Below are 72,089 nucleotides of genomic sequence, written 5' to 3' on the forward strand. Positions count from 1 at the left end.
TTCCTTTAAATAAAACACCTTAAATTCTCTTTCTGAAATAAAATTTGCTATCCCATCTTTAGACTATCCCTCTTACTTCCTATATTATTCATGATGCTTAATTCCCCAAATAGCACATGGCTGAAAACAGAAGCTAACCTCTTGTTAAGCATGAACTAAATCTTTTCCTAGAGCCCACATTCAAGGTACAAATTGGGGTTGGCCAATACAAATATTTTATCTGAAATAAGTTGCAGTATTATGCCTCTTCAATATATTGTTAACACAATATAATTAATATAGTTACTATAATCAATATAGTTAATATAAGTGCAAGACATGGTATGATGCCACTTTGGTGATTTCCTTCATCCATGTAATTTTGAAATTTGACTGTATATATTTTTTTGTATTCTAATGAGCTTAATAATACCTTTCCAGGGATACAAAAATAAAATAAATCTGTAATATTCATGTGTGGTTTGCCCCTGGGGTGGATTATCATAATGGCGGGTGAGATATTTGAGCCTTTTCCCAAGTCATTAACAAACCTCTGGCAAGCAGCCCCTGGTCCTCTCCAGGGGGTGGGAGGAAAGGATCTTTAATCATAATAATCCTGGGGGGAAAAATCTCGGAAATAAGACATCTGCTTCTGTGCCTGTTGTTTTGTAGAATAGCAACGATTGCTTTAGCAGCTTCCATTGACATATGTGTACAATAAGTAAATGAACATAAAATTGAACGAACACATAAAAGAAGGATAAACCCACCCAGCTTAACAAATCCAGTCTCTCACCTGCTGTGCCCTGAAACATGAAAAAAAGAATCCCTGGATCATAAGGATTAATAAAATAACAGTCTCTGTTAACAATACTGACAGGCGGTACAGGATCATTTGTCTGATGTGGGGACTGACAGCTTAGCTGCTTAATTCTTAAGCCTGCCCTCTTTTATCACTTTTCTCCTAATTAGGCAATAAACATCACCTATACATTTGCCTTAGAAAAAATTAAAAGTTTGTAGTCCAGACATTCCATTTTGTTTTCTGTCCAGCTGGAAATGGAATACATGACTGAGTTTTCTCCATCATTCAGACAGTCAGTGTGGAAAACATCAGGGCTGTGAATCTCAGCGCAGTAAGATCAGAAACTTTTATATTGGTCTTTCCAAACCACTAATAATTAACCAGTACTTTGTATAATGCTAAAATCTTAGACTTTATCTGATATTTTACAAGTTCTGAAAACATTAGCAATTTTTCATAATCACATTTCTCATGCCTCAAACCTAGGTATTATTGAAAGTCCTTAATAATTCTTGATGAATAAATGTTTGTGAATTCTCACTGCTGCAGCAAAGTCATACTACTGATAAAAGAAATTTTATTTTAGATTTAGTAGAACAGGACAGAAGTAGGAGATTTTTGTGTGCTAACAATGGTAATAATTAAATGTGTAAAAGAAGGTTCATATATTGTTGTTGGTCATTCTAAAATGTAATTAATACCCTCAGTTTCACAAGCATTTATCACAAAGAAAGCATATCATGTGTTTCCATTCAAAGTGCTACAAGCTCAGGCAATAAATTCAAGAAGACCCAGGTTCAAGTTAATGGTTACCACTTACTGTCTATGTGACCTTGGGCAAGTTATTTAACCAAGCTAGGCCTTTATTTCCTCCTTTATAAGATAATGCTCGCTTCCCTGGTGGTGCAGAGGTTAAAGCGTCTGCCTGCAATGTGGGAGACCTGGGTTCGATCCCTGGGTTGGGAAGATCCCCTGGAGGAGGAAATGGCAACCCACTCCAGTATTCTTGCCTGGAGAATCCCATAGATAGAGGAGCCTGGCAGGCTACAGTCCATGGGGCCGCAAGAGTCGGACACGATTCAGCGACTAAACCACCACCACCACCACAGTTGCTGAGGAGAAGCTTCAGGGTTCTTGAGCCACCAGGAAGATAGTTGCGGTAAAGTGAAGTGAAGTCGCTCAGTCGTGTCCGACTCTTTGCGACTCCATGGACCGTAGCCTACCAGGCTCCTCAGTCCACAGAATTTCCCAAGCAAGAGTACTGGAGTGGGTTGTCATTTCTCCAGGGGATCTTCCCAACCCAGGGATCAAACCCAGGTCTCCTGCATTGCCAGCAGGCGCTTTACCGTCTGAGCCACCAGGGAAGCCTCAGTTGCGGTACAAGGGAGTCTAAAATGATGTTGTACCTGGAGGGCTATTTGCAAGATGAAAGGTTACCAGGGCAGTTCTTACAGTAAAGGGGATGATCCAGCAGAGGGAGAAACTCAGGATCGGGAAACCCTCAGCCTAAACTGGAGTAGGGAGAGGGCTGTGATGAAGACTGCATGTGGAGACACTGCCATCGGCAGGAGCAAGGCCCTTCATCCCAGTGATAACGGGGAAGGAAGGGAGGGTGAGCCCACGGAAAGACATGAGCTCTGTTATGGTGGCCAAGAGGGGAGGGTTTTATATGAGTTGCTTCTGTTCTGTCAGTGTAATGTGAGGCTGGGTGGTCTACCACGGGCAGAGTGTGGAAGGCCAGTGGTTGGCGTGTGCGCCAGGACTTTGAAATGAGAGAAGAAGTAAATAGTAACAGTCATTTTGAGGAATTGGGACACCAACACAGGATTTCAGAGAAGTGACTAAGATGACCAGGCTGATTAGAGGGCCCATTTGAGATTTGTGTTTATGAATTTAGTGTGCGGGAAATTCCCTGGAGGTCCAGTGGTTAGGGCTCCAAGCTTTCACTGTGGAGGATGCAGGTTCAATCCCTGGTCAGAGCACTAAGATCCCACAAACCTAGTAGCACCGCTAAAAAAATTTAAAAATAGAGATCTGTCAGCATGCTTATGTATTTTTTTTCAGCAATATTTACCTATTTTTGGATTTTGTAAGAACTTTCTTTTTAAGATGATATATACCCTATCTCTTTATGATTAAATCCATTGAGGAAAAAATGTTACTTAATGTCAATGTGCATTCTATGATTAAAGAGAATATACACACAGAAAAAAATCTAGCTGTTTCGGTACAGGTGAGGATGTAGGAAATACTAAGTGTCAGATAATCTTTTTCTCAAATATATATGTATGTATTTTTTCAGAGACGCTAAATGACTTAACAAAGAAAGACGAAGTATAAATTGCAAAGCTTTTACTGAAAATGTACTTTTTATAGCATTCATGATTTCACACCTGTGATTAACTAGCAATGATTTCAATACTTACAAACTCTTCTGCCTCTGAATTTGTGATAATGCATGAAACTAAGCTTATAACATTAAGAAAAAACAACAGCTCATCTAATCCATCTTTATATCCTTCATGACAGCAAGATGCACAATTGAGTTCTTTAAAAGGGCTAAAAGTGATTGACATAAATTCTGAGCTTATTTTTAAAGCTGTGTAAATGCAACATTTTTAAGACAACATTTAAAACAAAGGTCACACCTTATGAAAACAAAATTCTTAATTCAGGCTTTCTTCATTCTTAGTCATTTGGCATTCTGCTCCATTTAACATTTTATATTGCCCAACAAAGAGTGATTATCTTTCACTGTTTTTGGAGATGACTGAACAGATGACGGTGTTACGTGCCTACTACACAGGTGGGATCTTGCCTAAGATCAGTTTGCTTAAAGATATTATTTTGCTATATTTTTGTTGAATATTGGGGAGTACTTGTATGATTCAAGATGAAGTCTGTGCTATTTCTTTAAGAACTGAATGCTCTGGATATATATTTGATAATTAAGATTTTAGACAAATATTCACCAGCATTAGGTCTATTAAACTGAAATACACTGTGGGCCTAATATCAAATAATAAATACATGAAGTAAACATTAAGTATCTTAAAAGAAAGACCACATGATCCTTCTTCTGTAAAAAAAACATTATTTGTTTGAAAGTATGACCTTTCCCTCAACTATTACTTCCTGAATATGAAAAAGAGACAAAATGGGTTGAAGTAAAAACTCCAGCGTTACACTCCACAACCCTGAATGTAACTGGTGAGATCTTGGTTTTGACAATGACTTCTCCATGCCACCCTGTAGAGAAAGATGAAACAAATGGTAATAAGGTTGAAACATAGCTTCACTGTATTACCTATATTTCAAGTCCTTTGGGAAAACAACATAGTTTATCAATACATGAAATAAAAGCTACAGACAGATCCAAGTATTGCTATTTATTACCTGGAGATATGTATACCAAGGACTTCACATCTCCCCCAAACCTTCGCTGGGGCACAGAACATCTGAGTACAAATGTTGAGTCCTGTGTAGTTCACAGCACAAATGCAAAGTGCATTCCATATTTACTTAATGACAAAAATAATGTCAAGATATGACAAGGAATTAGTATAAGGTGGAGAATCTTAAAACCTCTAGAAATTCCCAAAAATAAATTGAGGAGTAAAAGAATAAGATTTTGAATCCGTTAAAGTAGATTGTTTCTATGTTATACACCATTTAGCATGAATCCAAAGCTGCAATTTTCAGTTCTCAGTACCATACTTTGCTCTTTGGAAATATTCTCTCACCTCTTTCATAACAATAGGATAAAACAGCTCTCTCCTTTAATACTTAACACATACCATACTCTGTAATGGGAACTAACATAGTGTTGTACATCCATTATATTTCAAACACAAACAAACAAAGCAATAAAGTCCTAGAAAAAGAGGTCAAATTTGTGGTTAGGTAGAGTGAGGGAAGGGGAATTGGATGAAGGCAGTCAAAGGTACTACAAACTTCCAGTTATAAGATAAATAAATACTAGGGATATAATGTGCAGCATGGGGCTTCCCTGGTGGCTCAGCAGTAAAGAATTTGCCTGCAATGCAGGAGATACAAATTCAGTCCCTGGGTTAGGAAGATCTCCTGGAGGAGGGAAGGGCAACCTGCCTCAGTATTCTTGCCTGGAATAATCCCATGGACAGAGGAACCTGGCAGGTAACAGTTTATTGATCACAAAAGTCAGACAGGACTTAGTGACTAAAGAGAAAAAACAAATATAAAGCATGATAAATATAATTAACACTGCTATATTTTATATATGAAAAGTGTTAAAAAGAGAGTAAATCCTAAGAATTTTCACCACACACAAAATTTTTTTTATTTCTTTAATTTTGTATCCATGTGAGATAATGGATGTTCACTAAATTTATTGTGATACTGTTTCCTGATGTAAGTCAAATCATTATGCTATACACCTTGAACTTACATAGTGCTTTATGTCAATTACATCTCAATAAACTGAAAGGGGAAAAAAAAACCACATACCATGCTCTAATGCCTTGTGGATCACTGACAACCCTCTTGGCACATGCTACAGCTTGAGTGATGTCATCTTGCAGCAAAGCTGAAAAAGAGGTGGTGAGAAGTGAAAATAACATTCATAGAAATGTTAAGTTTAGGCTCAGTCAGCTTTATTCTGTTAGGCTGAGGAAAGAACAACTAAAATAATTTTTAAGGGTCTGTTTATCTGTTGATGTTGGGGGAAACTCTTCATTCCATCCCATTTGGCATCTGTTTCTCATTTACCAAAGTCATTGGAAGCTCTGGAATTATTAATTAGCATGATAGAAGGTTTTCTTTTTACTAGGAACTATTGGAAAAAAAAAAAAAAGACAAACAAGCAGAAACTGGTCTAGCAGGTTTTTGCTCAGCAATTCAACGCTGGAAATTGATTCTAAAGAAATAATAAGAGATGTACTGAAAGACATGTATACAAACTGTTTCATAGCAATTAATAGAGGGCATAAATGGAACTAGCCTAAATGTTTAACAGTAAGAGTTAGGTTGATACATTATAGAGCATTTATATTGTGAAAATCTATTCATTTTTAAAAAACAATAAGGATTGGTATTTGTTGACAAAAATAATTTTGTGTAATAAAGACAAAATTGTAAAGCAGTGACTATAGTACAATTTCACTTTTGTTATGTGGGTACAAATGTGTATAATATAGCTTTACATTCATGTCCGGGATTGTTGTGTATTCCAAAAGAACATGTGGATACCAAAATTTCTCTATGGTCATACATGTCTGGGTAGTAAGAATTTTTATTCAATGACAACAGGTTATTCCATAATACAAAATTTTTTAAATAAATTAACTGGATACAAAAGTATATTCTTAGACTCATCTTCACTATTAGGATTTGTAATATTTAAAAATTTAGCAGTATCAATTTTGCTATATTTCTCCAATATTTCAGGCACTAAAGATTCTACATGCTTTGGGAGGTTCAAAAAAAAATGTAGGGGATATATGTGTACCAATGGCTGATTCACACTGAGGTTTGACAAAAAAGAACAAAATTCTGTAAAGCAATTATCCTTCAATTAAAAAATAAATAAATTAAAAAAAATTTTTTTTAAAGATTCCACATGCTTTCTCTATTTTAAAAGGAAATCAATAGAATACTTGTTTCACCTCAATTAAGCAAATTTAGAAATTAACTTGTTAGAATGACAATTTTTATATAGGAGCTGTGTGTTTTGGAGATTCGTTCTAAAGAATTTATAAATGAAATGTCATAATGTTTCTAATTCACCTTAAAATCACTCAGCAAAAAGAAGTTTATATACATTATATATATATATATATATATATATATATATATATATATATATATATACACATAAGTAAATATGCCAAAATGTTAACAACTGTTAAAGTACGTGATAAGCATATTGATGCTTATTATAGTAATGTTTCTAATTGTCCATATATTTAAAATATTTTATCGTAAAAAGTAAAAACAATTTTTTAAAAATACCACGTATATTCCTCCACTTTGATTAACTAGTAATTCTTTTGTTTTCCAATAAAGGAGGGTAGATTTTTAAAAACAGACCACCCAACAAAATTATCGCTAATCCTCCCCAAACAAGGAAAGTAGAAGGAATGGCATTGTTTTCCAAAGTATCAATATGTCCAGTTATGATAAAGTGATAGGTCATTCCAGCAACTCCTGTATGTTAGCAAACAGCAAACTTTTATGATTAGAAACTTAAGAAATTAGGAGGAGGAGAATAGAGTTTCTAGATATTAAAATGGAGTTTTTATAGGTCCCTGATGAACCCTTCAAGATTTTTTTATTTCTATTGAATCTTGACCTATAGGATTGTTCCAATTTTCCCATAAGATGTTTATGGAAAAACCTGAACGAACTTTTTGGATAACTCAATAGGTATAACCAGGTGAGTCCTGTGCCATCACTCCACATTATCTTGTCTTACCGCTGCAGGGTATATGACAGGTATTAACTGCTCCTGGGGTTTTGCCATCATTACACCACCAGTGGCTATTGATTTGAAATATCCCATAATCAGTGCTTCTGTCTCCACTATTGTAGTTTGTAGCTTGTGTGTTATAACTGCTTTCCCATCTGGCCAAACACATCCCTGAAAAAAACATATTTTGAGTAATAAAGAGTGAATCATGTGACTTACAGTTCATAGCATAATCAGTTCTACTTAACTAGTTCTATTTTACTAACGACTTACTTTACAAGTATAAAGATGCATTTTACTTGTAAAGTGTTTTAACACTTTGGTGTTAAAGGTCCCTTCAGAAAATTCTTTTATTAGCAAATGATTTGGTAATACAAATGAAAAAGATAACATATTTTTAAAAATATCTTCCATTGCTATTACACTTTCCTTACTACTAACACCCAGGTAGGATTAAGCCTAGAACAGAAAAATCAACAGAGTTGTTGAGTGGGTTTGGTCATTAGCAGCAGATGCATATGTTAATGGAAAAATGCTTTTTATCAGAAAAAAATAAGGATTTTCTGGGAGAAAGAAAATTTATGATACCGAAGGCGAATTTGGGTATCAAATTATAATGCAGGCAAGAATCATAGAATAGGAAAGGCTGGGTCATCCATCCATCCATCTAGCAATTGGCTAACTCATTCAAAAATATTTATGGAGGAGAAATGTCTGAATTCAGTACGAAAACTACAGTGATGACATTGACAAATATGGACTAAAATACAAAGGAAATTTTCCTTATGGCACATCTTAAATTCTGTGGAAGAAAATGAAAAATAATTAATGAACTAGAGTCAGAATAATAAAATGTCATTTCATGCTGCATTTCAGGGATCCTTATATAGATATTGATTGAGGGGAGATAGTTCTGTCCCTGTTTTAAGAGTTCAATGGAATTTTTAAAAAACCTTGATGTTAAAAGTGCAACATCATGTTAGGGGGATTAAAAATGAGAAAAATACTGCCTTATTCAGAACCCAAGATCCAAATTAGAAATGGCTAGAGTCAAACAACAAGGGCTTGACAGACATGTTCCAGGTGCTAAAATGTATCTTATAGTCAGTCTACATGCGCCAGTTGTCAAATTTAGTAGCACTAGAGGAGTACATGGGAACCTTGCATGCTTAGAATGATGTAGAATTTGACCCACCATGCCTCATTCCTTCACCTGGTACATCTGATTCTAAAAGAACAAGTGGATACTTTTAACCATTGTAAGTGTATAAGCTTTTGAACTGTGGTGTTGGAGAAGACTCTTGAGAGTCCCTTGGAGTGCAAGGAGATCCAACCAGTCCATCCTAAAGGAGATCAGTCCTGGGTGTTCTTTGAAGCTGAAACTCCAATCTTTTGGCCACCTGATGTGAAGAGTTGGCTCATTGGAAAAGACCCTGATGCTGGGAAAGATTGAAGGCAGGAGGAGAAGGGGACGACAGAGGATGAGATGCTTGGATGGCATCACCAACTCAGTGGACATGGGTTTGGGTGGACTCCGGAAGTTGGTGATGGACAGGGAGGCCTGGTGTGCTGTGGTTCATGAGGTCGCAGAGTCGGACACGACTGAGCGACTGAACTGAACTGAACTGAAGTGTGTAAACCCTCCAAGAAAGAAAAAAACATTCACTCAAAGACCCTTTCTTTTGGTTCATCCTCTATTAGTATCTGTTCTACACCTAGCTAACTATTTGAAAGGATGAAAAAGAGTTAACTTACAGTTTGCCAGGCTGATTCCCCTAAAGCCATCCATTCCAAATCTTTTCAGAGTTCTGGCAAGCTCACATCTCTCAAAGACCTTGCCTTGGACAGCGACCGAAAGGAGGAGAAGCCCCAGAATAAGGAGAGCCTTCATGTTGACGGAGAAGCCAGACCTCCAGGCTGACCAGGGGAGCTGGCCCTGCTTTTTAACATCTTTTCACTTCCTTCTTATGCGACTGGTTTGGGAGCTCCACCCTCTGAGACGTGGAAAACAGGAAATGTTGATTGGTTCACTAACTTTAAATTTTTCTTTCTTATGTTTGAAGAGGGACATTCTGACGTCCTAAGAATTAATCTGCAAGAAAATAGTGAAATGACATTACTTAAAGACATTGCTCAGGACTAATTGGGATTAGCACTATTGCCAAAAGCGGAACTTTTTCCTATTTTATTATGAATTTGAGCAAGTATAAAAAAACCCTGAATGAACATTTGACTCAACTGAAAATGAATTCCAATCTTTCATTACATTTTTCTTCATTAAGTTGCTTTATGTGCCTTCTGTATGTTGCCTTCATCTTTTTCCTTTAAGATTATTTTATATACACTTTCCACAAAAGAACATTGCCTGTTGTTCAGATAGGTATATAGTACAACACTATGTTGTTCGGCCAAATTCCATTCCTAACTTCTTGGTTACTCTTGTAAATTCTTAATTTATAAATCAATGTTTCGCTATTAGAAGTAAGCCTCGTGCAAATAACATTCTTAACTCCATGAACTGTGAACTTCCAGATGTTCAAGCTGGTTTTAGAAAAGGCAGAGGAACCAGAGATCAAATTGCCAACATCCACTGGATCATGGAAAAAGCAAGAGAGTTCCAGAGAAACATCTAGTTCTGCTTTATTGACTATGCCAAAGCCTTTGACTGTGTGGATCACAACAAACTGTGGAGAATTCTTCAAGAGATGGGCATACCAGACCACCTAACCTGCCTCTTGAGAAACCTGTGTGCAGGTCAGGAAGCAACAGTTAGAACTGGACAGGGAACAACAGACTGGCTCCAAATAGGAAAAGGAGTACGTCAAGGCTGTATATTGTCACCCTGCTTATTTAACTTATATGCAGAGCACATCATGAGAAACGCTGGGCTGGAGGAAGCACAAGCTGGAATCAAGATTGCCGGGAGAAATATCAATAACCTCAGATATGCAGATAACACCACCCTTATGGCAGAAAGTGAAGAGGAACGAAAAAGCCTCTTGATGTAAGTAAAAGAGGAGAGTGAAAAAGTTGGCTTAAAGTTCAACATTCAGAAAATGAAGATCATGGCATCCAGTCCCATCACTTCATGGCAAATGGATGGGGAAACAGTGGAAACAGTGTCAGAATTTATTTTTGGGGCTCCAAAATCACTGCAGATGGTGACTGCAGCCATGAAATTAAAAGACGCTTACTCCTTGGAAGAAAAGTTATGACCAACCAACATAGCATATTCAAAAGCAGAGACATTACTTTGCCAACAAAAGTCCAGCTAGTCAAGGCTATGGTTTTTCCAGTGGTCATGTATGGATGTGAGAGTTGGACTGTGAAGAAAGCTGAGCACTGAAGAATTGATGCTTTTGAACTGTGGTGTTGGAGAAGACTTTTGAGAGTCCCTTGGACTGCAAGGAGATCCAACCAGTTCACTCTAAAGGAGATCAGCCCTGGGTGTTCTTTGGAAGGAATGATGCTAAAGCTGAAACTCCAGTACTTTGGCCACCTCATGAGAAGAGTTGACTCATTGGAAAAGACTCTGATGCTGGGAGGGATTGGGAGCAGGAGGAGAAGGGGACGACAGAGGATGAGATGGCTGGATGGCATCACTGACTCGATGGACATGAGTTTGAGTGAACTCTGGGAGTTGGTGATGGACAAGGAGCCCTGGAGTGCGATTCATGGTGTCGCGAAGAGTCGGACATGACTGAGCAACTGAATTGAACTGAACTGAATTCCTTTCTGACAAAGCCTTACTTCACGTTTTCATGTTAGAGCATAAAGAGTCATTGTAAAGCAAGGGAATTTTACAGCAAAAAAAACCCAAAAGAAACAGAATATGCCACCCCAAGAATCTTCCCCTTTGACACAAGAAAAATTTTGAGCTGAAGGCAATGCAGAAGAAGAAGATCCAAGAAAAGTTCTCTGTTCTCCCCCTATTTTCCTGAAAGCAGCACATAAATTTGTGCAAGAATTAATCATCAACATCCCTAGACACATATTAGGCCCAAGTCAGGACTAGAGAACTCTGGAAAACAACCTATACTGACTAGCTATTATTTTCCATTAGTTTCTGATGTATTTATTGTACCACTATTTGCTGCCCTTGGAAGCCCAGTACTCTTTGCCTCTGTCTTGTAGTTCCCCTAAAAATATATTGTTCTTTGGTTAAGATGATCTGTAAGTCCAAGTCCTAGACACCTCTTTGAGTTACTCACCACTTTCATTTCTCATAAGTATATATGAGATGTACATGTTAATATACTCATTTCCTTTTCTCTTGTTAAGCTGTCTTTTTGTTACAGAGTCCCAGCCAAAAACCTAAAATAGTGAAAGGAAACAAACATTTCCCCCTGTACAGTTTCTGGTGAGGAGGATGGGACCGTGAAAGGCTAGAACACTCCATTCTCCCTGGCGACTGCAATTGAAATATGCGATAACAGACAGCAGACCAGCAGAAGGTACAGATTCTTACCATGTCAGTCTCCCAGCTCTTTCTCTGTAGTGCACAGACAAGAGAGGAGGATAAAACTTTCTCCTTTTCCCTTCCTTTCCAAATTCACAGTGGCAGAAGAAAAACATTTGTGAAAACAGACCTTGAATTGTGATTCTCGTGAATCTGTTTTTGTTAATCAGCCCCTATGGTTACTGACTCTTAGCCTCGCAGGAAGAGTTACGTTTTCCTTTGTCGTCTGTCATAAGGATGAAAAACCATAAGATGAGAATCTCCATTTGTTTTGTTTTCTCTTCTGAGAACTTGGCTTTGTCACCAGTGAGAATACTCCCTTTGTGGGGTTGGCGGGGTGCAGGTTGTCAGGCTTGCATCAGCAGTTAGCCAGCCAGCCAGCTAGCAGCCGAAGACATGAAGGGACAGGCAATATTCTCTTTGTCCAACCATGCTGGCTGTCAGGGAAATTTGTCTTAATGAAGTGTCTCAGGTCATAAGAGGCCTTTAGGGCCTCTACCTTTGCTGCCTGGTTTGTGAAGGAAAAATTCTCCTCTCAGTATCACCTTTCTGGTAGCATAGGTTAGGAGGTCAGTTATGTAAGGTGTCCCACTTTGCAGGACATAGAGCTTTCTTTGTCACCTGAGACAAGGAAGGTCTTTGTTTCTTAGGCTTTCTCTGGAGTGGCTCTGCATCTTGAGAGGCCTACGTTTCTTAAGGGACAGCTCTTGCGTCCTAATAGTATAAGCTCTAATATTGGTTTTAAGCTCTTGTAAGCCCTAATATTGGTTTTAAGCCATGAAAAAGGCTCACTGGCTCAGACTCACAGTTGGAATAGATCTATTGAAGACTTGAACTTTTACACCTAAAAGGACTTTTAAGATAGCTCTCATCTTAAACAAGTGTCCTACAGGTACCAATGGGAAGATCAAATTGAGAAAAAAAAAAAAAAAAAGGAAAGAAAGAGAGAAAAGATAGAAATAGATACAGAAGGTACAGGGTTTTCCTGATGGCTCAATGGTAAAAAATCTGCCTGCCAATGAGGGGGACCCTGGGTCAGGAAGATCCCTTAGAGAAGGAAATGGCTACTCACTCCAGTATTTATGCCTGGAAAATCCCATGGACACAAGAGGAGCCTCGTGGGTTACAGTCCACAGGATTGCAAAGTCAGACATGACTGAGCGACTGTGTGAAAGAAAAACAAAACACTTCCTTAACTTTCTCAACAAGGTTAGGAGGGGAACATCAGAGGACTGTCAAGAGCTACAGCTGGCACTCAAGCAGGTATAAAACTTACAGAAATATTGATAGCCAGGAAATAGCTTTGACAAAGGTCCAGAAAAGGCACATGAAGGTTTGATTTATTGTCCTTTACTTTGTAAAGCCAACCCCACCAGGTCCAGACATCCCATATTTTGGGCCTGCACTACCAAAAAAATGTCAAAATTGTTGAGTTCTCCTATCCTCCTGTTAAACAAAGGGAAAATGTAATAATAATGATCTTAGGTTTCTGATAAGGGCAAATATACCCTTGAGTTCCATCTCATATAAGACCCACAGTCCCTTCTCTGACCCTTGGAAATATTGATCTTACTGTATCTTTGAAATGTAAGCACCCAAAGAGATCCTTGTTGCTAAAGCAATTCAGTTCAATTCAGTCACTCAGTTGTGTCTGACTCTGTGACCCCATGAACCACAGCACTCCAGGCCTCCCTGTCCATCACCAACTCTCAGAGTCCACCCAAACCCATGTCCATTGAGTTGGTGATGCCATCCAACCATCTCATCCTCTGTCGTCCCCTTCTCCTCCTGCCCCCAATCCCTCCCAGCATCAGGGTCTTTTCAAATGAGTCAGCTCTTCGCATCAGGTGGCCAAAGTATTGGAGTTTCAGCCTCAACATCAGTCTTTCCAATGAACACTCAGGACTGACCTCCTTTAGGATGGACTGCTTGGATCTCCTTGCAGTCCAAGGGACTCTCAAGAGTCTTCTCCAGCACCACAGTTCAAAAGCATCAATTCTTCAGCACTCAGCCTTCTTCACAGTCCAACAATCACATCCATACATGACCACTGAAAAACCATAGCCTTGACTAGACAGATCTTTGTTGGCAAAGTAATGTCTCTGCTTTTGAATATGCTGTCTAGGTTGGTCATAACTTTCTTTCCAAGGAGTAAGCATCTTTTAATTTCATGGCTGCAGTCACCATCTGCAGTGATTTTGGAGCCCAGAAAAATAAAATCAGCCACGGTTTCCACTGTTTCCCTGTCTATTTGCCATGAAGCGATGGGACCAGATGCCATGATCTTCGTTTTCTGAATGTTGAGCTTTAAGAAAACTTTTTCACTCTCCTCTTTCACTTTCATCAAGAGACTCTTTAGTTCTTCACTTTCTGCCATAAGGGTGGTTTCTTCTGCATATCTGATGTTATTGATATTTCTCCTGGCAATCTTGATTCCAGCTTGTGCTTCCTCCAGCCCAGTGTTTCTCATGATGTGCTCTGCATATAAGTTAAATAAGCAGGGTGACAATATACAGCCTTGATGTACTTCTTTTTCCTATTTAGAACCAGTCTGTTGTTCCCTGTCCAGTTCTAACTGTTGCTTCCTGACCTGCATTCAGGTTTCTCAAGAGGCAGGTTAGGTGGTCTGGTATGCCCATCTCTTGAAGAATTCTCCACAGTTTATTGTGATCCACACAGTCAAAGGCTTTGGCATAGTCAATAAAGAACAAATAGATGTTTTTCTGGAACTCTCTTGCTTTTTCCATGATCCAGCAGATGTTGGCAATTTGATCTCTGGTTCCTCTGCCTTTTCTAAAACCAGCTTGAACATCTGGAAGTTGATGGTTCACATATTGCTGAAGCAATTACAGGACCGGAAACAAACAAATATGAGAGATAGTTTTTTAAGAAAACAAACCGTTTGATATTTTCATAAGCTCCCTTGCCCCAAATTTTGTCCATAGCCTCCACAAGATTATTCATTCAAGACAAGTAAAATTCCTAATAGTCTTTTCCACAAATATTGGCAAAAGGCTTTAGCCACCTGAGTGGGTAAATTTAACTTGTTCTATCTGCCAAAAATCCCATTTAGGTCTTCTATAAGCTAGAAAGTTTTTGTACTACTGTACTGGATATGTGGCTAAAATTTTTAAATGAAAGCTATGAGATCACAGTTTGCATCAGTCTCTATCTATATATCCATGTATATCTATGTATGTATGTTATGTATGTGTGATATTTTTATTCCTCTGGATAGTATTTGTAAAAACTTGTGAAAGACCTCTATTTAACTGGCTTAAAGACAATACAAGCACTTATTTAAACTAAGACTAGTCAAATAAGTTTATGTTGTCTCTACTTTATGCTTGAAATTATAAAATTATAAATTCTACTCAAGAACTAAATTTACAATAGAAATTATTTCCTTAATGTATGTCAATATGGTAGAGAAAAAAGTCATCTTTAAATTATTAGATTCTTTACTTCTGTAAGTTTTGCTACTTGCCTAGTTTGTCAACAAGAAAAATAACATAAAATGATGGTTAATTTTTAATATCATTAAATTTTCATGGCGACTCAAGCATAATTGTTAAGTACACATGAATTAAATAGATATAAGTGGTAGAAATGTTCATAAATGAATTTTGCAGGTATCATTAATAAAATGTGTCTGCTTAAAAATAGTTTTCAAAATCATTTTGTAACATTAACTTTAAATGATATTCAGTGATATCTAGTTCATTTCCAAATAAAATAGTGAAATATTAATTGCCAAACACATGTTTAAGTTTATATGCTTTTCACCTCTTATTACAGAGAAACTAAAGGTATTTGGGTTTGTTAATAACATGTTGTTTTTACCACTTAAAAAAAATTGTACTATGAAAAGGCATATGTCTTTAAAAATCACGAAGTGATATATTCCTGGAAATTCCCTGGTAGTCCTATGGATAGGACTTGGCGCTTTCACTGTTGTGGTCTGGGTTCAATTCCTGGTTGGAGAACTAAGATCCTGTGGCGTCCACACAGCACAGCCAATAAATAAAGATATAAAAATTTAAAAGAGCAAATAAGATAAAAGATAAGGGTTCTAGTAAACAGGATTTTAATACAGGAGAAAGGAGAAGGGAAGTTATTGAGATGAAGGGAACAGTAACCCTAAGGACTCCCTGGGGGAAAGCCAAGTTAAAGAAGTCCTGGAAGGCTTCCCTAGGGGTGCAGGGGATAACAATCCTCCTGCCAACAGCGGGCATGCGGGTTCGATCTCCAACTGGGAAGATTCCACATGCCGGAGCAACTCAGCCCGGGCGCCACTACTCCTGAGCCTGCCAGCGGCAACTACCGAAGCCCAGGTACCTAGAGCCTGTACTCTGCAACAGAAGCCAGCACAGTGAGAAGCCCAGGCACCACAATAAAGAGTAGCTCCCCACCCACTGCAACTAGAGGAAGTCCACATGCAGCAGCAAAGACCCAGCACAACAAAAAATAAACGTTCGTTGACTAATTTTTAAAAACCCTACTACAAATGTGTGTAATAGACAAGCTTAAAAAAAAAAATGTCCTGGAATGTTTGAAACTATTGAAAGGAGTTTGACAACTCTGACTGAGATCTAGGGCGATGAATTAATACACGAATAAGTAAATGGAAGACTATGCAAACAAAAAGTAAGGCAATTGTCAATTCCAAGAAAACTAAAACACAAGAAAAGAAGATATACAACCAAATTATACGATCATAGTATACTCATCTGTGAGAGTTTGTACATGCTTGTAAAGGGGAACAAGACATGGGGAGTCCAGAGAGCTAAATCTTCATCTTCCTTGGCGGAAATCAGTAGAAAATACCCATGATTGAAAATAAAAAATGAATAGAATAATCATACTCTTGACATATATGGCCATAATAATAAAATAGAACTAAAGAAGCTAAAAATACCTAAGAAGTTGAAAGACATTGCCTCTAGTGTTGGGAATTGGATAAGAAAGTTTAGGGCTATCTTTCAGCATTTAACTTATAACACCTTATTTGACTTTAAAAAATGTGCGTATGAATTTTATGATTAAAAAAACTTTAAAACGTCTTATGTAAGAAAAAGGACTAAAAGATACACACCAGAATGTTTATACTGACACTCTTCAGAATTTTGTTCAACTTGTATATTTTGGCATTTTCCAAGTTTTGTTCTTTCAGCATATATTACTTTTATAATTAGCAAAATAATAAATAATTACACATACAGAGAGGAGTGTGCAGAATCACTAAAAAAAGAATGATTTTTTTGAAGTCCTCAACATTCCTCTGTGTATATGAACTCACCCATATTGGTAGAAATAGTCTGCCAATTAACTTTAAATTTATCCTTCTTTCATGCAGCTCATCTGTACCCAGATCAGTGGTCTCTTAAGCTTCAATAGAAAGGAGTTAAATATTAATTTTCAATGAACTTCATGAGATGCATTAAAATGGCATATAAGCTATAGAAAAAGAAACATGAGAGAATATGTCAGAACAATCCTGTTTTGTTTAGGATCATTTTTATTGTATCATTAACTTTCTTAAAAGACTGAAAAATACTCTTATAAGAATAGAATTTATATTTCTTGGAATAAGAGATAAGTTGCCAAGCTCCTGGAACACTGTCCCATCCAGGCCTTCATTTGGGAGATTATATTATTGAAGGAGGATAAAGCAGGAAGAAACATTTCCTGAGGCCTGGGTACTTGAGGAGGCAAATTTGGCCAGATCTGAGATGATAGTGGTAACAGGCTTGAGAAGTGGCAGGGCCCTGCATCCCACTCCGTGGGGGTCCCAGAGCAGTGGTAAGAGGTCTCTTGGATGGCATGCAGCTGCTGGGAAAGTGAACATGAATTGCTCTCCCTTGGGAATCAATAAAGCTTTTTTAAAAAATATTTATTTATTTGGTTGTGCTGGGTCTCAGCTGCAGCAATGTGAACTCTTAGTTGCAGCATGTAGGATCTAGTTCATTGACCAGGGATTGAACCCAGGCCCCCTGCATTGGGAGCACAGAGTCTTAGCCACTGGACCACCAGACAAGTCCCTCAACGAAGCTTCAAGAAAGAGCTTCTGCCTTCGAGTGAACCATGTCAGCCTGGGAAATTACCATCATATGAACATCTCAGTGATGGACTGAAACTCTAAGGTCTTCCTCAAGTTTTCTGGGCTTTGTCCTTTCTTGAGATGCTTGTAAGCTCCTGGGCAGGGGATAAGCTAAAGAAGTTTTACAACACCATCTTTTGGGGAAATGGGGCTTAGAGACAAATTTTGTTAGATTTAGAAAAATAAAGCAAAGTGATGGTTCTTGCACCCATTTATAGTATAGCAAATTTAGACCCTCTGCACTATTTGACCTAGACTTACCTTCTCTGAATGTGACTGCAGAGTGGGAAGTGAGATGGTTCTTGAGAGCCCTAGAGATGAAACTACTTTCCTGAAAATGGCTCTTCGATTTAATGATTTTGGTCACCACTGACCCTGGAGGTAAGCCACGGTGTTTTTAATTTTCAGTGACTCAGACCTCTCTGTCTTGATAATCTTGTTTCACTATAATCTATCCCATCACTTTTTTGCTGTTGTTGTTCCTGCAATCTGGTTTTTATTTTCTTGTCATTCAGTCACTCAGTTGTGTCTGACTCTTTGCAACCCCATGGACTGCAGCATGCCAGGCTTCCCTGTCCTTCATTATCTCCTGGAGCTTGCTCAAACTCATGTCCATTGAGTTGATGATGCCATTCAACCATCTCATCCTCTATTGGCCCCTTCTCCTCCTACCCTCAATCTTTCCCAGCATCAGGGTCTTTTTCAATGAATCAGCTTTTCGCATCAGGTGGCCAAAGTATTGGAGCGTCAGCTTCAGCATCAGTCCTTCCAATGAATATTCAGCACTGATTTCCTTGAGGACTGACTGGTTTGATCTCCTTGCAGTCCAAGGGACTCTCAAGAGTCTTCTTCAATACCACTATTCGAAAGCATCAGTTCTTAGGCACTCAGCTTTCTTTATGGTCCAGCTCTCACATCCATACATAACTACTGGAAAAACCACAGCTTTGACTACATAAAACTTTGTTGGCAAAATGATGTCTCTCCCTTTTCTAAATTAAAATCTATTTGTGTCAATATATGAAGGACATGAAAAACTATATGAAAATAGCATAACCTCAGGAAGTATTAATAACTGACACTGGTAAAAAAAAAAAAAAAAAAGACCGTATTAATGAAAAGAGGCATTGGAATGAGTTTTGTCAAAGATTGTAAATAGTCACTTGCTATGAAGCAGTGCCATTCCGTGGTCAGGGCAGCTCCTCTCATTAGCCAGCTGACACTGTCCTTGTGTAGTTTGGCTCAGGGGTGCAGAGGACCTAGTCTCATCTCTGCTGTGGCAGCATGGCTGCTAGGAGAATTTGGAAGAGGCAGGGGAGATGGGAGGGCTGGCATGTGGGGTAAGGGACACAGCTGGACTCTCCCAGGGAGCCCAGATGCTGAAAGCTGAAGATGGAGTAATTTCTAATGGAGCTGTGTAATAGCCCTGTGAAACAGGACCAGCATCCAGCTGCTCCCAGCAAGTCCAGCATCCTAGCCACAGGTCAGAGTGGCTCTCTGTGGGGACATTCCCTGACTCAGGGCAGTGCTTCACCCTAATCCAAAGCTGGCATTTTGTTGGCCAGGTTCTTGGGTCATTGAAAAATGGTAAATGATTTGGGTTTGCCTAATCCAAACCAGTGTGTCTTTTTCGAGGATTAGTGATCACTTTCTGTTCTTTTAGCTCTCAATGTCTCTGTAATTTCAGTTCCCGCTCTTTGCAAAATAGATCGAACAAGCAAGATGCTTTCCTGCATCTCATAACACCACCCAAACTCCAGAAATCATCTAACTTTTGTACTTAATTTACTATGTAGTCTTGGTGTTTTTGTGTTTTGAGTCAGATACTCAGTTCATGGGCTTTCCAGGTGGCTCAGAGATAAAGAATCTGCCTGCCAAGCAGGAGACGTGAGTTTGATCCCTGGGTCAGGAGAATCTCCTGGAGAAGGAAATTGCAACCTACTCCAGTATTCTGGCTTGGGAAATCCCATGGACAGAGATGCCTTGCAGGCTACAGTCCTTAGGGTCGCAAAGGAATCAGACACAACATAGCGACTAAAAAACAACAATCTGTTCATACTGAGAAAAAATACTACTACTTAATATACACAAGAGAAATTATTTCTACTGTGCTGTCAATACTGTGCTATAAAAGTTATTGTGGTCTCGCACAGAGCCACAACTTACTGACCCATGAATTGATCTTTAAGCCTAAAACAGTACCAGCCTAGTCATCTGCCAGGTACTTTACTGCTAATCACAGAGGAGACTCTACCATTCTTCACCCTTGCCATGCATCACTCTTTCATCTTTGTTCCTGCTGTCTCCTCAATGTGCTGTGCAGACAATGGAAGAAATAATAGGTGCTGGTGTCAAAGACAACGCTGGGGGGTGAGCAGAACCAGACCTAAAAGCTTAATCCCCGAAACAGTAAAGTTCAGCAATTAATCCCAAAGACAATGGAAAGTATTCATGAGTATTAAACTGGAAGGTAACTGGATCAAAATCTTAAAACAAAGTAAATTAACACTCTCGATTGCATTCAGGGACTGCTGCTAGAAAACTATACGAGTAATTCAGATGGCAGATGAAGTGGGAAGTGGATAATAGAACTAGGAGAATTCAAGAGATATTTAGGAGGTTTGAATAATCAAGATTGGAGACTATTTTGAGACACAGGGATAAAAGGAAAGGTATATAATGCTAGCTTTTTTTTTTACTCAAATGCTTGCAATGTGTTAGCCACTTAATAGCCACATTATTTATAATTCTTTCAGGGGTCTTAAAGATAGGTATTATGTCCATTTTACAAATGAAAAACTATGTCTCCCAGAGGAGAAAAGTCCTGCCCCAAGACATACAGATAGTGAGTGGGGGAGCTGGGAGTTAGATTCAGGTCAGGTCCATGGTCTTTTCAGTTTACCTCGTTACCTTGAAGTTCAAGTGAAAGGGAAGAAATTCTCTCACAACACACTATAACTTCTTTGTCTACCTCTTGCTGATTTTAGTTCCCAATATAATTATACAAATCCATTTTATGTGTTTTAAGTGTGATTTTCATCTAAGAGGTTAATCTAACTCCAGGCAATGCCATTAAACAATCAGAGACTATTTCAAGATCAGTATTCTTTTTTTGTTAATCAGAGATGTTACTTATTTATTTTTGGCTGCATGGGTCTTAATTGCCACAGGTGGGCTTTCTCTAGCTGTGACGAGTGGGGGCTGCTCTCTAGTGCTTGGGCCTCTCATTCCCGTGGCTTCCCTTGTTGCACAGCACTGCTCTAGGCACTCTGGCTCCAACAGCTGCGGCTCCCAGGCTCTAGAACACGATCTCAGCGGTGTGGCACTGGGGTTATCTGCCTGGTGGCACATGGGATCTTCCTGGACCAGGGATCAAACCCATGTGCCCTGCATTGGCAGGTAGATTTTTAACCACTGGACAACCAGAGAAGCCCCTAAAAATCAATTTTCTTAATATGAGTACAACTGATAATTGTGGAAAGTTTTTTATTTCTTTGTGAATACTTTCTTTGTACTATTATTTCTGTTACATTTAAACTTTCAGATTCAATGAAATTATAACTTTAGAGTTCACTTCCCTTTTTCACATTATGAACAGATATTTCCCTTCCCACATGGGTCAGGTTACAAAAATCCTTCCTCAATTTACACAAAAATTGGGCATTCATCATTGAGAAATTGTAATGAAATAAGTAACTGATTTTTCAAACATGTGATAAAACATAATCTTGTTGACAAAGAGATGGGAATGTTCCTATTTTCGTTTGCTCTTTCTAGAAGAGTATTCTGATTTCATTTCTCTGTTAAGTATGACTTTTGAGTTTAAGGTTTGATCTTTTTAGTTGTGCCAAATCAACTGCATATCATTAAAGTTCTTTCACTGAACTAAAACGCAGTGATTTCAATCTGTAAATTAGCTCTGGTAACATTACAAAATGCTGAGAAGAGAAGAAATAGTTGGAAATATGGGAATAAGGTAATGTACCTGGATCGTATTTTTTTTCCCTTTCTTGACAAACAAATATTTTATTTCTCCTCTTAAGAAGCAAATAAGATAATATGCTCAACTTCATATTAACAACAATTTATCTGTACACACTGAATTGAAGATGCTTCTGTTCTCTCTTTGACATCACTCTAAATGAAGATGCAGCCACAAATTATTTCACCCCAACACCTCACCTCAAGTCAATATCATACCTCTGTAAGGTGGCTGGTTGCTGGCATGTGAGTGGTCTATTTCCAACTCTGTTAAATAGGAAGTGAACTCACAAACACAGCATCATTTTTCACACTGTCTCACATGAGCTGAACCAGAGATTATGAGGGCTAGTATCAGTGCTTTATACATTTATTTTGGAAAATAATTTCCTTGACTGCTGATTCAAAAGGATTTTCAATTAAAGAGTCACTTATTAATAGTAAATGAGAAATACGGTAAGAATATGGAATGATAAACTCTGCATACAGAATCTATGTGTTATCTTAGTAATTTTTATGTAAATCTCAAACTATTCTAAAATTAAAAGTTTCAGTTCAGTTCAGTTTAGTTCAGTCGCTCAGTCATGTCCGACTCTTTGCGACCCCATGAATTGCAGCACGCCAGGCCTCCCTGTCCATCACCAACTCCCGGAGTTCACTCAAACTCACATCCATCAAATCGGTGATGCCATCCAGCCATCTCATCCTCTGTCATCCCCTTCTCCTCCTGTCCCCAATCCCTCCCAGCATCAGAGTCTTTTACAATGAGTCAACTCTTCGCATGAGGTGGCTAAAGTACTGGCATTTCAGCTTCAGCATCATTCCTTCCAAAGAACACCCAGGACTGATCTCCTTTAGAATGGACTGGTTGGATCTCCTTGCAGTCCAAGGGACTCTCAAGAGTCTTCTCCAACACCACAGTTCAAAAGCATCAATTCTTCGGCGCTCAGATTTCTTCACAGTCCAACTCTCACATCCATACATGACCACAGGAAAAACCATAGATTTTTTTTAAAAAAAAAAGTATAAGAGAGAACATAGTATGTTCTGGAAATCTCCTTTGAAGTGGGGAGTGGAAGTGAAGAATTTGGCTAGGTAGGCAAAAGACCTTTTATGCTATTCAAAGGAGATTCAATACATAAATTGTATAGGCTGGATGAGGATTCCTAGATCTGTGGATGGGCTTCAGGGGTGTTGCAAAACCTCCTGAGTTGTATAAGATTATATTGTCTGAATGTGTATAGTATGTTTTTCTCTGAAGAAAGTTAAAAACTTTAATTATTATTCAATTATTCTTAAAGGGAAAAGCACATAAAATTGTTAATAATCACTGCTGAAGGTAATGTTGAAATTGAAATATTTCGAGCAAGAGATATGAAACAATTCTATTTTTGTGTGCAAAAAAGATCCCTTCTTGGTAGTCCAGACTATAGTGATAATGTGTATGTATTTGGAGAAGGAAGGCAGGAGTTAAAGCCAAGATGGTGATAAAGACCATGATCTTCAGACTTTTTTGAATTGTGGTCTACTTTGCAGGGGAAAGGAATGACCCCATAAGATACCCTACCCTACTGTTGCCACTTTCCTGAGAAAAAAATTACTCAGTCTTTGGGATGAAATGTCATTTTTGTAAACCAAAGTTTGATGGGATTATATATACATCAACTTTATCATTGTAGATAAATGCACTGTACAAAAAAGGTCTCAATGACCCATATAACCACAATGGTGTGATCACTCACCCAGAGCCAGACATGCTGGAGTGTGAAGTCAAGTGGGTCTTAGGAAGCATTACTACAAATAAAGCTAGTGGCAGTGATGGAATTCCATCTGAGCTATCTAAAGTCCTAAAAGATGATGCTTAAAAGTTCTGCTCTCAATATGGCAGCAAATTTGGAAAACACAGCAGTGGCCACAGGACTGGAAAAGGTCAGTTTTCATCCCAATTTCAAAGAAGGGCAGTGCTAAAGAATGTTCAAACTACAGTACAACTGTACTCATTTCACATGCTGGCAAGGTAATGCTCAAAATCATTTAAGCTAGGCTTCGACAAGATGTGAGTCGAGCGATTTCAGATGTACAAACTAGATGTAGAAAAAGCAGAGGAACCAGAGATCAAGTTGGTAACATCCGTAGGATCATAGAAAAAGCAAGGAAATTCCAGAACATCTACTTCTGCTTCATTGAGCACGCTAAAGCCTTTGATTGTGTGGATCACAACAAACTGTGGAAAATTCTTAAAGAGATGGGTATACTAGACCACCTTACCTATCTCCTGAGAAACCCGTATACAGGTCGAGAAGCAACAGTCAGAACTGGACATGGAACAATGGACTGGTTCAAAAATGGGAAAGGAGTATGTCAAGGCTGTATATTGTCATCCTGCTTATTTAACTTATATGCGGAGTACATCATGCGAAATGCTGGGCTGGATGCAGCTCAAGCTGGAATCAAGATTGCCAGAAGAAATATTAATAACCTCAGATATGCAGATGACACCACCCTAATGCCAGAAAGCAAAGAGGAACTAAAGAGCCTCTTAATGAAGTTGAAAAAGGAGAGAGAAAAAGTTGCTTAAAAGTCAACATTCAAACAACTAAGATCATAGCATCCAGTCCCATCATTTCATGGCAAATAGATGGGGACGGGGGCGGGGGCGGGGGGCGGAGCATGGAAACACTGACAGATTTTATTTTCTTGGGCTCCAAAATCACTGCAGATGGTGACTGCAGCCATGAAATTAAAAGATGTTTGTTTCTTGGAAGAAAAGTTATGACAAACCTAGGCAGTGTTTTAAAAAGCAGAGACATCACTTTGCCAACAAAGGTCTGTCTAATCAAAGCTAAGGTTTTTCCAGCAGTCATGTATGGAAGTGAGAGTTGGACCATAAAGAAGGCTGAGCAATGAAGAATTGATGCATTTGAACTGTTATGCTGGAGAAGACTCTTCAGAGTCCTTCGGTCTGCAAGGAGATCAAATCAGTCCATCCTAAAGGAAATCAGTCCTGAATAGTCACTGGAAGGACTGATGCTGAAGCTGACGCTCCAATATTTTGGCCATGTAATGCAAAGAACTGACTTATTGAAAAAGACCCTGATGTTGGAAAACACTGAGGGCAGGCGGAGAAGGGAATGACAGAGGATGAGATGGTTGGATGACATGAGTTTGAACAAACTCCGGGAGATAGTGAAGGACAGAGAAGTCTGGCATGCTGCAGTCCAGGGGGTCACAAAGGGTCAGACATGACTGAGAGTCTGAACAACAACATGGGTCACTATGCACCAGCATCCTGGCAACAGAGAAGAAAAACTGTTCCCCCGGAACAGGGATTCCCACATGCTGCAGCAGCAACTATCTCCAGGCTGGTGAAAGGTAAAGCCCACTAACTTCTTCTGGAGAAGGACTGAGGCTTAGCAATAGTAACAGCAGCTTTACGATCAACAGGTCATTTTCTTGAGCTGTCTGGGATGTCCAGTTTCAGGATGAAGTTAGAGTAACTATAGATACCGTGGACTGAGTAAGTATCCTTGGATTCTTTGAACTTCAAAGGAAGAATTGTTTAATAAAGAAGATAGAACACAATTTCCTGTTAATGTGGCCAAGTGGGATCTTAATTAGGAAAACATCTCAGAATGGTGAAGCCCAACACTAAGGCAGGCCACCTTTCAGGATATAGAAGTAGCTATAATTCTATTGAGTTATCTACCTGTAACTCAGGTACTGGATAAATATCCTTTCTTTTCAACCTCACCTTACCATGAAGAGGTTATCTACGGTTGAATTAGCACTATCAGAGCCCACATTTCCTATAAGTGATATAAACTTGGCTCCAAGTGCTTTATACATATTTGCCCAAGTAACCTATCTTAAAAAAAAAAAAAAAAAAGGAGGAAAGATTACAAAGCTGCACTAATCTCTATGATCCTGCCAAGATCATTCTCATGAAGTTATACTTTATAAAGTATGTGCTTATGCTCATAATTTGTACTCTATGAAGCTCAATCTTTTCTTCTATAAAATGAGAGTACTAATGTTCATCCTGTAGCTTTGTTGAAATCACACCATGAAGATTACAGCAAAATTTAAACAACCAAATGACAGCTCCTTTTCTACCCTCTTAGTTCTTTCTCCTCTCTAAACAAGAAAAACAAATTATTATTTTAATATATCACATGCCATAGCATTTACATAGACCACTCTTGACGATCTCAACAAACCACAAACCCAGAGGTAAGAAGATTTTATCATAGTTGATGAATCTTATACTACAATAAGAGTGAGAGAAAACAGAAAATTTGTTACCTTCGTGGCATCTATTTATTAGTTGATTTTAGAAGTGTTTGAGGAAAAATAAATAATAAGAAATACCACCTGGAAAGACCACTATTAAAAACTTAGCACAGTAATCAAGATAGCATAATACTGAAGGGAAAATAAGACACGTAGGTCAATGGAACAGAATAGAAAGCCCAGAAACAGACTCTTACAAATATGCCCAGTTAATTTTTGACTAAAGAGCAAAAGTGACTAAATGGAGGATGGGCAGCCTTTTCAATAAATGGAACTAGAGAAATTGAAATTCATCAGCAAAAAAAAAAAAAAAAAACTTGACCTAAAAACTCACACTTTATGCAAAATTGTACTGAAAACAAAATTTTAATTTAAACTATAAAACTTATAGAAAATAACATAGGAGAAAATCTTTCAGACCTAGAATTAGGTAAAGAATTCTTAGGCTTGACACCAAAAGCATAATTCATAAAAGGAAAAAACAGATAAATTGGCCCTCATCAAAATAAACTTTTGCTCTGCAAAAAGACCCTATACAAGGATAAAAAGACAAATTAGAGACCAGGGGAAGATTCTGAAAATCACTTATCAAAATTCTTTTGTCTAAAACACATAAAGATCCTTCAAATCTCAACATTTAAAAAATAATAATCTAATTAGAAAACTGGGCATGGACAAAAATTCACAGACATTCCTCCAAAAAGGACAGGTATACAGCTGGCAAATAAACAACTGAAAAGACTTTAACATTATCATCCATTAGACGGATGCTAATTAAAACTACAGTATCCTGTCAAAATTAACAATGGACTTATTATACAACCTAGCAATCTACTTTTGGGTATTTATCCTAGAGAAATGTCTTCTTTCCACATAAGAACTTGTATATGAATATTCATAGCAACTTTATTCTTAAATAGCCAATAACTGTAAACTATCCAAATTTCCTTGAGGTTCCTTAAGATGTTGTTTGTATCAATAGTTTGCATCTTTTTCTAAATCACTGAGTAGTATTCCATGGTGTGGACACATCAGTTTGTTTAATCATTCACCCACTCAATGAAATCTTACTAGTTTATGGTTTTTGGCTATTAAGAATAAAGTTGCTATGAATATTCATATACTTCTAAATATCACTTGGGTCAAAGAAGAAATCTCAAGAGAAATGAAAGAATTGTTTAAACTAAATGAAAATAAAAATACAGCTTATGAAAATGTATGAAATACACTGAAAATAGTGCTTACAGAGAAATTTACAGCATTAAATACATATATTAGTAGAGAAGAAGACGTAAAATTAAAAAAAGAAAAACACTAAAAAAAAACCCCTAATATTCTACCTTAGGAAACTCGAAAAAGAAGAACAATTCAAGCCAAACCAAATGCACAAGAAAAGAAATAATACAAATTAGAGCAGCAATGAAATTGAAAATAGGAAAACAATAGAGAAAATCAACAAAACCAAAATCTGGCTCTTTGAAAAGATCAATAAAATTGATAAACTTCTAGTAGGCTAAGAGTACAAGAGAAGACACAAATTACTAAATTCTGATACAGGTCCTGATCAGTCCAAGAAGAACTTTGAAAAATTATGCTAAGTGAAAGAAGCCAGTCACCAAGGACTACCTATGATTCCATGCACATAAAATGCTCATCCCAGGGAAGTACACAGAGACAGAAAGCAGATTGGTGACTGCCAAGTGCTGGGGTTAGGGGTCAGTAGGTGATAGCTGAAGGACACTTCCTTTCTTTTTGAGGTGATGAAAATGTTCTGAAATCAACTTTGGTGACAGGTATATGTATCTGTGAATACATTAAAAACCACTCAAGTGTACACTTTAAATGAGTGAATTGATGGTATGTGAACCATCTCAATAAAGGCATCTAAGAGAAACAACAGAGTGCAAAAAATTGTATACAACAGGCTAAATTTTCTAAGAAAAGAATGAGGGGGGGGTGACAAAATGTTTCAGAACAAAAAGCTTATCTATGCATAATATTTCAGGGAGGACCCAGGAAACAGAATATATCTATTGCCTCCAAGGAAGAGAACTGGTGACGGAAGGACATGCTTGGAGGAAACTTTACATTGTATTATCTTTTTGCATTTTCATGTGCCATATTATTAGGCAGATTTACCATGAAACTAATGAAGCTTAAACTTTGGGCCCCTCACTTGCACAGGCTCTTCATAAGGCCCCAAGAGGGCCCTAAACCATACTTACCTGTTTGTAAAATTGATGCTCATGTTTGTAAAATTTCCAAAAATGAGATGTGTTAACTTCCAACAACTCACCTTGCTATTTCTTTCCACTCCAAATTCCCCTTCTTTTACTTCTCCTTTTGTGATGTGTGAGGAAAGGAGAAGAAAGAATCTGGCTGCAAACATTTTTGGGAGCCCATGCTCTGCAACAAGAGAAGCCACCTTAGTGAGAAGCCTGAGCTCGGCAACTACGGAGTAGCCGGTGCTCGCTACAACCAGAGACAGCCCAAGCGTAGCAAGACCCGGTTCAGCCAATAAACAAATAAATGAAATTTTTAAAAAAGAAATGTTTGACCAGTTTTATTGAGGTATAAATAACATACAAAAACCGCACTTTAAAGTATACAATTTGATATGTTTTTATATATGCATACACCCATGAGGCCATCACCACAGTCAAAAAAGATCATATTCTTCACCTTCAAAAGATTCCTCTCGTTCCTTCATCAGATATGTGCTTTGCAAAGATTTTATTCCAATATTTTCATTATCTTAGCAGCATCTTTTTAAAAGCAAAAGTTTTATAAATTACACTGAAGTTCAATTTATTTATTTGTCCTTTTCTTGAGTATGCTTTTGCTGTTGTATCTAACAAACAAGTCACACGATTTTTGCTTATTTTTCTTGGAGGAGTTCTATTGTTTTAGGTTTTTCATTTAGGTCTACAATCCATCTTGAGTTATTTTCCGTATGTAGTGTGCAGTGTGGATTCAAGTTCATTTTTTTGCATACCGACATCTAGTTGTCCCAGCACCACTTGTTAAAAGGCCCATCCCTTCTCCACTACATTGCCTTTGTGCCTTTAAAGCATTTTTCTATATTTACAGAAACGTTGCAAAGGTAGTACTGACAATTCTGTCACTGAGTTTTCCCAATGTCAGTGTTCTAGTTTTGGCAAATGTAGTTTTCTCTTAGTTTTGTCTACGTGAGATGTAGACATTAGTAGATTACTATTAACTAAGTTCTAGGCTTTATTTGATCCCACTAGTTTTCCCACTAACGTTCTTTTTCTGTTCCAGGATCCAACAGGGAATACCACATTATATTTGTTTTCATGTCTTCTTAGGTTTTTTGGTTTACACATAAATAAAAATGCGCTTAGACCAAAGTTTTCAACAGGAACAAGAAAGAACATTAAATATTACTCTGAAGTGCTAATCGTTGTGGCTATTAAGATTTTAAAGCAAAAGTGACTTCCCTGGTGGTGCAGTGGTTAAGACTCCATGCTCCAATGCAGGAGGCCCAGGTCTGACCCCTAGTCAAGGAACTAGAGCCTGCATGTTGCAGCTAACAGCATGCGTGCCACAATTAAAGATCCTGGATGCAGCAACTAAGACACATCACAGCCAAATAAATTTTAAAAGGAAGTTCAACTGGATTAAAAAAAACGATTTTAAAGCAAAAGAATTTTCTTTCAGAGTTCATAATGAACAGCAGCATTATTAAATAGCAAATATTTCATAGGAATCATCAAAATAGCTGCTGTTTTCATCCAGGAACATTTGGAAAAATACTAAAATGAGAAAAGCTAATTAATATTTATCCAAAACACTTTATTAAAACTTAAAATGGAAAAATATGTATAAAATTAACTGGTAAAGAAACAAATCAGATAGCAAGTAATAGTCCATTACTGGAGATTTTATTTCAGATTTAACAGCCCTGATCAATTGTTGATTGTTGTGTAATATGGTTAATACAGAAAACCTTATGAGTGATTTTTAACTTTCTTATCAACTGAAAACTAGCTATGGCTTTATTCAACAAAGTGGAGCAACTTCTGGATGACTTGAACCTGTTGTTGAATGGTATTTGTAGTCAGCTGTATGATAAGAAAGCTATAATGAAAGATGTGAATAAAGCATTTTTTAAAAACATGAACAAGTACAGAATATGTGCTCTGTCTAGTTTCTTTAAATTCACTGGAGAAAATGTCACATCTTTGATATTAGGATTTGTTGAGTTGGATTCAACATTTTGCAACGATTATTTGTGTTCTTTTCAGGTATAATTCTCCACTTTTACAAAATAATTCTGTTACTAGAATTGCCTACATGATTTTCCAAGAAGATTCTAATTCCATATGCTAACTCACAAATTATCCTAAATAAATATATAAGGAGTATACATGCACGCATGCTCAGTCCCTCAGTTGTGTCCAACTCTGAAACCCCCTGGACTGTAGCCCACCACACTCCTCTGTCCACGGATTTTTCAGTCAAGAATACTGGAGTAGGTTGCCATTTCCTAGTCCAGGGGATCTTCCCAACCCATGTACCTGGAGGCAAATGAACTTCTCCAGTGTGACGGCAATATGTGAGGCTAGCTAGAGTTATGGTGAGAGTTCGTGTCCTTGCCAAGTGCTTGGATTGTTAGAAACAGAGGCTCTTTTTAAGTAGATATACACCAAATTCTGGTAAAAGTTCATTATGCCCTCCAAGTCCCCTATGAGGACACTGGCTTACTATATGAGAACAAAATGAAGGTCCATCATTAGGACTGTGGACCCTTAATGAGGTCACTATTCCAGAACTTAATAAACACACTCACTACTCTCTGACCAGCTCACTGGGAGGTGGCTATCTTGTAAAAATGTGGGCTCCTTGGGAGCTTCAGCTTTATACAAGGCAACACATGGAAGATGGCCTCTCAAATGTGGCTTGGCCATTCCTGAACACAACATGACACTCAGATTGTGAAAGACCCCAGACATCCACTGATTAACAACATTCCCTTCCAGTTACTTTCCCATACAATGTTTTCTCCCATCATCCCCTCCTGAATTCAGTTCAATCATCCTTTTATCCTTACCACTCCATTAATATCATTCCACTCAAAGTCACCATGAGTTCCAGATGTCACAGCCAAAGGTCAACTCAGTCTTCATTTTATCAAAACCGTCAATAGTATGTGACACACCTCACTCCGTTTTGAGAAACTAGGCTTCCAAGACACCCTCCTTTTCTTTCCCTCTCTCCCTCCTTTCCTCTCCTTTCCTTCCCTCTCTATCCCACACTCCCTCCTTGTCTCCCCACACTTCCATCTCTCTTCTTTCTCTCCTCTCTTCCTTTCTTCCTTGGTTCTCTTACCTCACGAGCTGCTGCCTATCTTTTTGGTTGCATCATTCTATCTTCCCTATTTCTAGGTATAAGAGCCCCCTTTTTCAGACTGTTGACCTTTCCTCTTTATCCATCATTGTTCTCCTGGTGATCTCACCTGGTCCCACTGCTTCAAATATTATTAGATACTGATACCTCACACAGTTGTACCTCTAGTCATGAAATTGTCCCAAATTCCAGATATGTACATCCAAATGAGTACCTAGCTCCCCCTTGGTAGCCTAATCGTTGTCTCAAACTCAACATGCCCAATATGAAACTTTTTATTTCTGCTCCCACCAAAAAATTAAAAAAAAAAAAATCCCACCCAACCCTCCAGTTTTATCTCAGTAGAAAACAATTCTATTTTTTTATTTCTTAGGTCAAAGACTATAGAGATATCCTTGATTTCTTTCTCTCTCATTCAGCTTTTGTCCATCAACAAATGAAGTCAGCTCTACCTTTAAAATATACTGTCTTACTGCTTCTTCACAACTATTGCCTCAATCAAACCACTTCAATTTCTCACCACACTAATGCAAAATTGCCAGTTGGTCTGCCTGCTCCCACAACTGTTCCCTAACCATTTCTTCTCCAGATAGTGACCAGTGATAAAAGGGGGATTGCGACACTCCTCTACTCATACCCTTCCATGCTTCCTGTCACACTGTGAGTAAAAACTAAAATCTTCACCATTCCCTATAAAGCCCTACCCAGCCATGCCCCCAAACATCTTCCTAAATCCATTTCCAACCATTCTCCTCTTCCCTCATTCTACTAGCCTTTGCTGCTTCACTTATACGTAAAGTTCCTGTACACACACAGCTCTGCAGCTGAATTATCTGTTTTAATTCACCTAGTTGTTCCTTTGCTAGTCCATACTCTTGTTATAATATTTTCATCGGATCCCTTAATATCTGGTGTAGTCATCCCCCCTTTAATTTTCTTCATCGACACAGATTTGGCAACTCTGAACTCCATTCTTTTATCTGAATTTTAGAATTTGTTATTTTGGATACCCTAAGTATCTTAACAGTAATTTGATTTGCAAAGCATTGAGTTTGCAATTTGGTTGATCTTTAACTTTGAACGTGAAGTCTTCCCATCTTTAAATATGGTATATTTGCCCAATTATTAAAACCTGTTTTATCTGCTTTGTTAGAGATTAAAATATTTCCCCATAAAATCTTGAATATTCTTAATTAGTTTGATTCCTTTTCTCTTTTGGCCTCATCCTTCTCCAGCCTTTCCCCACCTTAAGCACCATACATATATACGTGATTCAACATTACTCTCTCAGTGGCCTCTCATGAGTTTTGCATTAGTTCTTCAGGTCTTCCTAGATTTTCTTTTTTATCCTGCGGCATCTCTGGAGCTAGGACGGCAAAGGCAACATGCAGCCTATGCTGGTTTGCCCCCATGGTCCCACTGATTGTCTATGATGGTTTGAGCTGAATTATTTTACTATTGGCAAGTGAATCTCCTAATTAAAACATGTCAGTAAGTGGCACATATAACAAAATGACAAATAGGGTTGTTTATGGGCATTATAGGAGAAAGCAATGGCACCCCACTCCAGTACTCTTGCCTGGAAAATTCCATGGACAGAGAGGCTTGGTGGGCTGCAGTCCATGGGGTCGCTAAGAGTCGGGCACATGACTGAGCGACTTCATTTTCATTTTTTACTTGCATGCATCGGAGAAGGAAATGGCAACCCACTCAGTGTTCTTGCTTGGAGAATCCCAGGGATTGGGGGAGCCTGGTGGGCTGCTGTCTGTGGGGCTGCACAGAGTCGGACACGACTGAAGTGACTTAGCAGCAGCAGCAGCATGGACATTATTTTATATTTGTCATATGCTCTCTATCTCACACCATCCAGTCCTTCTTAATCTTCCAGGCTCCCTCTGAGTCCTCCAGCAGCCCAGGTCATCACATGGCTGCTAAGTCCTACTCCTCTTTCTGTTCCTTCCACCTGCTCTGCACAACAAAGCTCTTCAGCATCCAGAAAGGCTGGATCTTCCCTCTACCATCAGATCGGGATTTCTTCTTTTTGAAAAGTGATCTAACTTTAAAATTTAGAAGCGATCATTTGTTTGTACCAAGAGATTTTTCATCCTAACAGAGATAGTTTCAATCCAAATTAATTTATAATTGGTGCAAAATTTCACAGTATAACCAATGAAAGCAATTCAATAAGTATGGTAGAGAATGGTCCTGGGTTGTAGCATTATCAGGTAAGTAAACAAGTTCTAAGAGACTTCCACAGATGGTTTATTCTTTACAGTATTTTCTCCATTTTTATAACTTCTTCCTTTGTTTTCACTTTGCTTAGCACCTAGGTTTTATAATGTAAAAGTGAAAGTCACTCAGTTGTGTCCAGTTCTTTGAGACCCCATGAACTATATAGTCCATGAACTTTTCCAGGCCAGAATACTTGAGTGGGTAGCCATTTCCTTCTCCAGGAGATCTTCCCAACCCAGGTCTCCCACATTGGAGGTGGATTTTTTACCAGCTGAGGTTTTATAAAAATTCTACAGTTTTTTCTTTCTTTTTTCCTTATGCAACACTGTGACATTGTAATGTGGGCCTGTAGTTCTCTGACGGAGACAGGGTTTTATTCATCATGCTGTTTAAGTGCAGGTCAGTCTTAAGGCTAAGACACACGATATGAAAAAATTATGAAATCTGAGTCTCTTAAGCCTAGACATTAACCCAGCAAACCTCTAAATTCTGATTAGCTTTCTCTTTACCCTCATTTTACTTTCTCTTCCCATCTTCACTGTGTGAAATTTTAAGTTCGTAATAGGGTAAAATTGCTTCTACCTTTGTTTGTAAGATATGTCATTTCAAAATTTAATATCTGAAAAATATCCAGAGGGGAATTTCATCAGATACACTCCACTCATTAGTACAAAGGCTACTGAGGTTCTCTATAGAGTCTATGTAGAATATAAGGATCACTCTTTTGTGTGTCTTGCTTGTTTTATTTTTTCTTATTCTTGTCTCCTAAACTATCTGTAGTTACAAATATCTAAACAGGTATATTTGGTACATGCAGAAGTCTGTCAGCATAATAAGCAAATGTTTTAAGTTAAAGTCTCTGGTAAATTACACTTGTGTTCTTGTACCGTTTAGTATGATTTTAGTAAATCATAAGAAAATTGATGGCTGCACTAATTAACTTTTTTCAGTCATTTTTAAACTTTCAGATTTATAAAATGTAATCATTGTTGCAATTCTTAGTGTTTTATATTTCTAAAATATGGTTGTTTCATGATAATCAAATATAAGTTATATTGGAAATATACTCGTTAAAAAATACTCCCTATTTTTTATATTTTCACTAGCTATACCTAGACAACATAAAGGCAGCTATTATTTTTTAATCAACAGTGGTTGTAAATATTCTATTTTACTTTCTTAGTACTAGACTATAGCACCAAGTGATACACTTACTGTTCTATTTCTGATATTACGATTTCAAGGCAGTTGTAGAAAATGCTTTAGTAGATGTAATAGTCAAAGAAGAGTCGCTAGAATTTGGAAAGTCATTTTGTAGTTTAAGGGGAAAATTAATTTTGTTTTGTTGTTTTAACTTTTGTTTGCTTTTCTCAAAAGTCCCTTCTTAACTAGTGAGCCCAAAATGTCAGGCCTGTAATCCCAGCTAGAGCTTTACCAGGTGTGTGTACTTCCCGGATCACACAGTTCAATGAGCTGTATTATCTGTCTCTGCACAATCTCTTCTGAAGTCAGTTGCTGATGCTGTAATCATAACCCTTGAAATGTATGGGTAAATAAAAGCTCCTTTATCAGAAATGTATGACTACTCACTTTCTCAAGAGACTCTTAATGGCAAAATTGTGGCAAAATGAGAAATTTCTTCCCTCCTATTTATTTGAAAACAACAAATTATAGTCATGATTTCAAGATTTCCTTCCAGGGCCTCATTAAATTGCCTCCCATGTCATAAAAAACCTCTTGTGAAAGATGCTTCCGGAGGAAACTTGTCACATTAAACTGTCAGTCAAGTCCTCTTCTCAAGTTTTGCTACTGTCTTTTGATCCAAGAGGAGCCACGGAGATGAACCATCTCTTCCTTAAGATTATTTAATAAATAATTTTGCATCCATTACTCTTATGCATAATAATCAGCAGCACTCTACACTATACAGTCTTGTATGTAGAGCCTACTTTAGATTGGGATGTGGAATAGACATTTTAGAATACTAAAATCATTTCCATACAAAAAGCCAAATTATTAACCTAGCAGGAGATTTTGTTGTGTTTGGTTTGTTTTCTAAAGACTGAGACACACTAGATAAAGCGTTGTTCATCTCTTCCATGAACCATAAAATTAAAGGAGATAACTGGGTTTTCCACACTTGATTCTTTGTCTCTGCAATAGAATAGGTTTTTAGCATTTGAGCAGCTTAAAGCCATTTGGTTAGTTTTTCCATATACTTTCTTTAAAAATCACTCTTCAAAAGTGCCAAGTTCCTGATTTGAAAACTCTAATCATTTGGTTTTGACCAATTGTGTGGGAAGAAATATAAAATAGTTTTTCTTCTGTTCAGCCATATTTTCTTTGGTCAATGCCATTTCTGTTTTCTTGGTTTATTCTTTCTGGATTTTTCTAAATCATTACCCTTCATACTGAATATTATGGGGGAAATATGAGCTTAATTTTTTTTTTTTTCCAAAACCAGTCTTTTGATAAAGGGCAAAGTTGAAGGCCAAAATAGACAGATAGCTCAATCAACAGATTGATTTGTACCTCCACTAGTTTGTTCCTCCACCAACATAGGCTACATTATATTTTCAGTAAAAACAGAATTTAAGACATTAGTAATAGAAGTGAACAATTCATTAAGTGTTTGATAGGTTCTCATTCTAGTTTATATATTAATCTTTAAAAATATTAACTACTGAGTAGCTCACACAAAATGGAACTTTTTAGAGGGAATTTAAGCTGATTTTTCTGTTCAGAAATTTTATAGTTAGTTTTCAGATCAGATTCATGATTTTCTCTCCTATGTTCTTTGTCTTACTTACACTGTTTTATCTCAGGGTACAACAAAGAACAAAATTAACAGTGCCTTAAATGTGAGAAAATACAGTGGGTCCTCATCATTTAATTCTTACAAGAATATTTTGAACTGAGTGTTTTTACTTTCATTTGCAGATAAGAAGGTTGCAACTTGAATGGCCTATGTAACTTGCTCAAAGTCATAGTGCAGAGCCCTGAGGTTCAAACTCAAACTTCTTTTATTCCAGAACCTAAATTCATAACTAAAATACTAACTCCTAAAAGCTATGTGGACATCCTAGTGGGCATTAGAAAGGTGTCAAAGAATGTTAGAATCAGACGAAATATTAGTGAGCATGTCATTTTAATATGGATAAACAGAAGTTTATAAAGGCAATGACCTTAATGTCATATTTTTGTTTAACGGCAGAAGTCAAATATCTTCCTATTTAAGTGCTCACTGAAAATAATCTCAAAATCATTATTTATAATTTTATTTAAAATCCTTTTTGACAGTATTACTTCTATAACGTAGAAAAATCTTATGGTTGCTATGTATGTATTTTCTTTTTGCTGCTCTAGTCTTGCATGTATGCTAAGTTGCTTCAGTCATGTCTGACTCTTGGTGACCCTATGGACCAGAGGCTCCTCTGTCCAAGGGATATATCTCCTGCATCGGTAGGCAGGTTCTTTACCACTAGTGTACCTTGGGAAGCCTACTGGGTTAATCAACTTAAAAATAAGTCTTTTGTCACAGAAGAAATTTCTAATTCCCAAAAAAGTTGATTTCCAACATGACAATTTGAAACCTCATGGGAAAGACTTGAAAGCCTGGCTTGTGATAATTGATTTGATTCACAAAAATTACTTATCATCTTTTTTTCAATAATTGTTGCTTAAACATTAGGTAAAACAGACAAATTTGCTTAAGTAAATGTTATATCTCAAAATTTTCAGCACTATACTGATTTACAATAATTTTTCTGAGTTTAACCTCTGTTAAAAGGCAGCCATTCATTAAAAATCATTGCTCCCTCCATAACAATAAAGCAAATAATGAGTGTGTGTGTGCACCCACCTGTTTGTGTGTATATGTTTATATACACATATATATTTGAAGATATTCAATAGTTGCAGATGTAAAGAATTCTAAAAGTAAGATATAGAGAGGAATGAGATCTTGAGTAAATAAAGGAAGATTGTTGGCAATTCCCTGGTGACACTTGCTGAATACAAGCATAGAGGAGAAAGATCAGACCTAGCATAGTGAGAGGTAATCTGTTGGAGTAAACAGCATCCAGTAGAGTTTTCCACAGCTGTGTAGGTGACATGAATGACTGGAATCTGGCAGAGCTAGTTTTTTCTTCCTATAAGACTTCACTCACCCAGTAAACATTTACTAAGAGTGTGGCATTATAGAATGCTGGGGGACAGACTGAGGAAGAAGAGGAATCTTCATAAGTCTTGCACTTTAGTTCCAAAGTCCTGCTAGAAGGATGTGCCTATAATAATATCTTATGGATATCAATCTTTAGACATTTGAAAGCTGACATGAATTAAACAAAAGTGGCGAGACTGGGCACATTCAGGGCGGTGAGGAAATGTAGATCAATGGAACAGAAGAGAAAGCCCAGAAATAAACCCATGCATCCAGGGTCAATTAATCTACAAGAAAGGAAGCAAGACTCTACAACAGAGAACAGAGAGTCTCTTCAATAAATGGTGCTAGGACAACTAGACTGTAAAAGAATTAAATTAGAACATTCTCTAATATCACACACAAAAATAAACTAAAAATGGATTCAATAGCTAAATGTAAATGTAAGACCAGACACTATACGACTCCTTAGGAAAACATAGGCAGAACACTCTGACATAAATGGCAGCATAACTTTTTGGATCTGTCTCCCAGAGTAATGGAAATAGAGGAAAAACAAACATATGGGACTTAATTAAACTTAAAAGCTTTTGCATAGCAAAGGAACCCATTAACAAAACAAAAAGACACCCCATAAAATGGAGAAAATATTAGCAAGCAATGTGATCTACAAGAGATTAATCTCTAAACTATACAAACAGCTTATATAGCTCAGTATATTTTTAAAAAGCCAAGCAAAATATGAGGTCCAAATAGACATTTCTCCAAAGAAGCCACACAGATGGCCAAAAGGCACATGGAAACATGTTTAACATTGAGAACTATTAAAGAAATGCAAATTAAAAGTATAATCAGGTATTATATCATCTCAAGTCAGAATGGCCATCATCAAAACATCTACAAACCTATTTATGAAACAGAAATAGTCACAGATGTAGAAAACAAACTTTCAGTCACCAAGCAGTGAAGGGGAGAGAGGGATAAATTGGAAGATGGGGACTGACATGTATACAACACTATATATAAAACAGGTGAGTAATTAGAATTTACTGTATAGCATGGGAGCTCTACTCAGTACTCTGTAATGACCTCGAAGGGAAGATAATCTACAAAAAGAGTGTTTATATGTATATGTATAACTGAATAACTTTGCTATACAGCAGAAACTAATACAATATTGTCAATCAACAATACTCTAATAAAATTAATTTTTAAAAACACACAAATAAGAAATGCTGGAGAGGCTGCTGAGCAAAGGGAGCCCTGCCACACTGTAGGTGGAAATGTAAATTGGTGCTGTCATTATGGAGAATAGCATGCTATGTGCTAAGTTGCTTCAGTCAAGTCTGACTTTTTGAGACCCCATGGACTGTAGTCCCCCAGGTGCCTCTGTCCACAGATTCTACAGGCAAGAATACTGGAGTTGTTGCCCTCCTTCAGGGGACCTTCCTGACTCAGGGACGGAACCCATGCTTCTTATGTCTCCTGCACTGGCTGCTGCTGCTGCTAAGTCGTGTCAGTCGTGTCCGAATCTGGGCAACCCCATAGATGGCAGTCCACCAGGCTTCTCTGTCCCTGGGATTCTCCAGGCAAGAACACTGGAGTGGGTTGCCATTTCCTTCTCCAATGTATGCAAGTGAAAAGTCAAAGTGAAGTTGCTCAGTCATGTCCGACTCCTAGCGACCCCATGGACTGCAGCCTACCAGGCTCCTCCATCCATGGGATTTTCCAGGCAAGAGTACTGGAGTGGGGTGCCATTGCCTGCATTGCCAGCCCGGTTCTTTACCACTAGCACCACCTGGGAAACCTGGAAAACAATACTGATGTTCCTTAAAAAACTAAAAGTAGCATTACAGTGTGAAGCTACAATCGCAGCCTGGGTGCATATCCAGAGAAAACCATAATTTGAAATGCACCCTCAGTGTTAACTACAGCACTGTCTACAAAAGCTAACATATGAAAGCAATCTAAATGTCCACTGACAGATTAATGGATTAAAAAGATGTGATATATTTGTACAATGGATTGTTGTGTGTGTGTGTGAAGTCACTCAGTCGTGTCTGACTCTTTGCGACTCCATGGACTGTAGCTTACCAGGCTCCTCTGTCCATGGGATTTTCCAGGCAATGGTACTGGAGTGGATTGCCATTTCCTTCTCCAGGGGATATTCCCAACCCAGGGATCGAACCCAGGTCTCCTGCATTGTAGACAGATGCTTTACCCCCTGAGCCACCGGCTGACATAATGCAATTTACAGCAACATGGAAGCACCTAGAGATTACCACACTGAGTGAAATAAGTCAAAGAATAACAAATATTGCATAATATTGCTTATAAGTGGAATTAAAAATAAACCATGGTACAAATAAATGAACTTATATACAAAACAGAAACAGACCCATAGACAAAAATACAAACAAACAAACAAACTTACAGTTACCAAAGCAGAAAGGAGGGGAAGATAAATTAGGAGTTTGGGATTAACATAGGCAATGGCACCCCACTCCAGTACTCTTGCCTGGAAAATCCCATGGATGGAGGAGCCTGATAGGCTGCAATCCATGGGGTCGCTAAGAGTCGGACATGACTGAGCGACTTCACTTTCACTTTTCACTTTCATCCACTGGAGAAGGAAATGGCAACCCACTCCAGTATTCTTGCCTAGAGAATCCCAGGGACAGGGGAGCCTGGTGGGCTGCCATCTATGGGGTTGCACAGAGCTGGACACGACTGACGCGATTTAGTAGCAGCATGTATAAAATAGATAGCCAGGAAGGACCTACTGCACAGCACAGGGAACTATATTAAATATCTTGTAATAACTTATAACGGAAAAGAACCTGAAATTCTTTTTCAGAGTCACATATATAAATATTTACATGCATATATATGACAATTCAATCATTTTGCTGTATACCTGAAACTAACAAAACACAGTAAATCAACTGTATTTCAATTAAAAAGGAACACAATATTCACAGAAGAATTAAAAAGTTCTAGCGAACTGAAGAAAAAAAAAAAAGGAAGTTAAATTGCAACCCACTGCTGACATGGCTCATCTCCTGAATCAATCGATACATAATCAGTTTCTTATCCTAACTGCCAGAGAGAATGCTCTCTTGCTGGGATGGGGGACAGATATTTCTTTGTCTGTTTGTTTGTTTGTTTTTTAATGTATAATACCTGACATACAACCACAAATTTCAAAACACGTAAAGAAACAGAAAAATGTCAACCAAAATTAAGAGCAAAAATAAAAAAATAGAAGCAGACACATAGCATCGCAGATTAGAACTTCTGAAAAGGAATTTTAAATGTCATTATACATATGTTAAAGAAATATAGGCAATAAAGACAATAACTGAAAAAACAATCATTTAACAAAGAAATGGAGACACAGAAGAGAAAATAAATTGAATACTGTACAACTGAAAAATAAGGTGTTTGGAATTAAAAATTTTTGAACAGATTTAACAGAAGATGGGCAGCAGACTGAAGCATCAGTGAATTTGAATTAGGTCAAGATAACTTATAAAGACAAAAGCACAGAGATAAAAAGAATGGGAAATAAAGAACATAGCATCAAATAACTTCTTCCACCAACATATAAGTTGTAATATCAGTAGAACCCATACTTTTCCTTTCAAAACTGATGCATACAATAATATGTCAGGGGAGAATAGTCTTTAACAGTCTTTTTCTTCTCTCTCGTCCTCAAGGAGAGGGATGTGACATCATTTTTTTTTTTCTCTCAAATATAAATTTCTTGAGTATATTCATTAAACTAACATTTAGGAAATTTCTACTGTGGCATCGGTTCTGGAGATATATAAGTCAGTAACTACTATATGGTAGAATGGTGGAGTATGTAGATAAAGCAGCGAGCAAAATAAAGATACTCTCCACGTGCATGCACTTTACTTTTAAGCAAAATGAGACAGAAAATGAAACTGTGTGTATGTGTGTGTGATCATAAGGGTTTAAAAACAGTCAAGTAGTAAAAGGAGATATCATATGCACAGGGGATGGAGGAGTGTGTAATATTTGAGATAGTTCATCTGGATATGCCTCCCTGGTGACTTCACATGTGAATAGACACTTCAAAAAAGTTAGCTGACATTCAGGCCATGAAGATACGTTGGAAGTGTTTTCAACAGAAGGGATGATGAGTGTCAAGACAGTGAACCAGAGGCATTTACGCTGTGTTGGAAGGACAGAGTGTACAGCCTGGTTAGTGGAGAGATCAGGGTGCAGCACAGTAGGAAAAAAAAGGAAAAAAAGGTTAGCTGGAGATAGATCATCAAAGGAAGCTGAACCAGATAAGACCTTGACCTGTACTCTAAAGGATGTGTGTGGGGTAATCTATCTGGCATATTTGAAAACAAAACTTTCTCCTCTTTTGTAGAAAGACAAAATGAAACAGGTAGAAATAAGAACAAAGAGTAATAGTCCGGTTAAAACATGTTCATGGCTGGGCTAGGATGGTGATAATGGAAGTGGAGAGATGCAATCAGAATTTAAATATAATTTTTAGATAGTATTAAAAGCATTTAAGTATGGATTCAATGTGAGATAAGAGCAAAAAAAGGAATACATGAGTTACCCAATGGCTGTTTAAAATGTTAGTGGGTACAAAATTTTCATCTTGTTTGTGAATTGCCAATAGTTTCATAGAAATGCTTTTGAAAGGAAAATTTTGAGTCAGTGTAAACAGAAAAAAAAAACGGTTGACATAATTACTGATGTTGATCATGTGTCAAGTTGAAGAAAATACTGGGATATACACCATGTATTTGTAATCCTTCAATTCAGTTCAGTCGCTCAGTCATGTATGACTCTTTGCGACCCCATGAACTGCAGCACGCTAGGCCTCCCTGTCCATTTCAACTCCCAAAGTCCACCCAAACCCATGTCCATCGTGTCGGTGATGCCATCCAACCGTCTCATGCTCTGTCGTCCCTTTCTCCTCCTTCCCTCAATCCCTCCCAGCATCAGGGTCTCTTCAAATGAGTCACCTCTTCACATCAGGTGGCCAAAGTATTGGACTTTCAGCTTCAACATCAGTTCTTCCAGTGAACACCCAGGACTGATCTCCTTTAGGATGGACTGCTTGGATCTCCTTGCAGTCCAAAGGACTCTCAAGAGTCTTTGCCAACACCACAGTTCAAAAGCATCAGTACTTCAGTGCTCAGCTTTCTTTATAGTCCAACTCTCACATCCATACATGACCACTGGAAAAACCATAGCCTTGACTAGACGGACCTTTGTTGGCAAAGTAATGTCTCTGCTTTTGAATATACTGTCTAGGTTGGTCATAACTTTCCTTCCAAGGAGTAAGCATCTTTTAATTTCATGGCTGCAGTCACCATCTGCAGTGATTTTGGAGCCCAGAAAAATAAAGTCAGCCACTGTTTCCCCTGTTTCCCCATCTATTTGCCGTGAAGTGATGGGACCGGATGCCATTTTAGTTTTCTGAATGTTGAGCTTTAAGCCAACATGTTCACTCTCCTCTTTCACTTTCATCAAGAGGCTCTTTAGTTCTTCTTCACTTTCTGCCATAAAGGTGGTGTCATCTGCATATCTGAGGTTATTGATATTTCTCCCAGAAGTCTTGATTCCAGCTTGTGCTTCCTCCAGCCCAGCATTTCTCTTGATGTACTCTGCATATAAGTTAAATAAGCAGGGTGACAACGTACAGCCTTGACGCACTTCTTTTCCTATTTGGAACCAGTCTGTTGTTCCATGTCCAGTTCTAACTATTGCTTCCTGACCTGCATACACGTTTCTCAAGAAGCAGGTCAGGTGGTCTGGTATTCCCATCTCTTTCAGAATTCTCTTGAAGAATTTTCCACAGTTTCTTGTGATCCACACAGTCAAAGGCTTTGGCATAGTCAATAAAGCAGAACTAGATGTTTTTCTGGAACTCTCTTGCTTTTTCCATGATCCAGTGGATGTTGGAAATTTGATCTCTGATTCCTCTGCCTTCCCTAAATCCAGCTTGAACAGCTGGAAGTTCATGGTTCACGTATTGCTGAAGCCTGGCTTGGAGAATTTTGAGCATTACTTTACTAGTGTGTGAGATGAGTGCAATTGTGTGGTTTTTTGAGCATTCTTTGGCATTGCCTTTATTTGGGATTGGAAAGAAAACTGTCTTTTTCCAGTTCTGTGGCCACTGCTGAGTTTTCCAAATTTGTTGGCATATTGAGTGCAGCACTTTCACAGCATCAATTTCCAGGATTTGAAATAGCTCCACTGGAATGCCATCACCTCTACTAGGTTTGTTTGTAGTGATGCTTCCTAAGGCCCACTTGAATTCACATTCCAGGATATCTGGCTCTAGGTGAGTGATCACACCATCATGATTATCTGGGTCTTAAAGATCTTTTTTGTACAGTTCTTCTGTATATTCTTGCCACCTCTTCTTAATGTCTTCTGCTTCTGTTAAGTCCGTACCATCTGCCCTTTATTGAGCCCATCTTTGCATGAAAAGTTCCCTTGGTATCTCTAATTTTCTTGAAGATTCTCTAGGGCATCAGTGACCCTACTTTGCTTTCATTTATCTACAAAACTGTCAAATATTTAGTTTATTTCTTCCACATATTCTTCATTGGTTTATTGAGATAAAATCTACATAAACTGAAATATGCAGACTTTAACTTGGTGATTTTTCTCAAATACACACACACACACATACACACACACACACATGCAACCGCACTAAAAGATACAAGAACATTTTTAAGAAAGATATTGTTTCTTCTATCTCTGGCTAGTCTTAACTTCCCCTTTGTATTTACTATTTAGATTTTTACTATTCTAGATTAACTTGGCCTGGATTCAGTTGATTGGTCTGATTTTTTTCACTCTACGTTTTGAGGTTTATCAATTTTGTTTTGAGGATCAGTTAGCTTAAGTTTTTAAATTAATGTTAAGTAGTGTTCTCTCTCAAAAAAAAAAAGAAAAAAAAAAAAAAAAAACCCAGTATGTTTACCTGTTCTCTTGTGGATTGGTATTTGAGTTGTTCCAGTTTGGGGATATTTAAAATAAAACTGCAATATATATTTCTGTACAAATAAGATTCTTCATTTTAATTTATGATGTTTTCTTAGCAGGATATAAAAATTAGGTCTCATAAAAAATAAATTCATAATTGTACTGTGCTCAGCTGTGTCCAACTCCTTGTGAGCCTTTGGAGTGTAGCCAACCAGGATCCTCTTGTCCATGAGATTCTCTAGACAAGAATACTGGAGTAAGTTGCTGTTTCCTCCTCTAGGGGATCTTTCTGACCCAGGAATCAAACTCACTTCTCCGGTATCCCCTCCACTGAAGGATGATTCTTTACCTGGTGAGCCATCAGGGAACCCCAGATAAAGCCAGAATCTTTAAAAGGAGACCCCTCTTTCTACACTAAAATAAAAATTATCTTAAAAAGGAGAAACATGGAAGAAAAAAATAACTCTCAGGTGGCTTCCTAGAAACAATCTTTTTTAAAGAAATGAAAAAATCGTCTCTGAGTGTTTGCAGCCATATTTAGCTCTTGCACAGGTTTCACGTTACAACTGATGCCATTGGGGCGTTCTGAATATATTCAAACTGGTTTTTAATTTTAAAGTTTTGGATTGCTTGTTTATTCAGGCACACAACTGAAGCAACACCAAATCTTTTCTGGAAATGGATTAATGTTTAAAATCACCCCCCACAGTTTACCATACATGCTAAAGAAAATATCGCCCACCTTCTACTACACACACATACACAAAGAACATACTCGGGGAAAAAAGGTACCATGAGTGAGAGTTGATAGAAGCAATAAACTGAAGAATTAGACTCACAAAGTTTGAAGATACTGTAATTATCAGATAGAGATCATGAAAATTTTGTTTATTGTTGTTGAGGAAATAAAAGAAGGAACTGAATAAATGACTGAAAAAACAAAAGACAGAAAAAATGACCAGACAAATTGAAAATATAATATCTAAAAGAGAAAATAGAACAGGTAAAAGAGAAAAACTATAATTGTTAAAAGGTAAATCTCAGTACATAGACTAGCAAGAAAAAAGACATACTTACAAAGTAAAATTTGTAAGCTGGAAATTCGTTTTTCTAAGGCTACCTAGAATGCAGCAGAGAAGGATAAAGAAAAGGAAAATGTGAAAGAAATGTTAAGAGACCTGGATAATACCATGACACTTTCTAATATACAGTTTCAGAGGGATAGAATAGAGAGCACATAAAAAGGAAATAGATGTATATCATCTCTCAAAATTACAGGCTGGCTTGCTTTCCCTTACTCACAATTTTTGAAATTGAGACATCATTCACATCACTTAAAATTTACCCTTTATGAGTATCTAACTCAGTGGTCTTTATTTATAAAGTTGAACAGTTAGCACCATCTAGTTCCAGCACATTTTCATCGTCTCCCAACAAATGGGGCTTTCTTGGGTGACTCAGTAGCAAATAACATGTCTGCCAATGTAAGAGTCATGGTTGGGAAGATCCCCTAGAGAAGGAAATGGAAACCCACACCAGTATTTTTACCTGGGAAATCCCATATACAGAGGACCCTGAGGGCTACATACAGTCCATGGGATCATGAAAGAGTCGACACAACTTAGGGACTAAAAAAGAGATACTATTCCCATCGAGAGTCACTCTTCATTCCATTTTCTGTCTATGTGGAATTATCTATTTTGCACATCTCAAATATATGAAATCTTCACATATGTGATCTTTTATTTCCTGTTTCTTTCACTTAGCTCAGGTCACGAGCTCCTTATTGCAAAAATCATGCTTAAATTGAAGAAAGTACAAGAAACCACTAGGTCACTCATGTATGACCTAATCTAATCATTTATGATTATACAGTGAAGGTGATGAATAGATTCAAGGGATTATATCTGGTAGACAGAGTGCCTGAAGAACTATGGACGGAGGTTCATAACACTGTACAGGAGGTGGTGAGCAAAACCATCCCAAAGAAAAAGAATTACAAGAAGGTAAAGTGGTTGTCTGAGGAGCCTTTACAAATGGCTGAGAAAAGAAGAGAAGTGAAAGGCAAAGGAGAAAGGGAAAAAATATATCCAACTGAATACAGTTCCAGAGAAAAGCAAGGAGAAATAAAAAGCCCTTCTTAAATGAACAATGCAAAGAAGTAGAAGAAAACAAAAATAACAGAATGGGAAAGACTAGAGATCTTTTCAAGAAAACTGGAGCTATCAAGGGAACATTTCATGCAAGGACGGGCACAGTAAAGAACAGGAACAATAAGGACCTAAGAGAAGCAGAAGAGAATATTAAGAGGTTGCAAGAAAGCTGAGCCCCAGAGAACTTATGCTTTTGAACTATGTTGCTGGAGAAGACTCTTGAGAGTCCCTTGGACTGCAAGGAGATCCAACCAGTTCTTCCTAAAGGAAATCAGTCCTGAACATTCATTGAAAAGACTGATGCTGAAGCTGAAACTCCCATACTTTGGCCACCTGATGGGAAGAACTGACTCATTGGAGAAGACTCTGATGCTGGGAAAGATTGAGGACAAGGGGACGATAGAAGATGAGATGGCTGGGAGGACAAGGGGACGATAGAAGATGAGATGGCTGGGAGGACAAGGGGACGATAGAAGATGAGATGGCTGGATGGTATCACCGACTCAATGGACCTGAGTTTGAGTAAGCTCTGGGACTTGGTGATGGACAGGGAGGCCTGGTGTTCTGCAGTCTATGGGTTCGCAAAGAGTCAGACACAACTGAGCAACTGAACTGAAGAATACATAGAAGAAGTATACAAAAAGGTCTTAATGACCCAGATAACCACAATGGTGTGATCACTCACCTAGAGTCAGAAATTTTGGAGTGTGAATTCAAGTGGGCCCCAGGAGGCATTACGATGAACACAGAGGAGGTGATGGAATTTCAGCCGAACTATTTAAATTCTAAAGGATGATTCTGTTAAAGTGCTATACTCCATATGTCAGCAAATTTGGAAAACTCATCAGTGGCCACAAGACTAGACAAGGTCAGTTTTCATCCCAATTTCAAAGAAGGGTAGTGCCAAACAATGTTCAAACTACTCTACAATTGCACTCATTTCACCTGCTAACAAGGTTATGCTCAAAATCCTTCAAGCTAGGCGTCAGCAGTATGTGAACCTAGAAGTTTCAGATGTACAAACTGGGTTTATAACAGGCAGAGGAAGCAGAGATCAAATTGCCAACTTTCACTAATCTTAGAAAAAGCAAGAGAATTCCAGAAAAACATCTACTTCTGTTTCACCAACTATGCTAAATCTTTTGACTGTGTGGATCACAAAAAACTGTGGAAAACTCTTACAGAGATGTGAATACCAGACCATCTTACCTGTCCCTTGAGAAACCTGTATATAGGTCAAGCAGCAACAGTTAGAACTGTACACGGAACAACAGACTGGGTTGTTGCCACCCTGGTTATTTAACTTCTATGCAGAGTACATCATGTAAAATGCTGGGCTGGGTGAATCACAAGCTGGAATCAAGACTGCTGGAAGAAATATGAACAACATCAGATATGCAGATAATACCACTCTAATGGCAGGAGGTGAAGATAAACTAGAGAACCTTTTCTTGAGGGTGAAAGAGGTGAGTGATAAAACTTGCTTAAAAGTCAACATTCAAAAAACTAAGATCATGGCTTCCAGTCCTATCAATTCATGGCAAATAGAAGAGGGAAAAGTGGAAACAGTGACAGATTTTATTTTCTTGGGCTTGAAAACCACTGCAGATGGTGACTGTGGCCATGAAATTAAGACAATTGATCCTTTGAAGGAAAACTACGACAAATCTAGACAGCATATTAAAAAGCAGAGATATCACATGGCCGACATTGTTTGCATAGTCAGAAAAATGGTTTTTCAAGTAGTGATGTTCAGATGTGAGAGTCAGACCATAAAGAAGGCTGAGCAAGGAAGAACTGATGCTTTTGGATAGTGGTGCCAGAGAAGACTCCCGAGAGTCCCTTGGACAGCAAGCAAGGCTTCCCTGGTGGTTCAGTAGGTAAAGAATCCACCTGCAATGTGGGAGATCTCAGTTCGATCCCAGGGTTGGGAAGATCCCTTGGAGAAGGGAATGGCTACCCACTCCAGTATTCTGTGACCAGAGAATCCCATGGACTATAAAGTCAGATACAACTGAATGACTTTCACTTTTACTTCGGACAGCAAGGAGATCAAACCAGTTAATCCTAAAGGAAATCACCCTTGAATACATACTCACTAGAAGGACTGATGCTGAAGCTGAAGCTCCAATACCTTGGCCACCTGATGCCAAGCGTTGACTCATTGGAAAAAACCCTGATTCTCCAAAAGACGGAAGGAAAAAATAGGGGACAGCAGAGAATGAGAGGGTTAGATAGTATCACCAACTCAATGGACATGAGTTTGAGCAAACTCTGAAAGATAGTGAAAGACAGGGAAGCCTGGCATTCTGCAGTTTGTTAGGTAGGACATAGCGACTGAACAACAACAACAACAATTTGTAAAATTCATCCACACTGTAGCAAGTATCACTTCATTCCCTTTAGTGGCTGAATACTTTCCCATTGTATGGATATACCACTGTTTACGTCTCCATTAATCAGTGAGGTTCATCATTTGGGTCATTTCCACTTTTTGGTTACTGTCAATAGGGCTATTGTTTTGTTTGGTCTGATGGACATTCTACTCCAAAGCTTTAACTAACACTCTCTCAATACTAGTTTTTAACAACTATGCCTGGCCCTAAACCTTAAACGTATGTTATGATACTGGGAGCCACGCCCTAGGCAGTATGTGTTTAGATGTAATGAAATACATACATTCCATTATGTATGTATTTGTGGAATAATGTATGTAATAGTGGAAGAAATGTATGTAAAAGTGGAAGAAAGTATTTAAAAGTGGAAGAATACGTACTTCCACTTTTATAAATTCATGGGGTCACAAAGAGTCGGACACGACTGAGTGACTGAACTGAACTGAACTAAAGGGGCATCTCTGTGTTGGCATTTAGGCTGGATGTAAATATACTTAAAATATCCCATGCTTTCACTAACCTCATGGTCTTTCAAAGCAAAAAATTTAAAAACCTAAATAATTTTAACTCCTACTGAAATGTGTCCTGAAATAGATTTCTTACTGCTCTCTAAGGAAATCACAATACATTATCAATATTTTATTGTTTTTATTTTCTTCCTTGGAAGTCTGTGAAGAAGTCTGTACAAAAAATCAAACAGTTTTTTAAATCTTTATCAAACAAAACTATTTTAATGAATCTTTATTCTTTGTTAGAGATACTCTATCTGCTCTATGCAGCATCTGATTGAGAGAGATTTTTAATTATGCTAAGACTCATTGGAAAAGACTCTGATGCTGGGAGGGATTGGAGGCAGGAGGAGAAGGGGACGGCAGAGGATGATGAGATGGCTGGATGGCACCACTGACTTGATGGACGTGAGTCTGAGTGAACTCCGGGAGTTGGTGATGGACAGGGAGGCCTGGCATGCTGCGATTCATGGGGTCGCAAAGAGATGGACACGACTGAGCGACTGAACTGAACTGAAGGTACAACTGAGAGTCCCTTGGATTGCAAGGAGAACCAACCAGTCCATCCTAAAGGAGATCAGCCCTGGGTGTTCATTGGAAGGACTGATGCTAAAGCTGAAACTCCAATACTTTGGCCACCTCATGCGAAGAACTGACTCTGATACTGGGAGGGATTGGAGGCAGGAGGAGAAGGGGACAACAGTGGATAAGATGGCTGGATGGCATCACCGACTGGATGGACAAGAGTTTGGGTGAACTCTGGGAGATGGTGATGGACAGGGAGGCCTGGCGTGCTGCAATTCACGGGGTTGCAAAGAGTCAGACACGACTGAGCGACTGAACTGAACTGAACTGAAGGTACAACTGAACCTAACATGAAGCATGAAAGACATGCTTCGCTTTCAACTGCAGTCTTATTTCTGTCCTAGCTCACAAACTTTCAAGCCTAAGTCAGAATATGCTGTCTTTTCTCCTTCACTTAACATCTGATGTGTACAACTGAAGCATGAACAGCTGGTACTGATCACAACAGGCCAAGCACTCAAAAACTTACATCAGTGGAGCAATGCCGGGGGTCAGACGTCCTTGGCAAAACTCACTAAACATTTTTGTAAAATTACTTACAGATTCATCAAGTTACCAGTAATATTTCTACATGGATGAGATCCAAAACACATTTATGTGCCTGTTGATGTGCTTTTCAAACTCAAGCAAAAAGTAAATAGTTGCCCAATCAGCATTACTGAAAATATGGGACCTGAGAGAAAGGTGCATAAGAGGCAAATTAAGTGAGAGGGGGAAAATAAAAAGGTATTCCCAGAGAGAGCTATTCTAGATGTTACTAGGATAACTTTTAAAAAGAAAATGACCTTGAAGGTTGGAAGTTCATTTGAGAGGGGGTAAAAGAAACAGTCAGGTCTGTGATCCAGAATAAAAAGGAAATGGAAGTGCTTTTATTTTGCCCCTAGAGCAATGGAAATTTATTGTGTGTATTTGGATATAGATTTTATTTTATTTTTTACTACCCTGGTGGGTGAGCTGAGCAAAAAAAAAAAACAAAAAAAAAATCCATTTTATGACATTATGGACCTTTTAGACAGAGATTTAGGCCACTGGCAAGAAACATTAGTTTATTTGGGCAAAAGGTTAGTCCAAAGATAAGGCATCTTTCTCACTGGGCTGGCTTACCAAAGGGACTCTTCTTTTCCATACACCTTGAAACAAAGGGAAGGGTAAAAATTCTTAGGAAAATAAAATCTATGTTAGTTCTGTGAGACAGTGTGTTGTCACTGAGTACACAAATCTTGTTGGCTTACTTATAAAATAAGCAAATCAGATAGGGAAAGCTGTGAAATTAAAGCTTAAACTTAGGATGCGTTCTGTTTGTATTTCTTCAACAGGCTTCTGGGAAAGTAAACTCGTCTTTGATTTTCTCTTTGCTCCTCTCTTTGCTTGCTTTTCCTGTTGTTGTTCAGTTGCTTGGTTGTCTCTGTCTCTTTGAGATCCCGTGGACTGCAGCACGCCTGGCTGGCTTTGCCCTCAAATTATGGCAATTGTTTACTGTTTGAACGCATTTCTCTTTGAGAGACAGGATTATGTCTTTTTTAAAAATTATTCCCAGTGTCTGGCATATAGTAGCTGCTCAATAAATATACAGACTAAATCATTCATTTGCAGCAATCGAGATTATGAAAAGGCTGTCCTACAAACCATACTAGTTGAGATTAAGATCATTATTCCTTATTTAGAATCTTTTCTCTGAGAGCATGTAAATCCCTTGGGTTTGGGAGAAAAGAAAAAAAAAAAAAAACTGGAAGAGTTCAGTGGATTGGCTTTCCTTGAAAGACAGCCAACACTTTTTTCTCCTGATCCATAATTAGAATAAAGTAAGGACAGCCATTTAGATGTTCTTTCAGCAGTTCCTAAATTAACCCAGACTCACAAGAGAAGGGGGAGGAAGAGACTGGGAGGGAAAAGAAGGAGAAGATAGAAGCAAAAAGAAAGGGAAGCAGAGGAGGACAGAGGAGGATTGGCTAAGAAATCTACTGCTGTGTTTGTCTGAAGACATTAGCACTTTTTATTTAATTGTACTTTTGGTCCCAAAATTTATTTTTACCACATGTGCCTTGTTTTAAACTAACTCCCAGAACTGTGCCACAAAATATTCCTGCTTCAACATCACACCTGGGTCCAGTTCAAGAACCTAACTACTTCTAGTCCACATGCTAAAGCCTTGCTCTCATATGCCAGGAAAAATAGCCAGTGCCATTTAACATCTGGACCCAATGTACTCTCTTTACTAATTTATATTTGTGTAATATTTTATTTACCAAAAGATAAAATCAGTAAAAGTAGATAGTGAAAATCATTTAGAAATTTTAATGAAAATCTGAATATAGTAAACGCAGATTTATAATTTATACTTTCATGATTTTAATGTTATATATGCCTAAAATGGAAAATATCTTTTAAATGCAACTAACTGCCCATCAGCAGTCAGGCATGAACCTGGGATGTATCCATTCTGTAGTACATATTCTGTATTTCAAATACATATTGAAGAGGTTCTAGCTTATCATTAATCCTGGTTCTTACTGAATTTGCATCATCAAAATGCAACACTTAAAAGCAATTTTTCAGTCTCTTGGATGATATAATTTTGGTTGTATCTTCTTTGCTCTATACTTAAGACCATTTTCAGTTTTACATCTATAAACACAATTTAGAATGATCAATGAGTTTTTAAATTTCCTCATGACTTTCTCCCCCAATCACCTTTTCTTACACATCTGTCTTCAGCATTTGCTGATTACAAACTGTATCAGGTAAGTTTGGTGCAGAGATATCATAACAGGTGAAAGAAGGGTGTCACACATCTTTTAAATAAAATGGAATGGTCTTGTTTTTCTCACAAATATAGATGGTAATGTGCTTTCTGTGTTAACAGTTAACTATGAGGAAACCAAATATCTTTTTCATCCTTAAAATTTTATTTTGGATCATTATTGATTTTTGAATTTGAGAAAATTTATCCAGGACATCATAATCTGAATGTCTGAAATTTTTGCTTATGAAATGAATTTCACTGTCAGATTATAGAATGTTCCTAATCTGTCTGCATTAGGATTCTGAATCATCTCGCAGTTGTGAAATATCTTCCTCTTACAGTTTTCTTCAATTTGCCATTATGGACAGAGTATGAGAAATTATGAGTCCAAAGTTACGTTCCACAAAAGAGTGGAGTACAAAGATGATGTCTCCAGTCCCCTTTTATATCTTCTCAAAAAGAGAACCTGAAGCATGAAACAGTAGTGATAGTTTATTTTAATAATTTACTATCCTTCTAGGTTCCTTAATTACTCTTGTGTTTGTTTATAATTTTTTTAAAGTATATCTGGGAATAATTGATAAGTAAGTTGACTCATTGGAAAAGACTCTGATGCTGGGAGAGACTGGGGGCAGGAGAAGAAGGGGACGACTGAGGACGAGATGGCTGGATGGCATCACGGACTCGACGGACGTGAGTCTGAGTGAACTCCGGGAGTTGGTGATGGACAGGGAGGCCTGGCGTGCTGCGATTCATGGGGTCACAAAGAGTCGGACACGACTGAGCGACTGAACTGAACTGAACTGAATGAGAAAATAATTCCTAGGATGATTAAATAGCAAATGTTTCAAGAAACAGAGAAAGATGAAATCACTAAGAACTCGTATCTCAAATATGTTAAAGGTTCCAATGGATTCAAATGATTATTACAAAACAGAGCTTTATTCTAGTTTCATAAAAATAGGTGTATCTTTCTCTTTATTTTTTGGAATAAAGAGAAAGAAAGAATAAAAGTCAAGAAATATCAATACTTGCAAATAGAGTTATTCCAAAATAATTAATAAACTAAAACTGGGTCATATGAACCTTAATGGTATATTGAGTTAATCAGATATTATAGCAAATACTTTAGAACAACAGAAATCAGCAGTATATATTTGTGAGTATGTTGAAACATACCACCCATTCTTACAATTCTGTACAATATTGGGACTAATACTCTGGCGTTCCATTTCCATTTTATTCACTGCAACATTCCTCATAAATCCAATTCAGCATCAGTTTTACTCTGGATCAGTCCTGAGGACTTTGATCTAGCTCACTGCCCCCACAGGTGGAAGAGTGTGAAAATCTTGATTTGGTAAACAACTTGAGCTTTTGATCTGAAAATAAATAGCTTCCACGGAAATAGGACCAAAATATATTTTATTTCTCTGGCTGTCTCTCTCGTTTTCACTCAGAAACTCCAACTGCATACAGATGACCTCTCTCCACATTTTATCTAGGAGCACCTAGTGGGTATCTCACACGTGCTGAAGAAAATGTCAAGTCTCTTTCAGGCATAGTGCTTCTTGGTACTTCTCTATTAGAAATAGCCATGGTCCTGGCAGGAATTGCTGGTCCAAGTGCACAGTTCTCTCATTGATAAAAGCAGCCCACAATTTCTTTATCAGTAGAGGGTACAAGTCTAGAGGAATGAATGATGTCTATTTATTCTCTTTAATAATTGACTGGAAGGGTCCCGAAGGATTACTGCTTGGGCCCTAATGTGTTACAGAGTTCAGGGAAGCAATGTGTCCAGATTTTTCCTACAACTCTCTCTTGATTTCCTTTTGCCTGAGATAGGATTCCACAACATTTGGCAGGGCTGGCTTTGAGTAGAGGCCACCTGCAAATACTTTTTTTTTCCTGAGGATGACTAAAAACATCTAATTACTGCGTCTTCACTTACTTTTGTTATGTCCTGGTAGGTTTTCTGCAATCTCCTTGAAAATGGATGCCCATTAAATTCCCTTAACTAACTGGTTAGATATGCAAATTTCATTACAACATTCTCTTTCCTTTTGGATAATTCAGACAATGTACAAAGCTAATGCATGTGGTGCGCTCATCCAAACATTTGCCAAAAAGGGCCCACATTTTATAAAGGCAGTGGTGCAAAAGAAAAGGCAATGTCTTAAACTGCAGTCCCTCTGTAGTTAAATCTAAAGGAAACATATGATTTTTTTGTCAATAAATGTTATATATTCTTATGTCAGAATTTGGAGGAAAACAAAACAGGAACGAAAATATGGCCTGTGTCATACTATGCTCATGATTATTAACCCGAGCTGAAGACAGATATAGAGAAAAGAGATGGAATGGTATTTTAAATTTGAAATTCATTTGTCTTAACTGTTTATGCTGTGACAATATTTTGGTTGATTCCTTTTAAGTTGAATAAAAATAATTATGTTAAATATTCAATTTTACAAAATTGGCATCACATTGTAAATTTAGCTTTATATTCTCCTTTTTCACTTAAATTTATATTTGAGCATTTTCTATGTCATCAAACATTACTTGAAAATACATTTTAATGGCTTCATAATAGATTATTTTAAAGAAAAAATACCACATATTTAACTAATCTCCTATTGTTAGACACTTAAATTGCATCCAATTTTTCATTATTATTAAAAAAAATTATAAACAGTATTATATGTAAGTTTTTGACTGAGTATCTCTGATTGTTGGTTTCTCTGGGATGGATTTCTTGGAATAGACTTACTACTCAAAGTTTATGGTATTTCTAAGGCTTCTGAAGATACGACCAGCTTGCCCTCCCAAAAGGGGTTTATGTATTTACAGTTGGTTAAGTGCCTTTCAAAGCATTGATTCTAAGGCCAAAAAACTTTTTAAACTCTCTTCTGCCCCATTTCAGAGCTGAAGTGTCAAATCAGATGGTTCATTTATTTATCTGACTTACTTTCCCAGAAGCATGCAAAAATGTGTTTGTTCCGACAAATTCTAGTCTTTTAACATTTCCCATAGGTTATTAAGATAACATGACCTAATAAGAAAATTCATTTAAAGGTGACAAATTTTGCCTCTGGTTGGGTGACCCAACTTACTTAGAAATATTTTCTTTCATTTTTGAGTGCCTATTTTGAGCAAACTTGCCAAGGTCCACACAATTTTGGAAGGGAAGGATTATTGATCCTGTTGTTTGTATGGACGTTGAAGATGACACTGAGAAAGCTTTGTCCCATATGACATATATAATACATGGCAGAGTCATGATTCAAAACTCAGGTCTAATCCTATAGGCTGGTAGAAAACATTTGCAAATGATACAACCAACAAGGGCTTAGCTTCCAAAATAAACAGATTGCTTCTACAATTCAGTAACAAATAAACAACCAATCCAATTGAAAAGTGGGCAGAAGACCTTAATAGACATTTTTCCAGAGAAGACAAACATATGGCTAACAGACACATGAAAAGATGCTCATCAGCGCTAATTATTACAGAGATGCAAATCAAAACTAAAACAAGGTATCACCTCATACTAGTCAGAATGACCATCATACAAAAGTCCACAAACAATAAATGCTGGAGAGCATGTGAAAAAAAGGGAACTCGCTTACATTGTTGGTGGAAATATACATTTGTGCAGTCACTATGGAAAACAGTATAGAAGTTCCACAAAAAACTAAAAATAGAGTTACCGTATGATCCAGCAATCCCACTCCTGGGCATAAACCCAGACACAACTATAATTCAAGAAGATGCCTGCACCTCTGTGTTCACAGCATCTTTATTCACAACAGCAAAGACATGGAGACAGCCTGAACATCCACGGATAGCTCTGTTTACAGGAGCCAAAACATGGAAACAACCTAAAGGTCCATTGATAGATACATGGATAAAGATGTGGTGTGTATACAACGGAAGACTACTCAGCCATAAAAAAGAATGCAATAATGCCATCTGCAGCAACATGGATGGACCTAGATTATAAGTGAAGTCAGAAAGAGAAAGACAAATATCATATACTCTCACTTATACGTGGAATCTAAAATATGACACAAATTCACATATCTAATAACCAAAATCAACTTAGATACAGAGTACAGACTTGTGGTTGTCAACGGAGAGGAGAGGTAGGGGAGGGAAGGACTGGGAATTTGGGTTAACAGATGAAAAGTATATATAAATAAATGGATAAACAATACGGTCCTATAGGATAGCACAGGGAACTATTCTCAGTATCTGAGATAAATCAAATGGGAAAGAATATTAAGATGAACATATATATATATGCATATATATATATATCTGAGTCAGTTTGCTATATAACAGAAATTAAACACAACATTTTAAATAAACTGCACTTCCTTAACTTTCTCGACAAGGTTAGGAGGGGAACATCAGAGGACTGTCAAGAGCTACAGCTGGGGCCGGCCCTAGGCTGCGTGTACTTCCCCGGTCCAAGCCGCTCAGGTTCGGCGCTCAGGCAGCCCTCAGAGGCACAGATTCGGCTGGGACTGCGCTCCGTGCCCTTCCCAGGTCCGAGTAGCTCAGGAGTTTGGCGAGCGCGATCGCCGCGGTTTGTCACCTTTTCTGCCGCTGCTGCTCAGCTTTCTGGGTGGACCGCTGGCGGCCCCCGTGAGGCAGATTGTGACTGTCCAGCACCCCCAGAAGTCTTAGCAAAGAAGCCTGCTTGCAGTTAGGTAGATAAAGTCTCTCCGGGTCTGCAATTGCCCCTTTCCAGTCCTTACGGCTCTGGCTGCCTGTCCCCGTGGGGGATGGTCTGCAGCCGGCTTTTCCGTTCCGTCCTTCATTCTGTGCTCGGTCCTGGCGGTGTCTTATGTTTGAGCTTTTCGTGCGGTAGCTATCCCACAGGCTGGTTTGCTAGCCCAAGTTAGATTGTTCTGGTTGCGCGTGGGGCGTTCCTGCCCGATTCTTACAAAGCACTGCAGCCCGTGCCTCCCGCGCGTCCCTGCCCTGCCCCCACTTCCCAATGGCGGATGCAGGCGTCTGTGCTGCTTTTCCGCTGGGGGAGTTACTGTTGGGCTTGTAATCTCTTGGTTTTAATTATTTCTTTATTTTTCCTTCCTGTTATGTTGCCCTCTGTGTTTCCAAGACTCGCCACAGACTCGGCAGGGAGAGTGTTTCCTGGTGTTTGGAAACCTCTCTTCTTAAAATTCCCTTCCCGGGACGGAGCTCCCTCCCCACCTCCTTTGTCTCCTTTTTCGTCTTTTATATTTTTTCTTACCTGTTTTTGAAGACAATGGTCTGCTTTTCTGGTTGCCTGATGTCCTCTGCCAGCCTACAGAAGTTGTTTTGTGGAGTTTGCTCAGCGTTGAAATGTTCTCTTGAGGAATTTGTGAGGGAGAAAGTGGTCTTCCCGTCCTATTCCTCCGCCATCTTTATACCACTTCACACCAGTCAGAATGGCTGCGATCCAAAAATCTGCAAGCAATAAATGCTGGAGAGGGTGTGGAGAAAAGGGAACCCTCCTACACTGTTGGTGGGAATGCAAACTAGTACAGCCACTATGGAGAACAGTGTGGAGATTCCTTAAAAAATTGCAAATAGAACTACCTTATGACCCAGCAATCCCACTGCTGGGCATACACACCGAGGAAACCAGAATTGAAAGAGACACATGTACCCCAGTGTTCATCGCAGCACTGTTTATAATAGCCAGGACATGGAAACAACCTAGATGTCCATCAGCAGATGAATGGATAAGAAAGCAGTGGTACATATACACAATGCAGTATTACTCAGCCATTAAAAAAAATTCATTTGAATCAGTTCTGATGAGATGGATGAAACTGGAGCCGATTATACAGAGTGAAGTAAGCCAGAAAGAAAAACACCAATACAGTATACTAACACATATATAATATGGAATTTAGAAAGATGGCAATGACGACCCTGTATGCAAGACAGGAAAAAAGACACAGCTGTGTATAACGGACTTTTGGACTCAGAGGGAGAGGGAGAGGGTGGGATGATTTTGGAGAATGGCATTCTACCATGTATACTATCATGTAAAAATTGAATCGCCAGTCTATGTCTGACGCAGGATACAGCATGCTTGGGGTTGGTGCATGGGGATGACCCACTGAGATGTTATGGGGAGGGAGGTGGGAGGGGGGTTCATGTTTGGGAACACATGTAAGAATTAAAGATTTTAAAATTTAAAAAAAATTAAAAATAAAAAAAAAATAAAACGTTTTTGAGACACAGTCTGAAGAAGCAACTTTTTGTTTCAAAAGTGGTTGAGAATGAACAGGCCTCCACTTCCTTACACTACCTGTAAGGTTTCCCTGGTGGCTCAGACAGTAAAGCATCTGCCTGCAATGCAGAAGACCCAGGTTCAATTCCTAGGTTGGGAAGATCCCCTGGAGAAGGAAATGGCAATCCACTCCAGCACTCTCGCCTGGAAAATCCCATGGACAGAGGAGCCCGATAGGCTACAGTCCTTGGGGTCACAAAGAGTCAGACACGACTGAGCAACTTCACTTTCACTTTCCTTACACTCCTAGTCAGCAGTATATACTGAGCTTACCCATAGCCCACTCAGGTTCTGGTCCCGTTCTGTTCTGGTTCTATGGGCCATTATATGTAGTTGTGAGCAGCTAAAGTAAATAATAAAAAGATTAACAAGGTGTTTTATGACAGTGAAAAGTATACTTCTTTTTCTAATATTTACTTTATCTCCACCTTTTATACCTGGGTAAAATTAATAATCTCTAACTAGAAACTCCCTCCAAAAAGCATTAATTAAACTCTGTCTTATAGAGAATACAGTAAATGATGCTTCTTTGAAAAGTCATCTTCTCCAAACAACAGATGCGAAGCTTAGCTTCAAAAGTATGATCGGTGGGACTTTTTGGTTACCATCTGCATGTGTGTATGAACAGTGGGGGCTTCCCTTGTGGCTCAGATGGTAAAGAAACTGCCTGCAATGTGGCAGACTCAGGGTCAGTTCTTGGGTTGGGAAGATCCCCTGGAGAAGGAAATGGCAATTCACTCCAGTACTCTTGCCTAGAGAATTCCATGGACAGAGGGGCCTGGCAGGCTACAGTCCATGGGGTGGCAAAGAGTCAGATAAGACTGAGCGACTACATTTGATCCTTGGTTCTATGAACAGTGGGACTCCATTGTTCAGCTCGTAGAAGCTGCCATTGAAAGTAGGCCTTGTGAAGTGGGAGGAAAGAGCACTGCAATGAGAGGTAGATTCAAGCCTTAGATCTTCCACCAGGACAAGCTGAGCTTTGAGTCAAGGCCCCTAATGCGACTCAATATGCTCTCCTTTAAGAATTACCTATGTTAAGAATTCTTCATGAAATTCTTGAGATGAAATAATGCAATGCGTGAGAGAGAGAACACGCTATACTACACATGTGGAGGAGTAATGAATACTATCCTGGTTCTGCGCCAAAGAACCCAGATGAACCCACCTGTTCCAGAGGGTGTGAATTCTGGATTGGTTTCTCAGTCTCCCCAAACTTGAGTTTCTGATTCCAGAAAACAGAAATAAGAATTATTTTCTTATTACACAAAGAATTACTCAAAGGGCTGTTGTGAGGTTGGAGATAACATACGCCAAGCATCTGGTCTAGTTGTTGACACACAAAAGGGGCTGAACAAATGATAAGTGGGATAAAAACAAGTTGATAATAAGGGTTAGAGATAGTTCATGACAAGTATCTAGTCTAGGTCTGGTCATGCAGCAGGTGCATACTAAACACTAAGTGGGATTATAACGACAGTGATAATAGTCACAATAAAACGGTTGCTACTGATGGTGATGAAGACAATGACAATGACAAGGATTATGATGATGAAAGAAAAGAAATGCTATACAAGATAACTGGAAAATTTTATCTGGAAGCAACATGGTGTAGTCAAAAAGTGAAATGAATTTTGAGTTTGGAAACTGATTTGACCTCTTAGTCATATTTTGAACTTGTAAAAGTTATTAACTTCTCTGAGCCTAGATTTTCTCATCTGTATGAAGTCTGGTATTTCTTAGAAAGGAGATGTAATTAAAGCATGTAATCCAACTGCTGCCATCTAATATATTCTGGATACACATTAGCCCCTTTCCCTCCTTCTGCCATCGACATACATATAGAGACCAGCTTTTTTTTTTTTTTTTCATTTTCTTTCAAGTTTTGGACACTGGTATACTCTCCACACTAAAGAGTTTGTTTTTTTTCCCATTCTTTTATAATACAAGTCTATATCTCATAAATGAGAACAAAACTTTATACAATAAAAGACTCCCGCTTTTTCTGCCCCTTCAAAAAAAGGAAAGTGGGTATCTCAATATCTAACACTATCAGACACAAACTGAGATGATCATATATTAATATTATCATACATAAATTAAGATGATCTATATAAAGGTAAATATGCCTACTGTAATAAGTAAACTTCCACATTACACTAATTTATCATAAAACATGTTGATTCTTCAAAGGCATAAAGTCTAACTGTAATAGGTTGCCATGGAGGACTCTGTTTCTTACAGGTTAAAACTATCTTCAACAAGAGGCTTGCAAGGGCATGTCAGGCACTGGTATCCAGCCGGCAAACGAGGGGAGAGAGAAGATCATGTGGGGGAGGATTTGCACAGGCCAAGCCTGGAAGGACGCAATTCACTCATATTCCACTGTCGAGTGCCAGTCACATGGCACCAGTTATATGCAGAGAGAGTAGTGAGAGCAAGACTATCTAGCTGAGAAGTCACTTTCCAGCAACAAACTTTATGGAAGAGGAGTCTTATGGTGGAGAGTTTGTCATATTTGCCAGTTAGCTTTTCTTGCCCTCAACTATCCATATCCTTCCTGCCAAACACTGTACACACTCTCCATTTGCCCAAGGCAGGCAACCCAATATCCACTTCATACTCTCCATTCAACTCAAAGCCCCGGATCTCCAGAAGATTCACAGTCCTCTTATTCATGTCCATTCCTGGCTTCTCGGGTCCAGTGGCCTAAGGCCTGAAAGAACAATCTATCTGCAGTTTTCTACAGATTAACCGCTAAATAAGAGTGAAGCAGCTGCCCACACGGATACTCACCATGGAAACCAGTTTCAAATGGAAGATGTCAGCACAGCAACTGTGGAGACCTCCTACTTTGAGGGCAAGAAAGTTTCTTAAATAGCCCAAGATTCATGGATATACCCCCTCTTTCCTTGTTCTCCATGATCCGAGGCTCAGAACTATCTGAGGTTCTTCCTTGTCCATATTTAAAAAGGAAATTGGGACAAATGGACAACTTGGAGACTGAATAACTTCTGTGGACTACTTCTTATGCAAATGTGGTGTATCATGAATTGTTTTCAAGCTTGACAAATTAAAGGGGATTTTTAAAAGGTTAGTCACATCGTCTCTTGGCAAGATCATTTCTTCCACATATTATTAGAACACTGATCCATTTCCTTATAGATTATTTCAAATTCCAGTAACATTTGACAAAGTTGAACTTCACCTGAGACATGAGCTCATGAAAAAGAGTGACAATAAAGAAATCCCTCACCATTTTGTGTTCTGGGAAACAGCTTACTACCAAGGATCACTCTTCCCCATATGCCGTAGATAAGGGTGGTCCTTGCTAAAGAAAGCAAGTATATTCCTAAACCCACTGTGAACCAGTATGACACATTAAAGCATTTTATATTTAAGTGCATTTTATTTATTTATGAAAGATTATGTAACCAAAATGGTTTTATTTAAAGGAAATGTTCTAATCTTACCCATAAATGATAAAATTCACACAAGCATAAAATACACAAATAAGTAGCCTTTCAAAATTATTTCTATTGATAAAAATACATGAAATCAACAACAAAAAGATTCATAAGGCAAATGAGAGCTGAAAAAAATAATACAATGGATTTTCTGGTAAAAAACAAAAACCTAAAGTCAATAAGGAGATGAAGAATGGCTTCATAAACTTTGACCATAGCCCTAAACTGAAGAAGATGTTTATGTATAAACCATTCAGAAAGATTTCATTTGGTCGTCTTCATCATAGCTCATGAAGCCCTGCTTCAGAAAGGCAATAGTGCACACTATTTGAAACATGTAAAATTAATGATTATGAGGCCTGTGATTTCTGCAGTTCCAAGTTAGCATCATTATTCCAGTTTTTAATACTCACATTCTTTATAACGAGCTTTGCATTTTCTTTGGGTGGATATATTGCAATTCCACATAGCTTAATGGGGAAATTGTGTTAGGATAATACAGGAATAAAAGGTGCCCCTTAATTTCCTTTTTTTTTTTTTTTTTGTTAAGACTCCAGAGTCCCTTGGACTGCAAGGAGATCCAACCAGTCCATTCTAAAGGAGATCAGCCCTGAGTGTCCTTTGGAAAGAATTATGCTAAAGCTGAAACTCCAGTACTTTGGCCACCTCATGTGAAGAGTTGACTCATTGGACAAGACTCTGATGCTGGGAGGGATTGGGGGCAGGAGGAGAAGGGGACGACAGAGGATGAGATGGCTGGATAGCACCACTGACTGGATGGACGTGAGTCTGAGTGAACTCCGGGAGTTGGCGATGGACAGGGAGGCCTGGTGCGCTGCGATTCATGGGGTCGCAAAGAGTCGGACACGACTGAGCGACTGAACTGAACTGAACTGAAGGGAAAAATAAAGTATTGTATAATGTGAAAGTGAAAGTCGCTCAATTGTGTCCGACTCTTTGTGACCTCATCGACTGTATAGTCCATGAAATTCTCCAGGCCAGAATACTGGAGTGGGTAGCCTTTCCCTTCTCCAGGGGATCTTCCCTGCCCAGGGATCGAACCCAGGTCTCCTGCACAGCAGGCAGATTCTTCACCAGCTGAGCCACAAGGGAAACCCAAGAATACTGGAGTGGGTAGCCTATCCCTTCTCCAGGGGATCTTCCCGGCCCAGGAATTGAACTAGACTCTCCTGCATTGCAGGAGGATTCTTTACCAACTGAGCTATTGTATAATAGTCAAATAAAACTTCACCAAAAAGTATAGTGCAGTTTTTATGTTGCTATTGGTGTGTGCATGCTAAGTCACTTCAGCCGTGTCCGACTCTCTGCAATCCCATGGACTCTAGCCCACCAGGGTCCTCTGTCCATGGGATTATCCAGGCAAGAATACTGGAGTGGGTTGCCATGGACAGGCCAAAATCAACCATATAGATAGAGTTCTCTCTGTCACTCAAAAATGCTGGAATTTTAGGGAGCACACTACAAAGTTTCCTTTATTCTCCCAAGGTTTTTTGCCTTAATTACCATATCAGTTATCAGATATGTGGGAGCTCAGGGATGACAGATGAACTTACTTTAAGGATGGACACTATATACGGTCTTTCCAGGTAGTGCTAGTGCTAAAGAATCCGCCTGCCAATGTAGGATTTACAAGAGACTCAGGTTCAAACCCTGGGTTGGGAAGATCCCTGGAGTAAGGAATGGCAACCCACTCCAGTTATTTTTGCCTGGAAAATTCCATGGAAAGAGGAACCTGGCAGGCTACAGTCCATGGGGCTACAAAGAGTCAGACACAACTGAGTGAATAAGCACACACATACAGACACTATATATACACATACACAATATAATCTCAAACACTCTTGTTCCACAAACCAACAAAATATTAAAAATATTTGCACATTTCATGTTTCTAACCTTATTAGCCAGTTCTAGACTGTCTTTTAACCTTGAAATTGACACAAACATCCATTAATGGGCCATGTGCTCCTGCTATGTGCTTCTGAAAATATAATCATTATATTTTCAGTATTTGGCAGCTACAAAAAAAAATTGTGCCTCTGCTCACACTTATCATAACCCAGAAGTAAGGAAATAAAAACATCCTTTAGGCAATGAAACAGTAAAATCAAAAAAGTTCCATTCAGATTGCATGAAAATGCACAGCCACTTTCATGCAGCAGCCTATTCAGTGCACAAGAGCACAGGCAGCAGTACCAGGCAGCCTAAGTGTGACTTCAGGCCCCACCTCTTCTCTCTATATGCACTGACCAACTTATTTAATCAGTCTGTGCCTCTGTTCTTACCTGTAAACTGGAGATGAAAATGGTGGTGGCTTAGTCACTAAGTCATGCCCAACTCTTGCTGTGCCCTCCAGGCTCCTCTGTCCATGGGATTCTCCAGGCAGGAATACTGGAGTGGGTTGTCATTTCCTTCTCCAGAGGATCTTCCCGACCCAGGAATCAAACCCGATTTCCTGCATCGCAGGCAGATGATTTACCAACTAAGCTATGAAGGAAGCCTGGAGATGAACATAATGGTACCTATATCTAGTATATCTAGCCTATCCCTTCTCCCTGGGTTGGGAAGATCTGCTGGAGAAGGGATAGGCTACCCACCCCAATGTTCTTGAGCTTCCCTTGTGGCTCAGCTGGTAAAGAATCCACCTTTAATGTGGGAGACCTGGGTTCGACCCCTGGCTTGGGAATATCCCCTGGAGAAGGGAAAGGCTACCCAACCCATTCCAGTATTCTGGCCTAGGGAATTATTCCATGGACTGTATAGTTCATGGGGTCGCAAAGAGTCAGACACGACTAAGTGACTTTCACTCACATATCATGGCATTTTTTGAGGCCACAATGGTTAATACATTCAAAGTGCTTCAGGAGTGCCTGGCACAAAGGAAGTGCATTTTAAAATGTCTAAGATTTTAAAATTAAAAAAATAAAAAACTAATAAAAAAAATAAAAAAAAAATAAAAGTAGCTTAAACCAGTGGAAAAAAAAAATAAAATAAAATAAAATGTCTTTTCTCCTCAATGTGTTGTTATTATCATCATCACTATCACCATCACCATCATCATTCCTGGCCAGAAAGACTAGCTTATAACTAGAGTAGATGAAGCAATATAATTAAAGATACAGATGAAAGTAGTTGATTACAGTAAGTCCCCAGGAGAAGGATGTATTCTAACAATAAGAAAAAAAATCTAGAAAAACTACAAAGAAGGCTGGAGGATGACAAGTACACTAATTTATAGCCACTCCACGAGGTATTTAGAAACAAACCTGTAGACATTCCCCTGTGACCCAACATCCCAAAATCCATTGAATATTTTTCACATCTTGGGACTCCTTTCAGAATGGACAACCAAGAAAAACAGGTTGATCCATTTATTATTATTCCTAGTTTATTTTTATAAATGGAAACATATTTGATCTTAAAAAACAAAAAAAAATACAAATTTTATTTTCTTATGAAACAGTGCAGGGTTTAAAGAAACAAAATTCTTACAGTTGTATAAAGCGTCTGCCTGCAATGCAGGAGACTCAGGTTCGATTCCTGGGTCAGGAAGATCCCCTGGAGAAGGAAATGGCAATCCACTCCAGCACTCTTGCCTGGAAAATCCCATGGACGGAGGAGCCTGATAGGCTACAGTCCATGGGGTCGCAAGGAGTCGGACACGACTGAGCGACTTCACTTCACTTCTTTTAAAGACAGAGTCATTGTTGTCCCACTTAGTACTGCTACCAGACCTTTGTTATTGGTTTTAATAATCCCAGTCTGGTTTGGCTTATTCCAGGTGTTAAGGCAGAGGTGCTAAATATATTATCAATACCTTCTTATTACATTAGAAAAACTTAGCATAGAAAGAAGGGTGGATGGAGATGCTGGGCAGATTTGAAGTGGAAATCTGCTCTTCTGTTTCTGATAGACTTTGAACAAGGTATTTAACATCTTTCATCATTTGTTTTCTTGACTATAAATTGGGAGAATGATATAATTTATAAAATTAAAAGAGAATAAATAAAATACTGTAAGTAAAATCATTGGCACATTGCCAAATCTCAATCAATATTAGCTCCAATCTACCGCCCCTGCTGGCTTTTCTGAAAATCAACCACCACCAAAGATACTTGTACATTTCCCTAGTAGGACCAGGTTAATTACATTTCTCTTCATTCTCCTGATTCTATGCCTTTTTAGCTATCACTTTTAATTATGAATAAACCCTTAAACAAAAATGCAATTCAAATCAAGGAAATCAAACCAATATTTATGGAGCAATTCCCTCATGTTAAGTATGGTGTTTAATTATCTAGTCAATTTTATGAGATTTGTATTATTATCCCAAAGAACTGATAAGATCAAGGCTTAAAGTAATTCATCGGACATAGTTAATAAGTCTTAGAATAGAGTTTTACACTCCTAGCCAACTTCAAAGTTGTCTAGGCTTTTCTAGCTTTCTCCAGGAGTTCTGAACCCTTAAAAGTAAAGGGCATTTTTTCTATTTAACTTAAATTGAGTGATGTCTTGCTTGCAATGAGATAGATGTTCATCTAACTTTCTGGAATACAGTAGTAAACCAAAGAGAGAGGCCTTGCTGAAATGGGGCTTACAAACATTGGGAGGAAAGGGAGATCAGACAGTTTATAACATCTATTTTCTATTATATAAAGTATACAAAGACTCTCCATGGAGGTGCCTTTCTAGCAGAGATGCAAATAACATAAGGAGCAGACATGACAATATCCAGTAGAGGAGCCTTCCATGCAGAGCATGAGCTAAAGGTTGAGTGGTGCAAGTCGGGCCGTCATGTTTGTGGAACTGAGATGAGGCCAGTGGAGTGAAGCAGATGGTCAAAAGTGGTGAGTGGTAGGTCATGAAGTAAGCAAGAGTGCTGCCTGACATTTTTATTAGACTATACAGGTCATGTGAAGGACTTCTGCTTTATTTCAATAAGATGAGAAATATCCCAGTAATGGAGAATTGATGAGAGGAGTTCTATGATAGGAAGAGAACAGACTGTGAAGGGAACAAGAACAAAAACATAGAGACTAGGAAATTGTTGCCATACTAGGAAATGCTATTGGGAGGAATTATTACAATACAAGCAAATCTCCAGGTCAGATTATTTTCTTCCATTTATCTCCAAATCATTATTCTTTCTTCTTTTACCACTTAATTTAACCAAACTTGACACTTCTCATTTCCTGTGATACTTTCAACCTCTACACATCAAAATGCCTTACAAGATACCACGATTTACTATAATGTCTAGAAATTAAGAGAGTGAAGTACGATGTAAAGTTTTCTTTCTGTGCAAGGCCAATTGCTCCAGCCACACTGGTCTCCTTGCTGATTCAGAGGAACATCCACATAAAATCAATATGTCACAGAAGAAACATCACAAATGAGTGGGAGAATGACAGTAAGTAATTCCAGGACAACTGTTTATATGTGTGGGGGAAAATTTTTGATCCCTACTGAACATCATTTACAAAAATTAATACCAAGAATTTGAACAACATAAATGAGTGAAAAATTTCCAACAAATATGGAATCTTATTTTAAAAATATGAGAGTGGGAGGCTAGTGTTAAGATTTCAAGGTAGGAAAACTCTGACTAAATAAGATGCTCAAATATATAAACCATGAATATCAACCCCTCCTATCAACTTTATTCTTTCTGACCTTATATTGCAGGTTGGCAAAAACAGGTTCCTGTCCTGCTGGACCATGACAGATTTATTCGCTGTGCAGAGAAATTATAACAGTGAAATATCTAGTTATAGGGCTTTATGCTCTTTGGCAATACATACAACAGTTTAGACTGTTTTTTGTTAAATGAAAGGAAATTTTTCTCAATGATCCATTAATCATAAATACAGTTTCTATACGTGACATCTAAACACTTTCAATTTATCTATAAAATACATAGACAATAATACATTTTCTTACTGTATAAAAATTAAAGTCTGGTAAGATTGTATAAGTTTAAATGCTTTGGGATGTTTTAAGCATGCTAAAAATAACAACTATTATTAAAACTAAGTCAAATATAGGTTAAAAGTAGAGATCTAAGGCATGCATTATGAAAACTGTTAAATTTTGAAAGTCACTTCTCTTTAGGTTTTCTGGTTAGCTGAGACAAAACTGGGAAGTCCTGATTTATCAAATAAATTGTTTTTTCCCTCTGTTTCATTCTACTAGAGTAGATTTGGCCAGTTACTATTTTGACAGATATGTAATCTCTCTGGATCAAATGTAACCACAGTGATTATTCACATTAAGCCCTCGATTTTGCCAAAAAACGGAAAACATGAGAGATTTCTAAAACGTTAGACACATGGGAGCCTCAATTTTTCTCAATTGAACTTTCTTTTTTTTTTTTTTTTCTAAAGTATTCAAACTGCTTTGGATGGGATATTGTTTTGTGCGTTTGAATGAGATAAATCACTCATATAAGGAGATGATCCCAGAATGTAGTTTGATGAGCAACCACAAAGCACCAGGGAAAATTCACACACACACACACACACACTGTGGCTATTATCTCAATAAACAAGCCAAAACAACAAAGAATTGAGATATTAGGTAGCAAAACACAGTCCACTTTTGTTGATATAACTGATACAGGTTAGACAGAATTGTTATGTGTACTTAGATGACAATGTGGAGATGTGAGACAGCCAGAAAAAGAAGACAAGGTAGGGGCTATTGAACTACTATGGGAAGCAATAAACCTAGGTATAATATTAATAGATCAAGGGCATATGAATTGCAGGTTTCCTCCTAGCTTACACTGCCATCTAGATAGGCCCATGGTAGCTAGCAGCAGAAATATAGTATCACATGACATCAAGTTGTACATCCTATAATCCTTGGTAGTAACTGAAAGAAATCTCTCTCAAGAGCAAGATGTATTAAGGATGATAATTTATGATTCCAAGGACGAAAGCTTGGTATGGTTGGTATCAGGCATTGCTTGATTCCCTTCTCCTTTTTTGCTTTTGTCCAGACAGCAAATGCCCAGGAAAAACACTTAACTGCCCAGAATTCCTTGCAGGTAAGAGGAGGCATGTGATTCATTCTGACCAATGAGATAGAAATGGAAGTCTGTCTGCCTGAAGAATAAACTCCGTATTTTTTTTCATGATAAAAATGAAAACTTGGCTGGCCACCCTTTGCCTTTTGCCTGTTATTCTTCTTTCTCTGTGGAGTCTGGATTCAAGGTTAAGACTGGTGGGGCAGAGGGTTGGAAGGAGGCAAATCCCTCTCTGCCTCCAGATTTTGATTAATGTAAGAGCAAATAAAAACCTCTATTTGATTCAGCCACAAGAGTTGGATTTTGGTTACATGCCACTGAACAAAATCCTATGTGACACAGCAACCAGAGGTTCACTACGAATGAGTGTTTCTCATTATCTTATAGTGTGATATTCTTAGCAATGGAGACAATTTGGAATAATATTAAATTACATGGTTAGAAGAGTAGCTTTCAGTTATCAATCAGTCTTGATTACTTCAAGGAGGAAAGTCTCAGTTTAGTGCTTGTATGCCTTAAACAGCTCTCTGAAACTTGTTTTTCTCCCTTGCAACAAACTGAGATACACTTCAGACTAAGGACCTTTGTTAAGCATAATTATCTAGCTAAAATTTAATAGCACTGTTTTGTTCCATTAAGTCTGGTTTATAGTTACCTTCTCATTTTTGACAGTGTTACTGCATTTCCATTCATGACAATGATATAAAGTTTCTTTATAAAATATATTCATATAAAAATATGAATTGATTTGAAGAAAAATACTAATACAAACAAAAGTGATACACAGAGAATTTTTTTTTTTTTTTTAAGAAAGACAGTGGTATACAAATGACTACGGTTGAGCCCTAGATAAACAATCTTGCCTATAAGAGTAATGGCCGACTCACTAACACTTTTGGGTTATATCATATTTAACAATTTAAAACAGCCTTGACAGAACTCACCCTGTTGGTCAAATATCCTCAGTACTGAAAATAAACCAACATCGGAAAAGTTTTACGCAAAATTTCTTGACCTTCCCATAAACTTGTGAAGATAAACAGGATGCTTCAGGCCTACTATGTCCTCATCTAGACTGTTACTAAATCTCAGTCCAAATTTCATCCTCTTTAATCCTAAAAAATTATTCCACAGTGTTTCCTGTATGGATGATCAATCAATATTTGTACAGTTTCAGTTATTGCAAAGGAGGATTGCCACAGGAATATTCTATTGGGCTAAAATTGCAGATTCATCACCTAGGATCATCTATTCAATAACTTGAAACTTATTAAAATTTGAGAGTGAATGTTGTATGTCAACACTCTGGTCATCTCTCTGTTCATCTGTTTGAAGTAGCAAGTTTGGCTGCTAATACAAATATTATTTGCTGTTGCAAGCTCCCTTATTTGAGAAATCTGAGGTTTTAGTTCTTAGGCATAATCTTATAAGAAAAACAAATCAAAGCAAAGGTCAAATTGTGAATGAAAATTCAAAACCAAAGCTCTGCAACTATGGAAAAGGAAAGCTTACAATTAAGAATCACAGATTCTCTGATTTCAAAGTTTGCCAAATGTCTTCTGTATTCACTGCAGTGCTCAAATAATTATCACATCGAATTTCATAACAAAGGCCTTGGAAAGACTGAAAAATTGTCTAGTACTTATACACACTCCTGATAATTTTATTATGACAGTAATTTGTTCAAATATAAGCTATGTGCTTCTTCCTCTTGTTGATTCTCATCATTCCACCTTAAAAATGGACATCTACAGTGAAGTTACAGGCACAGAAGGATGATGGGTTACTGTATAAGGAAAGGACATAGAAAATGATTCAAATGATAAAAGAACAAGGCTGGAACTGTGGCTTGGATCTGAAGCATGCAGGACAGTGCAGAGGATAAATGGCAAAGAATTATCACCTTTGGGGCTAATGCAGGAGCCAAGGGCATAGTCAGGGCTGGGGAAGAGTTCTCTAGCTTCAGAGCTGATGCTAAAAGGCAAAGTGGGAACTAGATGAATTCTCCAAGAAAAGCTGCCTTACAGATTACATCTTAATTCTAAAATACTGGCCTTGAGACATCCAGTTAGGTGCTGCT

The 72,089-nt window shown here is 38.1% G+C and overlaps 1 protein-coding gene across 3 annotated transcripts; it reads right to left on the reverse strand.

Annotated features, from left to right (window-relative positions):
• Positions 1-3,161: 3,161 nt before the first annotated feature.
• LOC138072301 (lysozyme C, kidney isozyme-like) lies at positions 3,162-58,613 on the reverse strand. Of its 3 annotated transcripts, XM_068963406.1 has the most exons (6): positions 58,463-58,613; positions 28,356-28,465; positions 8,985-9,321; positions 7,236-7,400; positions 5,270-5,348; positions 3,162-4,033 (listed from the first exon to the last, which is right to left on the reverse strand). In XM_068963406.1, exons 3-6 carry the CDS (start codon positions 9,118-9,120, stop codon positions 3,967-3,969), a joined length of 447 nt encoding a protein of 148 aa, XP_068819507.1. In that variant the 5' UTR covers positions 9,121-9,321; positions 28,356-28,465; positions 58,463-58,613; the 3' UTR covers positions 3,162-3,966. The 3 variants fall into 3 exon arrangements, with proteins under 3 accessions (XP_068819507.1, XP_068819508.1, XP_068819509.1); XM_068963407.1 differs by lacking the exon at positions 28,356-28,465; XM_068963408.1 differs by lacking the exons at positions 28,356-28,465; positions 58,463-58,613 and adding an exon at positions 16,988-17,121.
• Positions 58,614-72,089: the final 13,476 nt, after the last annotated feature.

The sequence above is a fragment of the Capricornis sumatraensis genome, unplaced genomic scaffold (genome assembly GCF_032405125.1).
Source record: "Capricornis sumatraensis isolate serow.1 unplaced genomic scaffold, serow.2 scaffold1, whole genome shotgun sequence".
Lineage (NCBI taxonomy): Eukaryota > Metazoa > Chordata > Mammalia > Artiodactyla > Bovidae > Capricornis > Capricornis sumatraensis.

Bases quoted from the DNA above. Each gene is read 5' to 3' on its own strand.
- LOC138072301 (XM_068963407.1), bottom strand. From the start codon at position 9,120: ATGAAGGCTCTCCTTATTCTGGGGCTTCTCCTCCTTTCGGTCGCTGTC. The intron at 7,401-8,984 runs GTAAGTTAACTC...TGTTTTTTTCAG, and splicing joins GGGAATCAGCCTGGCAAACT to GGATGTGTTTGGCCAGATGG. The intron at 5,349-7,235 runs GTAAGACAAGAT...CCTCTTTTTCAG, and splicing joins CTGTCATATACCCTGCAGCG to CTTTGCTGCAAGATGACATC.